This window comes from Loxodonta africana, chromosome 16 (assembly GCF_030014295.1).
Source record: "Loxodonta africana isolate mLoxAfr1 chromosome 16, mLoxAfr1.hap2, whole genome shotgun sequence".
Classification (NCBI taxonomy): domain Eukaryota; kingdom Metazoa; phylum Chordata; class Mammalia; order Proboscidea; family Elephantidae; genus Loxodonta; species Loxodonta africana.
Window position 1 is genome coordinate 43812712 of NC_087357.1, and position 62754 is coordinate 43875465.

The 62754-nt window shown below is 40.7% G+C and overlaps 2 protein-coding genes across 5 annotated transcripts; one reads left to right on the forward strand and one right to left on the reverse strand.

Moving 5' to 3' along the window:
* The first annotated feature begins 2953 nt into the window (after positions 1-2953).
* Positions 2954-13122, forward strand: ANKRD1 (ankyrin repeat domain 1). The gene is made up of 9 exons (XM_003409240.4): positions 2954-3077; positions 3694-3873; positions 4781-4918; positions 5245-5352; positions 6603-6701; positions 8456-8554; positions 8727-8825; positions 8953-9051; positions 12287-13122. Exons 1-9 carry the CDS (start codon positions 3051-3053, stop codon positions 12395-12397), a joined length of 960 nt encoding a protein of 319 aa, XP_003409288.1. The 5' UTR covers positions 2954-3050; the 3' UTR covers positions 12398-13122.
* Positions 13123-24046: 10924 nt separating this feature from the next.
* Positions 24047-58540, reverse strand: RPP30 (ribonuclease P/MRP subunit p30). 4 transcript variants are annotated; one of them, XM_064269583.1, is made up of 11 exons: positions 58415-58540; positions 57184-57239; positions 56282-56338; positions 55801-55875; positions 54870-54941; positions 46934-47023; positions 37673-37789; positions 37061-37090; positions 36602-36639; positions 36098-36221; positions 24047-24243 (listed from the first exon to the last, which is right to left on the reverse strand). In XM_064269583.1, exons 1-10 carry the CDS (start codon positions 58494-58496, stop codon positions 36122-36124), a joined length of 717 nt encoding a protein of 238 aa, XP_064125653.1. In that variant the 5' UTR covers positions 58497-58540; the 3' UTR covers positions 24047-24243; positions 36098-36121. The 4 variants fall into 4 exon arrangements, with proteins under 4 accessions (XP_064125653.1, XP_003409289.1, XP_064125652.1 ...); XM_003409241.4 differs by having other exon boundaries at positions 36142-36221; positions 58415-58539; XM_064269582.1 differs by lacking the exon at positions 55801-55875 and having other exon boundaries at positions 36142-36221.
* Between the last annotated feature and the right edge of the window lie 4214 nt (positions 58541-62754).

Below are 62754 nucleotides of genomic sequence, written 5' to 3' on the forward strand. Positions count from 1 at the left end.
AAACAGGCACCCTCTTATCTCAGTGCCTTTGCTCCCTGTTTTAGAGGTACAATGTCTTAAACTTCAGGTTTTACATGGAAAGACAAAATTGCTGTTGGAGCTGAGCTATGTGGCACAGGAAGCCGAGTGGTGTCTGGGCATATCTTGTGATCCGTAGGTGATAGCAGTAATTGCTTTCAGCCCTACTTCTCTGCCTCTCACTTTCTTCAGCTATAAACAAGAATATAACTCTGGTCACTGTCATTTCATCTACTGAAATGCATAAGTCCTCAGGGCTCCTGAGGTAATACTGGCCAAGCTCAAAGACCATTCCCCTGTTCATTCTGACCATAGATTGTTGCTAAAACCCATTGCCATGGAGTCAATTCCAACTGACAGCGACCCATTACGAAAGAGTAGAACTGCCCCATAGGGTTTCCAAGGCTGTAATCTTTAGGGAAGCAGACTGAAACATCTTTCACCCATGGAACGACTGGTGGTTTCGAACAGCTGACCTCTCGGTTAGCAGCTGAGTGCTTTAACCACTGCGTCACCAGAGCACCATACAGTTGATAATGGGTTGCTAAACGATTGCAGAACCAAGTAAGGGCTTAGTTGTTTTAATTCATCTTGGTAAGGAAAAGGTATGCCCAGGTTGAGCTATGATGAAGGCAAATATACAAATTTCAGAACTTACTCTACTAGGTGAGCTTTTAAAGAAAGGAAGGTCCTTACACACAAATGACAAAGAACTCTCCACTAGTTGGGAAGTTTTGTTTTCAATTTTGATGAATAAGAATGATTTGAAAATACAGTTTTGTCTTGAGTGTCGTTAGGGAGCTAAATGCATCAGAATCTCTTTTTGCAAAGCAAATCCTCTCGTGTTTCATAATGCCAAACTAGATCAACATGGAAAAAGGTGAGGTGGCAAGCAGGGCAGTGATTATGCTGGTCCTGGCCCCCTCCCCTCAGGATCTGCTCAACTCACTCTTTTAAGTTCCGCCCATTCCATCAACCATTTCTCAAGTGGCATTTTTCTGCAGAATTTTCTTCAAGACTTCCTGGTAGCCTTAATCCATGGAGCATCCCTGATAGAGTCAGCCAGGTTTGAGAGCATAATTAAATGGTCAGAGGAAGGACAGCGCTTGGTAAACCCATTCCACCCCCTTTTACTTACATTCTTTGAGGTGATTTGAACGCTGCAGAATCTTTTCATCGATTTTCACTGGGGCCTGAATGGGTTCAGGAAAGCACTGCCCCAGGAAATCCGCTCTTGGCTCAGTGACTCTCTGCCACTATTGAATGAAATCAAAACTCTTCAGCCTTCCACTACTTTATGCTTCTGCAGCAAATTACTTAATGTTTCTATGTCTCAGTATCTTTCTTTGTAAAGTGAGAGCATTGATCTTGCCCCATCTTCAAAGGCCCTGACAGCTCTGGGATTCCATATTCGAGACCCTTGATCAACCTATGGTCTTTCTTCAATGATATCTCCTAACATTCCCCTCAGTTTTGGTCAGGCTGGAACAAAAAGTCATAAGAAATGGTAGGAGAAGCTTAAATTTTTTCTATGTCACTTCTCTCTTAGAAAAAAGGCCCAAAGAAAATAGCAATAGCTGTGCCCACCTCTTAGAAAAGACCAGGAGATTTCCTTTAAGTAAACCCTCTTTCAGGATGGGATATTAAGAGACCAGAACAGATGATACAGGACTTATTGAGAGGGTTCTTCCCTGTCAGTGTTTCAGTTCTGGGAGTTGCTGGGTCATTTTGAAAGTTCCAGAAAAACTACCCACTGGCTAATCAATTAAAGGGGGGAAAGAAGAGTGTGGCAGCTACATTTGTTAACTAAATTACTTGGGTGAGTTTAGGGGAGTGATCGACACAGAAAGGTCAAAATAACAGCCTAATTAACACTGCCCTCCATTGATATCTCCCTTTCCTCACTTCCTTTCCTGGAACAAATAAAGTTTTAAAGGATTTTGAAGTTAGTAACTCCAGTCTCTCCTTGATCTGTAAAAAGAAAAAAAACATTTTTACCTAATTTAATACCTAAGAGATACAAATCTGAAGCAGAAGTCTTTTTCAACCCTCCCTACAGCAAAGCTCATCCACCCCTCTGGCAACGTTCTCAAACTTTGTTGGATCAGAATCATCTAGGTGCTTTGAAAAATACAGATTCCTAGGATCTGCATTATTGACAAATTTCCACAGGTGATTCTTTTATCCATAGCATTTGAGAACTTTGGCTCATGATATAATGAAAATTGTGCCTTTGCTAATACTTGGTTTCATTTAATCTATCCCTGGGCTACTTGGATCCTTTTGAAGAAAGAAAGAATCTCCAGTTAGTATGCCCTTTTGGAACACAGTAAGTATGTCATGTGCTAATTCCGTCCAGTGACACCATGAAATAAAAGTGCATTACTGAATGCTTGCAATTTCTTATAATGATGGTAAGGTGGCATGTCATGGGGCCTTTTTAGCCCCAGACCTCACTCCAGAGAATTCCAAACAGATATAGACAAGTGCCATTAGGACCCAGATCCTTTCCTCGGAGGCTATTTACACATAGGAATAGGATGTCCTGAAGCATCACTTCCCCCCACTGAGGTGTTGATAAGTCTGGTTATCAGAAAGATATTATTGGGAGTGTGATACACTGGGCATTTACATTTTCCTGATAGGTTAGTCATATGAAAGCTGACAGCGAAGGGAAAAGAACAGCAATGTGGTGCAATATCAACAGACAGCTGTCCCCTGGCTTCTTGATAAATAGGATGACTCACATTGCTAAGTGGTGTGGTCACTGCCAGAGGAATGGCCCTCTCACATTTCTTCCTGATTCACATATTCAGCGGGGTTGGCTTATTGGCCCCTCCCTCTTCGGCTTCCCAGACACTGAGTCTGGAATGAAAATTCACCTGCCTCTGAGTTGGCTGCTGAGGGGGCGGGGGTGTTACTTGGGTTCCCAGGTTGGAAGATTATCTCACCCAGCCCAAGCTATATAAGCTGACCGGTGTGGAGGGGTTCATTCCACAGCAGCAAAACACACAGACCCACTTCGGGCAAACATGATGGTACTGAAAGTGGAGGAGCTGGTATGTAAGACTCATTAGCTTTACTCAGTGAAAACTGGCTCAGTCTTTGTTTTTATTTGAAAATTTTCTTTCAGGCCTGGTGCATAGGTATTCTGAAAATGTCATATGCGGAAAACTGTTGGTTGATATGATGGAATAAGTAAAACTGGAAAAAATGGAACTGCCAGTAATGAATTATCTGCATATTGTCCATTTTTTATCTTCTTTCGTTCCATTACTAAAGTGTGGAATCACATGTAATTATCAAAATGCCTTAGGGAAGATGTTCTATTTCAAGGCTGTATATCCAGAAACTTTATAACTCAAGGCTAAGAGTCATCAAAAGGACCTAACATTGAATAATTTTAAATAATCAGAGGGGGTTGTGGCTTTCCTAGGAGAGATGTGAATAAGCAAATTAAAAATAGATGTAAACATGTTGACCGAACTGAAACTTTTGTTTAAACAAGAGACAGGACAAGTACCTGAAGGCAATCCTGGAATACCTGTATCTACTCATTGCACCGAGGCGGGCCATCACCAGGGAGAGTGACCAAGGGCCTCCTGCAGCATCTTCTGTGGAGAGTGACCCAGCCAGGCTCTGCTGCTCTGACCCTGCCATCTTATTCTTCTGTAGGTCACAGGGAAAAAGAATGGCAATGGTGAGACAGGGGAGTTCCTGCCTGAGGATTTCAGAGATGGAGAGTATGAAGCTGCTGTTACTTTAGAGAAGCAAGATGACCTGAAAACGCTTCCAGGCCACCATGTGAGCGTGGGGGAACAACAGTGGCAAAGCGAGAAACAGAGAGAGGCAGAGGTAAGAACCTTCTCGAGGAGTCCACGAGTGGGAGGTTGGGGCTGTGGTGAGGGATGGAAATGCCAGGGAGGAAGGAGAGAAGAAACAAAAGAAATGTAATCATTCCAAAGACTTCATCAAATTCTAACCCATGAAGAGGCAGCTTCTATGGGGCAGTTGTGGGAAATGATTCTTTAACAAGACTATCACTTCTGGATTCTGAATCAATGATTTAATGTGCTATGACTGTGTCCTGATTGAAAGACAGACTTGGAAAGAAAAACATACCTAGTGAATTTCTGATGTACATGGTGTCTAGGTAATCCCAGTGAAGAGAGACTTTTTTCCTCAGTGACATGGTTGGCAGTCCATGGATTATTGTTTTGACGATGTCCACTATCTGTACTGACACAATCTGTGTTGTGGATGAGTTTTATTATTTACTAACCACAGATAAAATACACATTAGTTAGCTGTGGTCAGTCCCAGGACAATCTGTTTCACAGGTCCTGCTTAGTTGGCCACTTGAAAGAGATAGGTATTAATATTTCAGAACTTTACACTTATTATTGGATTCTTTTAGGTTAAAAAAAAACTTTAATTTTTGAGGGCGATAAAACAAATTCCACAGAAATCTGGGGGTTATTTATGTCAGTAATTACAAAATAGACACTTAGAGATTAGATTGTATCTCCAGTGAGTCAAGGGCTGATTCTATAAGCAAAGGAAGTGAAGATGAAGGAATTAACTGAAAAATTAGACCCTCAAATATCTTAATAAGAAAGTCTAAATTGAAGTCAAAGGTTTATTTAAAAAATTTTTTTTGCCCGAACTTTTTTTCTAAAATGACTTCGCAGTTTGTTTAGACACAACCAGAATGCTTGTCAGTAGAACCCACCATATTAAGAAATGTGAATTTCTATTTTAGCTCAAGAAGAAGAAACTAGAACAAAGATCAAAGCTTGAAAATTTAGAAGACCTCGAAATAATCATTCAGCTCAAGAAAAGAAAAAAATACAGGAAAACAAAAGTTCCAGTCGTTAAGGAATCAGAACCTGAAATCATTGTAAGGACTGTCTGGTTTTGTAGTATTACATGTGTGGGGTTGCACTGCCCATTAACCCATCGCTGTTGAGTCGATTCAAACTTATAGTGATCCTATAGGACAGAGTAGAACTGCCCCATAGGGTTTCCAAGGCTATAATCTTCACGGACGCAGACTGCCGCATTTTTCTCCCAAGGAGAGGCTTTGAAACACCTACCTTTTGGTTAGCAGCCAAGTGCTTAACCACTGCACCACCAGGGCTTATACATGGATATAAGTTTCTGTAGAGGGTTTGGTTGAATGCTGGAAAGATCACAATAATGCTCATACTATGTTTTTGGCTTTAGACAGAACCTGTGGATGTGCCCAGGTTTCTAAAGGCTGCCCTGGAGAACAAACTGCCAGTAGTAGAAAAATTCTTGTCAGACAAGAACAATCCAGATGTCTGTGATGAGGTAAGGTTTATACGAAGTATTGAAAAATCCAGCTCATCAATTTTGTCTTTCTTAAATGCTTTACTGCAGCCTGGCTGATATGGTGCCAAAGTCATTCCACCTGAATAGTTTCCCCAGCTGTTGGCACATATGCCAAGGATCGAAATAGGAGAGCACAGTGGTTCCCTCCCTCAAAAAAAAAAAAATCTGAATGAGTGCTGTGAATCATATTGTTTTCTATACTCTGCCATACTTCTAGCTGATTTTTCAGTCTGTCTTTAACTTCTTAGATCCTTGGGAAATAAGGCAGGGCCAACGAGTCTCCTTTGCAGAAATATACCCTCAGCATCATCTTTGCTTGGGCCCAAACACATCAGTGCTGAACTAAGTCCCAGCTCAAGCACTACTTGGCTCTTTGATCTTTAGCAGCTAATTTACATTCTCTGGGCCTCAGTTTCCTTATCTGTAAATAGAAGGTATTGGAGTGAAATAATACCTAAAGTTGTTCCAGTTCTGTTGTTGTTAGGTGCCATTGAGTCGATTTCAACTCACAGTGACCCCATGTGATCAGGTAGAACTGCCCTATAGGGTTTTTTAGGGTGTAATCTTTATGGAAGCAGATAGCCAGGTATTTTTCCCATGGAGCCACTGGGTGGGTTTGAACTGCCAACCTTTAGGTTAGCAGCAGAGGGCTTAAGCGTTACATCTCCAGGGCTTCTGTTCCAGCTTTAATAGTCTATTAATCCATTCATTTCAAGTCAGTTTATCAGAAAACATAACTCCCTCTTGCATTCTTTTCCTCATAAACTGAAATGGGGGATCATTTCTAAAGTTGAACTACAGAAATAAATCTTTCTTTTAAAAATGAATTGAATACTTTTTGATATTCAACCTAGCTACAATCCTAGATAGAAGAATACCAACTGATCTGCATGGCAGATGCTACACAAACCACAGAGGCACAAAATTCAAGAAAAGGAAAACTCAGCATTTAGGTAGTTTTGAACCTTTAAGTTTGCATCCCTCAACGTAGACCTCTGAGCATTTAGAAACGTGCATTGCAGGAAGCTCAAATCTCAGTTGTAGGATAGTTGTGCTAGTTATTCTGCAATTTGAGTAGATTTGACATTTCTAGTTCATAAATATGCTCTCGAGTTTCTATCAATTAGGTCATCAGAGTCCCCAGCCTTGTGCTTCTTAGTTGAAAAGGAAAGGATTTATGCACGTTCTCAAATGCGTTGCTATCTCTTTTTTCATCTCTACCCTGACAGTATAAACGGACAGCTCTTCATAGAGCCTGCCTGGAAGGACATTTGGCAATTGTGGAGAAGTTAATGGAAGCTGGAGCCCAGATCGAATTCCGTGATATGGTAAATATATTTCTTTGCTTGGAAATGAGCCCAAATAAGTCGACTATACCAAGCTTGAGAAAACCTACAATGAATATCTGGGCTGATGGGATTGAAAATTGATCTGAAAGAACTGGGTAAAAGCTCATTTCTCCATACAAAGGAAAGTTGGGAGATGGGACTAGGTCATGTGGAAAGTATTTTCCATACATACTGAAAAGGAGAGGAGTGTTCCAGGGAAAGGAAGGAAGTACAAGCTGTTGAACAGAATTCAATATCCTCGTAAGACAGTTTGGTCATTATCAAGTCAGTAGCATTACTGAGAAATAATACATTCGGTGCTGGCCTTTCAGCACACCCCTGGCCTTCCATTATACCTGGCAACCTGCTCATGGCCCCTGGACTGCCAGCAATGGATCAGCATTCTCTAGCTGCACACTTTATATGACAGATGCCGATTACCATTGATGAGATTTGGGGCTAGACTGTATACTAACTTGCATCTACAGAACGTAGCTGCTTCTCAGACCTCAGTAATTCGGCCACTGTGATTTCTACTAAGACCAGTATATAGCATACTTTACACACTGAAGCTTGGGCTTAGAAAAAGCTTTATTTATTTAAATGAAGCCCAATTTGACTTCAGAGCAAAGTGGAAAGTGGATACCCAAAGCTTGCAAAGGACTTGGCCAAGATGGAAGCCAAAAGAAAAACACATTAAAAAAAAAAAAAGGTAGAAGAAATAAAAAAAATAATAATGCTTGCATGTAAAACCCATTGCAGTCAAGTCGATTTCAACTCATAGCAACCCTACAGGACAGAACAGAACTGCCCCATGGGGTTTCCAAGGCTGTATTCTTTATGGAACCAGACTGCCTGTATCCTTCTTCCATGGACAGGCTGGTGGGTTCTAACCACCAACCTTTCGGTTAGCAGGCAATCACTTAACCACTGTGCCACGCTAAGAATCTCAGGGGTGGGATTTGGAGGGCCAGGGCCATACCAAATAGAGCAGTGGTAAGGGAGCCCTGGATGAAACAAAACGGTGCGCCATGACCACAGGCGAGAGCGGTGGTGGTAGAGGCTGTGCTAGCATGAATGACAGCAGAGAACAAGCAAGAGGTGGAGAAAGACCAACGAGGACCCAGGATGATCTGTGAGATCTGAATTAAAACCTTTTGGAAGGGGCTATTGTCCTTCTGCCCAAGTTTTTAAGTACTGCCTGGGTTTTTTAATACATTTGTCTAGAACTTTCGTGTGTATTTGGCAAAAATGGTTAGAAGTTCTGACCAGATGTGGATTTGAGTATCTCTTCTGCCACTTCCTAGCTGTGTGTTCTTCTTGTTGTTGTACGTTGAACTTTTTGGAGCCTTGCCTTTCTCATCTGTAGAATGAGCATAGTAACACCTACCTCAAAACGTTGCTGTGGGGAAAGATGCGCCTCGAGTGTGTAGCGCTATGGTAGAACTTAGCAAATTCTCAAATGGTAGTTCTTATGTTTTTTTAATTAGTAGATTTCTGAAGAGCCTCCTAATGATACACACGCACACAAATACACGCATGAGTACATACACTCACATGTACAGTTCAACTAAAACATTTGGCAAGAATTTTCAACTACAATAGTTAGAATTAGCAGTCTAGATGAGAGCAACCCACTGTTACTAAAGAAGTCCTAACAAACCTCAGGATCTCTTGGGCCTCAGAAACCAAGTATTAATTCCCTTGACCAGGTTCTTACTGACATTACCATGTCCATTTACTTCCCGGTCTAGCTTGAATCCACAGCCATCCACTGGGCAAGCCGTGGAGGAAACCTGGATGTCTTAAAATTGCTGCTGAACAAAGGAGCAAAAATCAACGCCCGAGATAAGGTATTTCCCGTCCTCCCTGTCTCTGCCTCCCAGCCTCGTCCCTGCAGTCAGCTGAAGCCCGAGCCCAGTACAGGCACCCTAGTGCCCATTTCTCCCCCTCCGATGTGCCTTGGGGTCTGGGGCAGTCTCCGCCCTGGCTCCCGGCCAATCAGCAGTGTTTGCAATTTCCCAGTTGCTCAGCACAGCGCTGCATGTGGCCGTGAGGACCGGCCACTACGAATGCGCAGAGCATCTCATCGCATGTGAGGCGGACCTCAACGCCAAAGACAGAGTGAGTCGCCTTATTCCTTATTTATTTGGAATCACTCTCCAACCCGGGGTTCTCTTGCAGGGTCCGCTTTCTGGGTTCAGAGCCACCCTGAGCCTGTTTGTTTGTTTGTTTGTTTTTGTTTCTCTAGGAAGGAGATACCCCTCTGCATGATGCCGTGAGACTGAATCGGTATAAAATGATTAGACTCCTGATTATGTATGGCGCCGATCTCAACATCAAGAACTGTGTAAGTACTAGAAACAGGGGCACTACCTTTGGGCTTTGTAATTTACAGAAGCATTTCTTAAATATGTGAAAATATTCCCACAATGGTAGTATTTGATGGAGGGTGGAATCTTGTGATGGTTTAAATGTTCTGTCAATTCCGATAAGGACATTGTAAACCATGGCAATAACTCAGGTCACTTGATCAGAGATGGAGAAAGATGTAGGGACTGATATGACTTAAGTGGGAGTCTCTGGGTGCTACATTGTAAACCTTGGCAATAACTCAGGTCACTTGATCAGAGATGGAGAAAGATGTAGGGACTGATATGACTTAAGTGGGAGTCTCTGGGTGCTGAAATGGTTACCGCTTTTGGCTGCTAACCAAAAGGTTGGTGGTTTGAGTCTACCCAGAGGTATGTTGGAAGAAAGTCCTGGCAATCTATTTCCAAAAAATCAGCCATTGAAAACCCTATGGAGCACAGTTTTACTCTGACACCCGTGGGGTCACCATAAGTTGGAACCTACTTGATGGCAACCGGTTTTTTGGATGACTTCAGTGCATAATATGTTGTTGTTGTTATGTGCCAACAAGTAGATTCTGACTCCTAGCAGCCCTACAGGACTGAGTAGAACTGCCCCATAGGTTTTCCTAAGCTGAAATCTTTACAAGAGCAGATCACCAGGGCTTTTCTCCTGCAGAGCAGCTGGTGGGTTTGAACTGCTGACCTTTTGGTTAGCAGGTGAGCACTTAACCATTGTGCCACCAGGGCTCCTTAGTGTATAATAAAAAAACCAAGCCCAGTGCTGTTGGGTAGATTCCAACTCATAGGGACCCTATAGGACAGAGTAGAACTGCCCCATAGAATCTCTAAGGAGCGCCTGGCAGATTCGAACTGTCGGCTCTTTGATTAGCAGCCAAGGCACTTAACCACTACACCACCAGGGTTTCCTAGTGTATGATGGTACCTAATAACTTTTAAAATTTGGTCTTGAAAATAAAAGATGGTCAAAACTATTTACCTTCACAAACACCTGTGTCAGGGAAGACCAGTCTGCCTTGGCCATCCTTGGCTGTGCAAGACCTGGGATAGTTCCCCAAAATGGTGTAAAGTTTTACAGTGGCCAGGGCAGCCAAGGGCCAATGAGTTCAAATGAATCAATATTCAACCTGAGTAATTCAGAATGGTCCTCTCTTCCTTACACCAACATGAAATGTGTCAACTTTTTTCCAGGGTAGCCATGCTTTTGCCTACATTTCTGAGATAATTTCCATTCATTTTCCAGTTTGTCTGCACATCCCACAAAATAATTCCTTTTCTTGGGCCCTGAAGTCCCTTCTATAAGCATTAATTTAGTTTCTCCTCTAAGCAGGGAACATAATTAACTTTTCCTCATGGTCACAATTCCCAGACAAACATCATCTAATATAAGCTTAAAAAATACCACTTGGAGGAAAGGGTGTAAATTACTGAAGAAAAAATTGAAAGAAGCTTTTGGTGAATCACTTGCTAAGAAGGAAAAAACCCAGTCATCTTATAGTGTGAATAATTTTCTCCTCTTATTTGTGTTATTATGAGACCAAGAGGAATATTTTATCATTAAAAAAATAACTGGCTTGGTGACAGAAACAAAGAATAGTGATAAATGGAGACTGCTTGGGATGGGACAGTGTTAACTGTAGGGTTCCCTCAAGCTTAATAGTGGGGCTAGTCTTAGCTAATATTTCTTAAAACTGTCTGAAAAAAGTAGATTCAATGAAATCTGCAAAGCTGTAGAAATTATGTTTTTTTTTTTTAAGGCAGTGAGACACTAGCAGTAGAGATAACTAGCATACAGACTTAGGGAAACTGTGTAAGTAGGCAGAAAATCAGGAGTTGTACTTTAATAGAGAGTAATTTTTGGGTTTTTAGTGAAAAGAATTTTAGAGAATAACCCAAAATATACAAACAAGTTTCCAAAAAAGCATTCTGGACCTATTAATTTCATTGACCCAATGTATTGATGTTTCCAAAAAAGACCAATAAGCTACTAGATGCCATCTTGAAGGTAACTAGAAATAATAATACACAATACATTATTATATCCTTGTCCAAAACTCTGTCTTCATGTCTACTGATAGTATTCTTCAAGAAAGACACACGGAGGTGGGTAAGTTTTAAACTAAAGGTTACAAGGCCACTAACTCAAATGCCTACAGGGGCCCGGCAGATCACATGAAATTTTTAAATAGTTGGCTGGTGGTTCTGTGTACCTAACCCTTGTAAAGATGTTGGCCCTTCCCCAAGCCAGTCCACTGTGGCTGTGTGGAACCACGGGTACTGTGTTACCAGTTCCTTTGATTTTTTTCACAGAGGTCACAAATCCAATTGGGAAATCTCAGGATTTCTAAATGTTGCCAATTAATTCTAACTTAAAACAAATGGAAGCTCTGTTTGGGCCAAACAAAACAGGTCTACAGGCTGATTTGCATCTCATAGCTGCCAGTTTGTAACCTCTGAGTTAAAGAGGTAGAAATACTTCAGAATAAATAGAGGTGGAAAAATTTAGGACTTTTCATCTGTAAAGACAAAAATTGAGAGGTGACGCAGTTTTAATTTTTATAAATATCCTGAGACACATAGATAATGGAAATAAACATTCGGTTTTAGTAAGTTATTTACTCACATATGTCTCTGACATCAGCTTCAAGAAGTTAATTTTCTGGGACAGCCCAATGTAAATTCTGAGTTCTGAGAAATCTGCTCCCAGGAGCAGTAATGATACTGTGGCAGTGCAGTACCTGAGTACTTAAGCCAAAGGGTTGAAGCAGCTCGTTTACCACCAGTTTCTATCAATCAAGAAATCATTTTCCAAATTAATAGGAACTGGTTCTCAATCAAGAGGGATACCACGAGCTCCCCACATGCATTCTACAAGGTTCTAGAGATACATAGAGGCATTTTTTTTTTTTTTAACTTCAAAATGACTTGCAGTGGTACTATTGCCACTGTAGTGTCTAGGGACCAGGGATTTTACCAATACCTGGGGAAACCCCCACAGGGAAAAGACATTACTAACCTAAAATGCCAAAACCATCCCCTTGAGAAAAGTGAAGGCCTGGTTTGAATATAAACACCAAAACACACGTAGAGTAAACATTAAACACTCTGTAACATGCGTCTGTATGTTACCTCGTTAAACATACACAGAGAGAGTATGTGGATGTATAGATGCCACCCACCTGGCAGTCAAGTTTTCTTATTTGTTTTGATCAGGCTGGGAAGACCCCAATGGATCTGGTGCTGCATTGGCAGAATGGAACCAAAGCCATATTTGACAGCCTCAAAGAGAACTCCTACAAAGCCTCTCGCATAGCTACCTTCTAAGGGCAATAACAACGGACTTTCATCAACTGCTTTTCACTGACATTTTGAAAGCACGACCCAAGAGAAGAGCAACTAGCTGTAAAACCTAGCTTTGGTTTATCAAACTGTGGTAAAGCTGTACCTAATGAAGTTTTGAGAAAGCACGGGGATATAGGTATTCACATTTCCATTAGTTGAGTGAAATTCACCTTATTTATTTTTATTTATCCCAGCTTATTTATTTACCTTGATGCCACTGGTATTTAGACCCTTCATGGTCATCATTTGGTGATCAAAGCTTAATTTGTATATACATTTCCAGAACCTTCCCAGAAATGGTTCTTAAATGAGAACAATGAGCAATGCTGGAAGTGCCGGCTTAGGTATCACCTCACTCATGTAAGATATTTCAAGGTGTCTTTAAAAGACAAAGGTGATCATTGCAGCCCTCTTTTCTCCTGAATTTTTAATGCTGAAGTTTGAAGGAGGCAACGGAAGGCATATAGTGACAGGAAAGAAAGGAAGCAAAGTCAAGTGAAAGGGATTCCGTGAGAAGGACAGTAAAGGCAGCCATTTCACCTCTGGGCCTGGTATTTGTTACCCAGTCATGCACTGTATCAAGGTGACGAGAATGTCATGAGTGTACGGGCAGGGTAGTGGACAGAGCGGGCAACTGGGTCGTGCAGAAATGAATTTGCTAAAAAAAAAAGATGAAAGTAAATACAAACTGTAAATGTGTAAATGTATATTGTGTTGTATGTACATTTTATATTCATAATACAAACAAACTCCAAACCTCTTTCTCAGTCTTTCTATAAAGTATGGTGGGAAAGGACCATGTGAAAAAGACTATTTAGGAGGAGTTTTTTCATTGTCTTCCACATTTTTAAATGTGGAAGCACTCTCAAACTTTAATTTGTATACACATCACCTGGGGGTCTTGTTTAAAATTCAAATTCTGATTTAGACGGGGTGGGTCCTGAGAGTCTGTGTGTCTAACAAGCTTCCAGGTGTGAGCTGTGATGTGCCAACATCACACTTGAGCAACAAGGCTGAGAGAACCACACAGGTACAAAGGAGTTAAACGTCTCTCAGGCCCAACGATGCGGAGACAGAGACCCCTGGTGGGCACAGCGATTACTGCAAGTTAATCAAGTGTTTCTTAGGACGTTCCCACTAGGGCTTGACTAAGCAGAAAAAAGAAATCAAAACCACACCCATTGCCGTGAGTCAATTCCAACTGATAGCGACCCTATAAGATGGAGTAGAGCTGCCCCATAGGGTTTCCAAGGAGCGGCCGGTGGATTCGAAGTGCTGACCTTTTGGTTAGCAGCCGTAGCTCTTAATTGCACCACTTGTGGGCACGGGCTGGCAGTGACAACGGCTTCCCACGAATGAACACACCCAGTCAAAGATTTCTGACCTTAGAAGTTATTTTGTTGCCAGACGCTGGGCCAGGTGCCTCAGACATGTGGTGAGAAAAACGCATCATCCCTGCCCTGGCCTCCTGAAATAGACGAGTATTAAATAATGACAGAAATAAATATATAGTAGTAATCTGTAGTAAACCTAATGACAGAAAAAGTACAGAGAGCCCTATGTGAGGGTGTAAAATACAGAGTAGAGGGGTAACTAAGGCATGGCGTGTAGAGCCTCCTCCCTGGCCTATGCTTGAGGAGTGGCGCTAATGAGCAGTTTCAATTGGCCATTGCAGTTTCCATCACCAGCTGTGAGAGATCCTTCGGCAATATAAAACTAATTGCCATAGGCACTTGGTAGATGGTTCCCTGATGTGGAGGCACATAATTTGATGAGGAGGGGGCGGTTCTACAGAAACTTCTTTGCAGTGGGGACTTTTAGGGTGAGTCTAAAGGATAAGTTACTCAAGCAGAGTGTTCCAGGTAGCAGGAAGAGCATGGGGAAGGGCAAGGATATAGGGACAGTTTGCTACTTGCAGAAATTTATGGAGGTAAGTGAAGGCCAATGTGGAACATAGAACTACCAGGACAAGTACCCCCCAGAAAGCTCACTCCAGATAGGATCATATACACAACCTTTTAGATACGTCTCTAATGTTTGGGAGGGTGTGTAGAAAGTCTTTCAGTTAGCATGGCCGTGAACACAGAGTTGTGAGGATGGTTTGAGATATTTTTCTACTTCACTACCTAGTCTCCTGTCAATCCACAGAGTCCACCTACCGCAAGCATTTTAAGTTTCGTTCTGTCATCTTCCTTTCTTCCAATCCCCTTTTGCCAGACTTCTGCCCTCCCTGCAGGGTCCTGGCTCTAACCTGGCAGATCCTTAAGGATCAGAGTCCTACTAATTCTTCAGAGTAAAGCACCTACAACCAGACAACCTGCTAGTACTGATGTCTCCCTTGGTGTAACCTGAATGTGGTGTTATGGAATCAAATTATTTTCATAATGTCTTCAACTCCCCCTCTCCAAAAAAGGTGGAAGGATAAAGGAGAAAAAAAGTGAGGAGTTAAGGAAAAAAAAAAAACTTTCGTGTTGCCACATATAAATATTTGCACTACTACAGAGGCAGAGGGCATGAGAGACAATGTGGAATAAATCCAATTGGAATAAAGCCAATCCAAGTTCTCTTTGCTAATGGGAAGGATAAACACTTCAGGCAAAAATTCCAAGTCTCCATCACACAAATGGGTAACTTTTATAAGCTCCTCATGTTCCCACCTGACTCAGCTCTTGGCCCTTGATCAGTCTTTTGTCTTTCCTTCTCTCAGTGAAGGGCACATCCAATGGCCAGTCAAGAATCCTGGAAGTTGTTCTTGACCTTTTCTTTCCCTCACTCCTCCTTTTCAGTCAACCACCAAGTCTTCTTACCTGGTACGTTGCAGTTGTTAGGTGCTACCAAGTCGGTTCCAACTCACAGCGACCCTATATGCAACAGAATGAAACACTGCCGGTCCTACACCATCCTCACAATCATTGTTATGCTTGAGCTCATTGTTACAGCCACTGTGTCAATCCATCTCCTTGCCTCTTTTTCCCTGGCCCTCTACCAAGCATGATGTCCTTCTCCAGGGTCTGGTCCCTCCTGATAACATGTCCGAAGTATGTGAGACACAGTCTCACCATCCTTGCTTCTAAGGAGCATTCTGGTTGTGCTTCTTCCAAGACAAATTTGTTCATTCTTTTAGCAGTCCATGGTATATTCAATACTCTTCACCAACATCACAATTCAAAGGCGTCAATTCTTCTTTGGTCTGCCTTATTCATCGTCCAGCTTTTGTATGCATATGCGGCAATTGAAAATATCATAGCTTGGGTCAGGAACACCTTAGTCGTCAAGGTGACATCTTTGCTTTTCAACACTTTAAAGAGGTCTTTTGCAGCAGATTTGCCTAATGCAGTGAGTCTTTTGATTTCTTGACTGTTTTTTCCATGGGTGTTCATTGTGGATCCAAGTCAAATGAAATCCTTGACAACTTCAAGCTTTTCTCCGTTTATCATGATGTTGCTCATTGGTCCAGTTGTGAGGATTTTGTTTTCTCTTTGTTGAGGTGTAATCCATAATGAAGGCTGTGGTCTTTGATCTTCATCAGTAAGTGTTTCAAGTCCTCTTCACTTTCAGCAAGCAAGGTTGCGTCATCTGCATAACGCAGGTTGTTAATGAGTCTTCCTATAATCCTGATACCCTGTTCTTCTTCTTCATGTAGCCGGTTCTTGGATTATTTGCTCAGCATACAGATTGAATAGGTATGGTGAAAGAATACAACCCTGACGCATACCTTTCCTGACTTTAAACCAATCAGTAGCCCCTTGTTCTGTCTCAACAGCTGCCTCTTGATCTATGAACAGGTTCCTCATGAGCACAATTAAGTGTTCTGGAATTCCCATTCTTCGCAATGTTGTCTATAACTTGTTATGATCCACACAGTCAAATGCCTTAGCATAGTCAATAAAACACAGGCAAACATTCTATCTGGTATTCTCTGCTCTCATCCGGGATCCATCTGACATCAGCAATGATATCCCTCATTCCACATCCTCTTTTGAATCTAGCTTGAATTTCTGGCAGTTCCCTGTCAGTATACTGCTGCAGTCACTTTTGAATGATCTTCAGCACAGTATTATTTGTGCGCGATATTAATGATATTGTTCAATAATTTCTGCATTTGGTTGGATCACCTTTCTTGGGAATATGCATAAATATGGATCTTTTACAGTCGGTTGGCCAGGTAGCTGTTTTCCAAATTTCTTGGTATAGACAAGTGAGCACTTGCAGCACTGCCTCTGTTTATTGAAACATCTCAATTGGTATTCCATCAACTCCTGGAGCCTTGTTTTACACCAATGCCTTCAGTGCAGCTGGGACTTCTTCCTTCAGTACCATCAGTTCCTGATCGTGTGCTACCTCCAGAAATGGTTGAACATCGACCAATTCTTTTTGGTATAGTGACCAGTGTATTCCTCCATCTTCTTTTGATGCTTCCTCATCATTTAATATTTTCCCCATAGAATTCTTCAATATTGCAACTCAAGGTTTGAATTTTTTCTCCAGTTCTTTCAGCTTGAGAAATGCCAAGCATGTTCTTCCCTTTTGGTTTCCTGTCTCCAGGTGTTTACACATGTCATTATAATCCTTTACCTTCTCTTCTCGAGCCACCCTTTGAAGTCTTCTGTTTAGCTCTTTTACTTCATCATTTCTTCCTTAGTTTCAGAGTCTATTATGATATCCATTTTGGTCTTTCTTTCCTGTCTTTTTAATGGCCTCTTGCCTTCTTCGTGTATGATATCCTTGATGTCATTCCACAGCTCGTCTGGTCTTCAGTCGTTAGTGTTCAATGTGTCAAATCTATTCTTGAGATGGTCTCTAAATTCAAGTGGGATATGCTCAAGATTGTATTTTGGCTCTTGTGGACTTGTTCTAATTTTCTTCAGTTTCAACTTGAACTTGCATACTAACAGTTGTTGGTCTGTTCCATAGTCGGCCCCTGGCCTTTTTCTGACAGATGTTACTGAGCTTTTCCATTGTCTCTGTCCACAGATGGAGTCAATTTGATTCCTGTGTATTCCATTCAGTGGGGTCCACATGTATGGTTGCCATTTATGTTGTTGAAAAAAGCTGCTTGCAATAAAGCAGTCTTTGGTCTTGCAAAATTCTACCATGCAATCTCCAGCATCATTTCTATTACCAAGGTTATATTTTCAACTACTGATTCTTCTTGTCTCCAACTTTCACATTCCAATCACCAGTAATTATCAATGCATCCTGATTACATTTTGATCTATTTCAGGCCTTACCAAGTATACAACAGAAATAGTTCTTTAACCTGTCCACCTCGTCCTATCCCATGTGCAACTTCCCTAGCTCAGATCACCATGGTGTCTCCCTGGATTACTCAAAGGACCTTGATGGGTTCCTGGGCTCCAGGCTTACATCCTGCCATTCTGTTCTTCAGGTTGCAGCCAGAGTGATTTTTTCTAAAACACAAATTGGTCAAATCATCTTCCTCTTTAAAACCTTTCAACGTATTTACCCCAGGATAAATGAAAACTTAATGTTTTATAAAATCCTTAAAATCTGGCTAGTGTCCTTTATTCTCATCTCTCATTATTTTCTGAATCAAACTATAAATTCTAACTCTATTGAATTTTCAGTTCCTTAAAAGATCCAGGCACTGTTACTCTTTTTCACACACTGTGCCAGCTCCTTAGAAGGCTCTACTTCCCACCCCTCCCTGCCCTGCATAATTTCTTCTCACCCCTCCTCTTTGGTTTGGCTGTATTTCCTCTGGAAAGCTATCCTACAGCCCTTAAAAAAAAAAAAAATTTTTTTATTTTGTTAATTCCCACCTGTGTGTTCCTGTTCTGCTACTCCCCACCCCCACCCCGCCCCAAGTTATAACATATATCACATTGACTCCATCTGTGGACAGAGACAATGGAGAAGCTTAGTAACATCTGTCAGAAAAAGGCCAGGGGCCGACTATGGAACAGACCAACAACTGTTAGTATGCAAGTTCTATATCAGCACTATATCAGACAATGTTCTGCTGCTATTCATAAGGGTTTCACTGGCTAATGCTTTTCAGAAGTAGACTGCCGGGTCCTTCTTCCTAGTCTGTCTTAGCCTGGAAGCTCAGCTGAAACCTGTCCTCCATGGGTGACCCTGCTGGTATCTGAATACTGGTGGCATAGCTTCCAGCATCACAGCAACACACAAGCCCCCACAGTACGACAAACTGACAGACACGTGGGGGAAGCAATACATACTCATTATAAATACACATTATACACATGAGTAATGAAGGCAAACATCAACAATAATCTTAATTTCATGGCATTCTTCTTGATTATTTCTGTGCACATTACACATTTAGTTTTATAGCTTTGTTTTCAATTGAACGACTTATCATATACATGGCATTCTTTTGTTCGAATGTACAATGAATCATTTAACTAATTTTTTAACTATTAGAAGTTTAGGTTGTTTCTATTTCCCCACTATTTTAGACATTGTTGCAACGAATATCCTTATCCATGCACCTTTTATACCTAAACATTCCTGAAGAATAAATGTACAGAAGGAACTATGAGGTTAGTATATCTCCTTCCATAATATATGGAGCCCCGGTGGCGCAGTGGTTAAGAACTCAGGTGCTAACCAAAAAGGTGAGTTCAACTCCACCAGCTGCTCCTTGGAAACCCTATGGGGCAGTTCTACCCATCAAGTTTGGGTTTTTGGTTTGCACAGTATATATGATTGCCTTTCTCCAAGATCTTGATAATGCTGGGTTTTATCCATCTTTTTTTTTCAACATGACCAGCAAAAGAAAGGTATATTTTTGATGATTTTCCACTTATTGGAAAGCTCAGCATCTTCATGTTTACTGGATTTTTTTTTTTAATTGTCCACCCGCTTTGCCCAATTGTGTATTGTTTTCTATTAGCCCCCTAGAAACAGTGCTGGCAATGAGGCTTTTGTGCAAGTGAGTTACAGAGAGAGTGCTCTGTGAGGGAGTGAGGGATATAGAACAGCACATGAACAAAAAAGTTTTTAGGTGAAAGTTTACAAAGCAAACTTTAAATCTTTTGAGAACATACATATATTTTTTTATCGAGCTTTAGGTTAAGTTTGGAAACCCTGGTGGCGTAGTGGTTAAGTGCTACGGCTGCTAACCAAAGGGCCGGCAGTTTGAATCCACCAGGCACTCCTTGGAAACTCTATCGGGTAGTTCTACTCTGTCCTATAGGGTCGCTATGAGTTGGAATTGACTAGACGGCACTGGGTTTGGTTTTTTAGATGAAGTTTACACTTTATACACACGCAGTTTTCTGTATAAAGTGTAAACTTGGCTGTAATCCCTGCAATGTGTGAACACTCTCCCCTTCTCTACTTTGGGTTCCCCATTTCCATTTGTCCTGTTTTTCCTGTCCCTTCCCACCTTCTCATCTTTGCTTTTGGGCAGGTATTGTCCGTTTGGTCTCATGTACATGACTGAACTAGGAAAAACATTCTGCACCAATGTTATTGTTTTATAGACCTGTTTAATCTTTGGCTGGAGGCTGGGTGAATTTTGGGAGTGACTTCGGTCCTAAGAGGGTGTCGGAGGGCCATGGTCTCTGGGTTCTTCCAGTTTCTGTCAGACAAGTAAGTCTGGTCTTTTTTTGTTGAATTTGAATTTTATTCTACATTTTTCTTCTGCTGTCTGGGACCATCTAATGTGAACCCTGTCAGAGTAGTTGTTGGTGGTAGCCAGACACCTATCTAGTTGTTCTGGGCTCACGATGGTGGAGGCTATGACTTGTGGTCCATTGATCCTTTGGACTAATATTTTCCTTGTGTCTTTGCTTTTCTTCATTCTCCTTCCCTCTGGACTGGATGAGACGAGCAGATAAATCTTAGATGGCCACTTGAAAGCTTGTAAGACACCAGACACTACTCACCAAAGTTTGACACATTTTCTTTCTATGAACCGTGTTATGCCAACTGACCTAGATGCCCCTGGAGGCTGTGGTCCCTAGGCCTCAGCCCAGCAATTCAGTACCTCAGGGGGTTTGGATGTGTCTATGTAGCTTCTACGATTTTGCCTTGGTCAAGTTATGCTGACTTCCTCACACTGTGTACTGTCTTTCCCTTTACCAAAGTTAACATTTGTCTACTACTTAGTTATTGATTTCCCCTTCCCACCCCTCCCCTCCCTCATAATCATCAAAGATTGTGTCTTTGTGTGTAAATCTTGGGTTTTAAAAAATTAAATCTTTATCAGCCTTAGTTTACTGTTGTAGTTATTGGATGTGAAATAGACACTCCTTTCCCAAATAATGAATAACTGACACTTAGTAGGTACTCTGCTCTAAAACCTCCATAAATATTAATCTAACACAATAATCCCATAGGTAGAGAGAACAGATGAAGGAAATGAGGCACAGAGTGGTTAAGTAATTTGCCCAGGGTCACAGCCTTTGAGTGCTAGCAGGACTGGGATGTTAACGCAGGTAGGTTGTCTTCAGTTCACGCACTTACCTAGTATGCTGTACTGCCTCTCCCAAACAGGTAACCAGTTGTCCCAACATGACTTACTGTATAATCCATCATTTCATCTTATTAGAGTGTTTCACTAATCTGAATTCCTGCACCAATACAGTTTTAGTTACTAGTGGCCTGTACTCTCTAATTTTCAGTACAGCCCCTCCCATTATATTTTCCCCTGAAACTTCCTAGCTATTTTCTTTCAGATGAACTTTTCATTTGACGGAATCCAAACGACAGACATATAAACAAGCAAACAAAAATATCTGCAGGCGTTTTGAGTTTGTTACCTAGACTAACTTGGGGAGGGGTAGATTTAGTTTGAGTCTCCTCATTCAAAAAAATACAATGCCTCTCCTCATGTATCCGTCTTCCTTAATTTCTCTCCCTGCTTTCATTTTCTCCACAGAGGTCCCAAACATTTCTTGGTCACTTACGTCTTTGTGAATAGGATCATTTTTAAAAATCATATAATAGGTTATTGTTAATTAAAAAAAAAAAAAACTATTACCTTCTCTGTATTTATTTTATAAATGGCCATCTTGCTGAACTTAATTATTAAAGGTACTGTCATCTTGTAGCAACTGAATCAGCAGTGGTTCATGTTATTTACAAAAAACAAACACTACAAGGAAACCTGACTGCTGCCACTCACTGGTGACCAGCCATCATGCCCTCCTATTTTGAACAACAGGACAGGCATATATTCACAAAGCTGGTACAACTGCAAATACATACCATGCAAGTGTGCATAAATTAAGAAGCACCGGTATTCCTTTTAGTTGATACTCTTGAGTTTCCCAAGACATCTGCAAATAATCATTTTACCTTCTTTGTAATGTCACATTAAAATCCTCATATATATATATATATCTGCTGCAACTGAGGCTAGTACATGTCAGTCAACTGAAAAAGTAGACTAAGGAGGGGCATCATAAAAAACAAACATACATCCCTTTAACATTTCATATGAGTTTAAAATACATAAATTTGCCAGTCTCTTAAGGTCAAAGTCTTTTCTTGAGCACATGGGTCCACTGGTGGGAGAGCTGCAGTTGTCTTTGTCGCGTTCCAGTTTCTTTAAACTAGCAAGAGAACTTAGGACTCCAGTGAAGAAATCTGAGTGCAGAATTTTTATTCAATCTCCCCCCAATCTTGCTTGTCCTGCTCACACCTAATTTGACATCAGTTCTTTTTAACAACCCGCCTTTTTCAAACCTTTTAAAAGCGTCTTCTCAGTTTTCCTGAGAATTCTTTTTTTCTCTTATAGTCCATCAATTTTCATTAATTTACGTAATTTCCAATACTAAATACCTGTTCCCACAGAGTCAACTTTGACTCACATGGTGACTCCATGTATCAGAATAGAACTGTGCTCCACAGGGTTTTTAATGGCTGTTGGAAAGCAGATTTCCAGGCCTTCCTTCTAATGTGCCTCTGGGTGGACTCGAACTTCCAAGCCTTTTGGTTAACAGCCACGCGCATTACCTGCTTGCGCAACCCACCACCCAGAAACTCACAATACTAAATACAACTGGCATAAGCAGACCTGTGGCTGAACAGCTGGCTTTTGGTAAACTCAAGGGGAGTGAGGGTAGCAGCCAAGCGGCACACTAGAAGATGGCAGACCATTGGTGTGTGGGTTTAGCACGTAGTGGCTGTCGGTTTTACAGAAGGAATAGACCAAGTAGGGCAGTCCGTAAAATTGATCAAGGAGAAGGTGGTCAAAACGTTTTATATTTAGAACCATCATGTTTAATATATACATGTATGCACAGATACATGTGTGTGTGTGAAATAGTCTATTTTTATTTTGCAAGAATTTTTATCATTGCTTGTTTTTTAAATCAGGAATGGATTTTAAATTTTATCAAATGTCTTTCTGGCATCTGTTTACCTGTTTTTCTCATCTGACCTATTAATATGATAATATATGTACCAAACCCCAAAAACCCAGCACTCTTGAGTCAATTCCGACTCATAGCAACCCTACAGGCAGCATATTAAAAAGAACGAAATATCCTCAAATTCCTAAATCTCACCTGGCCAAGGTATACTATTATTTTAATGGATTCTCTTTACCAATATTTTATTTAGGCATTTATATTCATAAGTGAGACTCATGTAAATTTTTTTTTTTAATTTTCTTTGATCCTCAGAACAGTGTTTTCTCATTTAAAACATTTTTTTTTTAATCCCATTATACCTCTTGCTCTACTCTCTTTTATTTTGGGGCCCTTGTATTGCTATTGGGTAGTGAATGCAGTTTGCTCTTGACTACTAGCCTAAAGGTTGACAACTTGAACCTATCCAGCAGTGCCACGGAAGAAAGACCTGGTGATCTGCTTCTATGAAGATTACAGGCAAGAAAACCCTATGGCGTGCAGTTCTACTCTGTAACACATGGGGCTGTCATGAGCAGGATTCGATGTGATGGCAGCAGGTTTTTATCGTTATCACATAAACGCAGATTTTGTAAAAAAAAGGCTATTTCTATTTAACATGATGATGCTGCAAAAAAAAAAAAATTATTTCCAAAGCTGTTTAAACCAAATGCTTTGATGCTTTTAATACAGTTATTAGGAAAGTCAATTATTAGGTTTTCAGAGGTTTCCAACAAAGAGGAAGGAATTCTACTTCAAGGACCTCAGAGGACGGAATCAGCAAAGGAACCCGGTGTAAGGCACAGTCATGTGTACCTCACAAAACCCCCCTCTGAGCAGCTACAAATTTGTAACAATTCCTTTTTAAAAGAACTTCGGCTTGATGAGTATATGGTACATGAAAGAGACGCTTAAAAGGTGCTCAGTCAACTAAAGGTCACCTATTTACTGCAAATTTTAACAGTCCTCAAAATAACCACTTCTTGAATAAGATTAAAAAATAATATGCCATGTAAACCAAGTAGAAAAGCCTGAGTTTATAACAAAACAAAAAACTTTTGTAAATGGCTTCCTGCAGTATTAAAACATTTTCTTATTCTATTACACCTGCCATGATTTATCACTTACACAAAAGACAAGGGAAGTCGTCTACTTTTTTCCTTAAAGTATATCTAAATTCATTAAGCTGACAGCCTTTTTTTTAATGCTTCACTAGGTTTTGTTTGTTATTTGAACGGCTTGAATACGATGTTGTTTTTATAGACAACTGATTTCTAACTCCAAATGAAAACAGTGCATCATAGAAAGGTTTTATTTGCACGTGTAAAAGGGCAGAGGGGAGCACTGACAGAGACCGACTGCGGGATCCTGCTCAGCCCTCACACTTGGCTTTCTTGCACGCTGGAAGAGAACCGTCATCCCCCTCTGACGACCGAGGTTTCTTCACTGTGGAAACAATTCCAAAAGCAGTCTTTCTAGTTTCTGTAAGACAAACAGGGAAATCATAGTGCTTGAAGTTAAAATGTGATTAAAAAAGAGGTGGTTCAGCGAGCATTGTATTACTCTGCCCTCCAGCACTAGTAAATGGTAAAACCACAATGAGCTGCTGTAGATGCTGATGTCACTTACTGTCATTCCCTTTTCTCCCCCCGACATACACACAGACCGGTACATTATTAACATCTACTTCACTGCTAAGGCCTACCTCAAGGGTAAAACTGCAGGGCAAGGCTACCCCTAAAGGTCTGTCCCTGGCACCTTCTGTAGCCAGAACTCAAGTCATACATGTTGGTTTTATGTATGGTAGGAAGACAGACGAATCAAGAGAGCAAGTACCCCACGCACTTTTATTGATTTCTCCCATGGAGGTGTGCGTTTGCCTTATTTTCAGCACGTACCATATGTGTGTCTCTTACTAAACTACCTCTGAAGAAACAATCGCATTGTACTGCCAATACCCAGCAATGCCTGGTAATAACAGGTGTTCAATAAATACCTGATGAGTGAATGAATAAATCCAAACTCACATGTTTATTGATCCCTTATATACTGGTTGACAATGGACAAAGAAAAATGGAAATTATGAATGCTTAGGTCAGGCTGGCAAAACAGTTCAACTTAAATTTAACCCATTCTGGGCCAGGCACTGTGTAATATGCAGAGGTATAAAGATGCCTAACAGACAACACTAAGCCTTCCTCCTACAGCACACCTGGTAAGCACATAAAGGCAAATATAACAGGAATGGGGGGACCCACAAGAATTAATGCTTTGAGTCAATTAAGGAATGCATCATAAAACAGGTGACAATAGGAACAGAGAAGAAGGAAAAAAAAGGAAGTATTCCTTTGCAAAGACAAGGAGAGAGGTAAGAAGAACCTAGTTATTTTTAGGCAACAACATGGCTGGTGTGAAGGAGGAGTGTGAAAAACTAGGGGGAAATGAGGCTGGAAAGATAAAGGTCAAAAGTGTCATGAAAAGACATCCACACTTTGTCTTTAGAAAGTGGGAAAGAAGGGACTAGGAAGAGAATCATTAGCTAGGAAGGACAAAGAATCACAAGAACTTGATGAACGCGTAAGAGTTATTTTTTACGTCAAGTTGTTTCTTATAAAAGTAAAGTCAATTCGTAAGAGTTAATAAGCATTACGTTCTCATTTATCTGAATTAATTTACCAAGTCTTCTGAAACTTTGCCAGTTATTTAAAAAAGCACTTTAATTTATACAAGTGACAAAAACTGCTCTCAAGGTCACTAAAATGGCAACACAATCAGAGAACTTCAAAATAAATGGAAATTGCCAATGATTTCCATTTCACTAAATGAAAAATCTTGCATTTAGACACGTTTATTCATAGCATTATGATTCTGAGTAATACTCTGAAACTCAGCCGAATGAATAAAAAGTATAAAAATTACATTGTGAAAAACCAGCACTTTTTAACAAAACAAAATGCATTGGTTTCAAAATTATTTTAGTTCCATCTCAGAAGTGTTCTACTATTAATATTACATGAACACTGACTTCTTAATCTGAGTTGATATAAATAAATGAAAAACCAGTAAAACTCTTTGAGTGTAAATAAGTCTTTAAAGAACAAATCTATTCTGCTTCTAGGTATATACTCAAAATAATTGAAAGCAGCAACTCAAACAGACACATGTACACCAATGTTCACTGCAGTACTATTCATGACAGCCAAAAGGCAGAAACAACACAAGTGTCCACTGGCAGATGAATGGATAAACAAAATATGCTATATACATAAATGCAGTATATACATATGTACAATTTAGCTTTAAAGAGAAATGAAGTTTCACCATAGCGGGTGAATTTTTAAAACATGCTAATAGGCCAGATACAAAAGGACAAACATTGTATGATTCCACTTATATGAAACATCTAGAATAGGCAAATCCATAAAGGACAAAAGGAGATTAGTGGTTACTATGTGATGGAAGCCCTTATGGCGTAGTGGTTTAGAGCTACAGCCTCTAACCAAAAGGCTGGCAGTTCGAATCCACCAGGTGCCCCTTGGAAACTCTATGGGGCAGTTCTACTCTGTCCTGTAGGGTCACTGTGAGTCGGAATCGACTCGACAGCAACAGGTTAGGTGCTGGAGGGAGGGGCAAATAGGGAGTTTAAAAAAAAAGGTGAAACAACAACAAAACCCATTCAGGAATACCAGCAAATTAAAAAGCAAGATGTAGAATGCCACTGTGAAAAAAAAATTATTATTTTTGTAATAAGAAGAAGTTACATTTGTGTAGGGGTTTAGTTACAATGTGTTTTCACATACAGTGTTCATTTAATCATCCCGCCAAGGAAAATCTATACCTACCCATACTACCCACTGCCGTCGAGTCGATTCTGATTAATAGTGACTCCGTGTGAAAGAGTAGAACTACTCCATAGGGTTTTCTAGGCTACAGTCTTTATGGGGAGCAGACTGCCTTGTCTTTCTCCTGTTGGGTCGCTGGGTGGGTGTGAACCACCAGCTTTTATGATAGCAGCCAAGCACTTAACTGTTGCACCACCAGGGCTCCTTATTTAGTAGTATGCTATTTTGTTCATGAGGAGTCAAGGTAGGCGCCCCCAACAGGTCCATCTTGGTCCACTGGCTGACTGAGGAATCAAACTAATCAATCATAAGCCAAATTCTCTGACTTTGAGCCTCCTTCATTTTCATCTGCCCCTTCCTATAACCTCCTCAGAATCGCTATTCACTGGATTCTTGATTTCCCTAAGGCAAGCCTTCCAGTGTAGAAAGCCAGCTACTATGTGTCCCAAGTCTTCTGTTTTCCAGGTTGGACACTTGGAAAACATGTACTGCTTTCTGGGAGCACAACAGACAACTCCTGAGGGAGCAGAAGACCAATGGGATACAGACCCCAAATTCTCATAAAAAGACCATACCTAATGGTATGACTGCAACTAGAGGAATCCCAGAGACAATGCTCCCCAGAACTTCTGATGGCACAGGACAGGAACCATCCCCGAAGACAACTCATCAGGCATGAAAAGGACTGGTCAGTGGGGGGGAGAGAGATGCTGATGAAGAGTGAGCTAATTAAATCAGGTGGACACTGGAGAGTGTGTAGGCAACTCTTGACTGGAGGGGGGATGGGAAGATAGAGAGAGAGGGAAGATGGCAAAATTGGCACGAAACGAGAGTCTGAAAGGGCTGACTCAATAGGGGGAGAGCAAGTGGGAGAAGGGAGTAAGATGTATGTAAACCTACATGTGACTGATTGGAATGGTAAATGTTCACTTGAAGCTTAATAAAAATTAAAAAAAAAAACAAAAACAAAAAAACATGTACTGCTTTTAACGATCCCTCACATGATAAGGTTTCCAGACTCTTTAAGAATCTATTAACCATCTTCTGGTAGTGCTCTAGTGTATTGCTATCCTTAAATGTAGCATGCAGAACTAGACAGATGCCAGCTGGGGCTTCATTAGTGCAGAGCATAATAATGAGAATGTCAACCTCCTTGCCTTAGAATCCTTTACTTCTTATAGTGTAACCTAAGACTGAATTAGCAATATTAGAATACTCTATCTCATACTGAGCCCTCAGTCAACTAAAACCTAGGTAACTGTATAATTTATCATCTGTATTGGGATGCTTTTCAGTGTTTAATAATTCTGCAGGAACAACAGGCATAAACTAGGACTGTCCTGGGTACACTGGGGCATACGGCAATGTTACCTAAAGCCTACAAACCGTTTTTAGTTGAGCTTCTATAAAAAGCCTGGCTTTATATACCCAATGCTGAGTAGTTGAGTTCTTTTAAGTTACATGTAGAACTTTATATTTTTCACTATTACATTTTTTTTTTCTGTTTTAATTTCCCTTTCTTGTTTAATCTATTTTGGAATACCAATTGCTTTCCAAATCTTGATTATTCCTTATATTCATTTCAAATAGATAAAATAATGGCAGAACTGCCAAAGCATGAATCAACTACTCTTTAATTTCAAGAATATCTTGATAAAAATCCCAGTTAATGTGGTCATTCTCAGAGCTTATGTGATAGGTCTAAGCTATGTAATGTAACAATGTCAAACTAAAAATGCTGAAACCAAAAGCAAAATTATCTAATTCATGGTAAGTCAATACAGTAAGCAGTTCTCCCAAATGGAAACCAGATCATTAAAATGCAGACACAACACACAAAGTCTTAAAAAAAAAACCTACCTATTCATATGCTAAATAACTTGGCTATATTCAGCAACCGATTCTGTATGAGTGGAAATCTATGAGAAGGCAATGGAATGCATTCTGAAGTTTAAAATACATCTGGGTGATAGCAACTAAATTACTTCTTGACCCTCATAAAAATTACAAAGAGAATGAAAAAACCGATCAAATGTGCAGGTTTTCTGTTTTTTTGTTTTGTTTTGTTTTTTTAAATAAAGCTTCACTTTTATTTTCCAAAGTCTCAGTACATTAAATAATTGTAGTTTAATTTTTATTACCTGGTGGTGCACTAGTTAAGAGCTACGGCTGCACTGAAAAGAGAATTGACAGTTCCACAATAATAGTAGTAAGAGACTTCAACACACCATTCAGTAAAGGACAGAACATCTAGAAAGAAACTCAACAAAGATACAGAAGACCTAAAGGACACAATCAACAGACCTGACCTCACAGACATATACAGAACACTCCACCCAACAGCTGTAAAGTACACAATCTCTTCCAATGCATATGGAACATTCTCTAGCACAGACCACATCTTAGGCCACTGAGCAACCCTAAACAAAATCCAAAACACTGAGATAATACAAACTATCTTCTCTGACCACAAGGCCATCAAAGTAGAAATTAACAACAACAAAAAAATCAATTACATGGAAACTGAGTAACACCCTGCTTAAAAACCACTGGGTAATAGAACAAATCAAAGATGGAATAAAAAAATTCCTAGAATGAAAACACATTATACCAAAACCTTTGGAACACAGCAAAGGCAGTCCTCAGAGGTCAATTCATACCAGTAGAGACACATATCAAAAAAGAAGAAAGGGACAAAACCAAAACATTAGCTACAAATAGAGAACAGCAAAAGAAGCTCACAGTCACCAGAGAAAAAGAAATAACAAAGGTCAGATAGAAATAAATGAAATAGGGAATAGAAAAACAATAGAAAGAATCAACAAAACCAAAAGTTGGTTGTTTTGAAAGATCAACAAAATCGACAAACCACTGGCCAAACTGACAAAAGAAAAACAGGAGAGGATGCAAATAATCCAAGTAAAAAATGAAATAGGGGATATTACAACAGACCCAACTGAAATAAAAAGGATCATAACAGAGTATTATAAAAACTATACTCCAGCAGGAAACCCTATGGAGCAGTTCTGCTCTGTCCTAGAATCGATATGAGTTGGAATTGACAGCAACGGGTATGGTTTTTTGGTTTACACTCCAATAAATCAGAAAACCTGAAAGAAATGGACAAATTTCTACCAATGCACTACCTATCCAAACTAACACAAAATGATGTCCAAACATTCAGAGAAGAGCTCACACCAGTACTACTATTTCAGAACACAGAAAAGGAAGTAATACTTCCACACGCATTCTATGAAGCCAGCACAGGTCTGATATCGAAACCAGGCAAAGGCACCACAAAAGAAGAAAATTACAGACCAGTATCTGTCATGAATATACATACAAAAATTCTCAACAGAATTCTAGCCAATAGCATTTAGCATCATAAAAAAAAAAAAAATACACCACAACCTAGCAGGATTTTTTAACAGGTATGCAAGGATGGTTCAGCATTAGAAAATCAATGAACATAATCCACCACACAAATAAAAGGAAAGTAAAGAATCACATAATAATCTCAATCAATGCAGAAAAAGCATTCAACAAAGTCCAACGCCCATTCCTGATAAAAAATCTCAATAAAATAGGTACAGAAGGAAAATTTCTCAACATAATAAAGAGTTGTTGTTGTTCTTCTTAGGTGGTGTTGAGTCAGTTCCGACTCATACCGACCCTACGCACAACAGAACGAAACACTGCCCGGTCCTGAGCCATCCTTACAATCGTTGTTTTGCTTGAGCTCATTGTTGCAGTCACTGTGTCAATCCACCTCATTGAGGGTCTTCCTCTTTTCTGCTGACCCTGTGCTCTGCCAAGCATGATGTCCTGCTCCAGCGACTGACCCCTCCTGACAACATGTCCAAAAAATGGAAGACGCAGTCTCGCCATCCTTGCTTCTAAGGAGCATTCTGGTTGTAATTCTTCTAAGACAGATCTGCTCATTCATTTGGCAGTCCATGGTATATTCAATATTCTTCGCCAACACCACAATTCAAAGACTTCAATTCTTCTTCAGTCTTCCTTATTCATTGTCCAGCTTTCACATGCATATGATGTGATTGAAAATACCATGGCTTGGGTCAGGCGCACCTGAGTCTTCAAGGTGACATCTTTGCTCTTCAACACTTTAAAGAGGTCCTTTGCAGCAGATTTACCCAATGCAATGCATCTTTTGGTTTCTTGACTGCTGCTTCCATGGCTGTTGACTGTGGATCCAAGTAAAATGAAATCCTTGACAACTTCAATCTTTTCTCCGTTTATCATGATGTTGCTCATTGGTCCAGTTGTGAGGATTTTTTCTTTATGTTGAGGTGCAATCCATATTGAAGGCTGTGGTCTTTCATCTTCATTAGGAAGTGCTTCAAGTCCTCTTCACTTTCAGCAAGCAAGGTTGCGTCATCTGCATAACACGGGTTGTTAATGAGTCTTCCTCCAATCCTGATGCCCTGTTCTTCTTCATATAGTCCAGCTTCTCGGATTATTTGCTCAGCATACAGATTGAATAGGTATGGTGAAAGAATACAGCCCTGACGCATACCTTTCCTGACTCTAAACCAATCAGTATCCCCTTGTTCTATCCGAACTGCCTCTTGATCTATGTAAAAGTTCCTCATGAGCACAATTAAGTGTTCTGGAATTCCCATTCTTCGCAGTGTTATCCATAGTTTATTATGATCCACACAGCCGAATGCCTTTGCATAGTCAATAAAACACAGGTCAACATCCTTCTGGTATTCTCTGCTTTCAGCCAGGATCCATCTGACAACAGCAATGATATCCCTGGTTCCATGTCCTCTTCCAAATCTGGCCTGAATTTTTGGCAGTTCCCTGTCGATATACTGCTGCAGCTGCTTTTGAATGATCTTCAGCAAAATTTTGCTTGCGTGTGATATTAATGATATTGTTCTGTATTTCCACATTCAGTTGGATCACCTTTCTTGGGAATAGGCATAAATATGGATCTCTTGCAGTCAGTTGGCCAGGAAGCTGTCTTCCATATTTTTTGGCATAGATGAGTGAGTACCTCCAGCACTGCATCTATTCGTTGAAACATCTCAGTTGATATTCCATCAATTCCTGAAGCCTTGTTTTTCACCAATGCCTTCAGAGCAGCTTGGACTTCCTCCTTCAGTACCATCAGTTCCTGATCATATGCCACCTCTTGAAATGGTTGAACATCGACTAATTCTTTTTGGTAAAATGACTCTGTGTATTCCTTCCATCTTCTTTTAATGCTTCCTGCATCATTTAATATTCTCCCCATAGAATCCTTCTTTATTGCAACTCAAGGCTTGCATTTTTTCTTCAGTTCTTTCAGCTTGACTAATGCCTAGTGTGTTATTCCCTTTTGGTTTTCCATCTCCAGCTCTTTGCACATGTCATTATAATACTTTACTTTGTCTTCTCTACCCACCCTTTCAAATCTTCTGTTCAGTTCTTTTACTTCATCAATTCTTCCTTTGCTTTAGTTGCTCGACGCTCAAGAGCAAGTTTCAGAGTCTCCTCTGACATCCACCTTGGTCTTTTCTTTCTTTCCTGTCTTTCAATGACCTCTTGCTTTCTTCATGGATGATGTTCTTGATGCCATTCCACAACTCGTCTGGTCTGTGGTCACTAGTGTTCAATGAGTCAAATCTATTCTTCAGATAGTCTGTAAATTCAGGTAGGATGTACTCAAGGTCGTATTTTGGCTCTCGTGGACTTGCTCTGATTTTCTTCAGTTTCAGCTTGAACTTGCATATAAGCAACTGATGGTCTGTTCCACAGTTGGCCCCTGGCCTTGTTCTGACTGATGATATTGAACTCTTCCATTGTCTGTTTCCACAGATGTAGTCAATTTGATTTCTGTGTGTTCTATCTGGCGAGGTCCGTGTGTATAGTCACTGTGTATGTTGGTGAAGGAAGGTATTTGCCATGAAGAAGTTGTTGGTCTTGGAAATAAAGGGTATCTTTGCTTTTTTTTTTTATGCAAAACTAACAGCCAATATCATTTTTAATGGAGAGAGGCTGAATACATACTCCTTGAGAACAAGACAAGGATGTCCTTTATCACCACCCTTATTTAACACTGTGCTGGAAGTCCCAGCTAGAGCAATAAGACAAGAAAAAGAAATAAAGGACATTTTTTAAATTGGTAATAAAGAAGCTAAACTGTCCCTATTAGCGGACAATATGATACTATACATAGAAAACCCAAAAGACTCCATGAGTAAACTACTGTAACTAATAGAAAGATTCAGCAGAGTAGTAGGATATAAGATAAACATCCAAAAATCAGTTGGGTTGGTATACACCGATAAAGAGAATGATGAAAAGGAAATGAAGAAAACAATACCAATTTATAATAGTCCCCCCAAAATAAGGAATAAATCTAACCAGGGATGTAAAAGACCTATACAAAGAAAACTACAGAATACTACTTCAAGAAACCAAAAGAGATCTACACAAATGGAAAAACAGACCATGTTCATGGATAGGTAGACTCAGCATTGTGAAAACGACAGTTCTACCCAAAGCAACTTAAAAATACAATGCAATCCCAATCCAAATACCAACAACATTCTTTAAAGAGATGGAAAAACTAATCATCAACTTTATATGGAAAGGGAAGAAGCCCCAGATAAGTAAAGCACTATTAAAGAAAAAGAATAAATAGGAGGACTCGCACTACCTAACCTCAGAACCTACTATACAGCTACGACAGTCAAAATAGCCTGGTACCAGTAGAACAATGACAGACACATTGACCAATGGAGCAGAACTGAGAACCCAGATGTAAATCCATCCACCTAAAGTCACCTGATCTTCGACCAAGGCCTAAAGACCACCAAATGGGGAAAAGATAGTCTTTTTAACAAATGGTGCTGGTAACGCTGGATGTCCATCTGCAAAAAAAATGAGACAGGACCCATACCTCACACCATGTACAAAAACTAATTAAAAATGGATCAAAGACTGAAATAGAAAGCAAAAAACAATAGCGATCATAGAAGAAAAAATATGATCAATGCTAGAGGCCCTAACACATGGCATTAACAGGATGCAAACCATAACCAACAACACACAAACTTCAGAAGACAAGCTAGAAAATTGAGATCTTCTAAAAATTAAACACTTATGCTCATCAAAAGACTTCACCAAAAGAATAAAAACAGAACCTGCAGACTGGGAAAAAATTTTTGGCTACTACAAATCAGGCAAAGGTCTAATCTCTAAAATCTACAGGAAAATCCAACACCTCTACAACAAAAAGACAAATAATCCAATTAAAAAATGGGCAAAGGAAATGAACAGACACTTCACCAAAGAAGACGTTAAAGTGGCTAACAAACATATGAGGAGAAGGCTGAGATCACTAGCCATCAGAGAAATACAAATCAAACAATGAGATACCATCTCACCCAGGCATTACTGGCACAAATCAAAAAACAGAAAATAGCAAATGTTGGAGAGGCCACAGGAGGTTGGAACTATTATGCACTGCTGGTGAGAATGCAAAATGATATAAACATTTTAGAAAACAATATGGCACTTCCTTAGAAAGCTAGAAATAGAAATACCATATGATCCAGCAAGCCTAATCCTAGGAACATATCCTAGAGAAGTAAGAATTATCACATGAATAGACATATGCACACCGAAGTTCACTGCAGCATTGTTCAAAATAGCAAAAACATGAAAACAACCTAGATGCCCATCAATAGATGAATGGATAAACAAAGTATGGTACATACACAACAGAGTATTACACAACAATAAAGAACAATGATGAATCCGTATCTCATAATACGGATAAATCTGGAGGGCATTATGCTGAGTGAAATAAGTCAATCACAAAAAGGACAAATACTGAGACCACTACTGTAAAAACTCATGAAAAGTTTTATATACAAAAAGAAACAATCTTTGATGGTTACCAGGGAGCGGAAGAGGTAGGAATGGAAAAACACTAAATAGGCAATAGATAAGCGGTAACTTTGGTGAAGGGTAGGACAGTACACAATAGTGGAGAAGCCAGCACAGCTTGTCCAAGGCAAGGTCATGGAACCTCCACAGACATGTTCAAACTCCCCGAGGGACCGAATTGCCGGGCTGAACGCTATGGGGACCATGGTCTCAGGGAACACCTAGCTCAAATGGCATAACATAGCTTATAAAGAAACTGTTCTACGTTCTACTTTGGTGAGTAGCGTCTGCAGTCTTAAAAGCCTGTGAGTCGCCATCTAAGATATTCCAGTGGTGTCAGTGCTTCGGGAGCAAGGAAGAATGAAGAAAACTAAAGATACAAGGGAAAGATCAGTCCAAAGGACTAACAGACCACAATCACCATGGCCTCCACCAGACTCAGTCCAGTACAACTAGATGGTGCCTGGCTACCACCACTGACTGCTCTGATGGGGATCACAGTAGAGGGTCCTAACAGAACTGGAGAAAAATTCTAACTCACAAAAAAAGACCAGACTTACTGGCCTGAAAGAGACGGGAGAAACCCCGAGAGTAAGGACCCTGGACACTCTTTTAGCTCAGTAATGAAGTCACTCTTGAGGTTCACCCTTCAGCCATAGATTAGACAGGCCCATAAAACAAAACAAGACTAAAGGGGCACACCAGCCCAGGGACAAGGACTAGATGGCAGGAGCGGACAGGAAAGCTGGTAATAGGGAAGTCAAGGTCAAGAAGGGAGAATGTTGACATGTTGTGGGGTTGTTTACCAATATCACAAAACAATATGTGTACTATCTGTTTTATGAGAAGCTAGTTTGTTCTGTAAACCTTCATCTAAAGTACAATTAGAAAAAAAAAGAGCAACGGCTGCTAACAAAAAGGTCAGCAGTTCGAATTCACCAGCCGCTCCTTAGAAGCCCTATGGGGCAGTTCTACTCTGTCATATAGGGTCACGATGAGTCCGAATTGACTCGAGGACAATGGGTTTGGGTTTAGTGCTTTGGATGAGTAAGAAATTCAGTGGGTTCCAGTAGTGGGATTAAAGTGAAGAGATAGATAAATGTCAAGTTAAAAATGTACAATCTGCATACTCTCCAGCATGTAAACAGAAAAAACTGGAGTCATGATGAGTTATAATAATTGCAAAAACTTATGGTCTGAGTTTGTTGGGTTTTAAAAATGTATTTGCTGTTTTTGTTTTCTTAATAAATGGGTTACTATATATTTTTGCCATTTCAGTTCTCTAAGACAGTGATTCTCACAGAGCAAGCACTCTCCTCTGGAGAGGAGGGAGGAGGATAGGAGATCAGAAGCCTCTCAAAATACAGCCACAAAACTATCTGTAGTTGAAGGACTACATTCAATACTGGTTTCTGTAACACAAACTATATTTATCCCACAAACGAGAAAAAGTAAAGCCTGAAGTGAAGGGTGAGAAAGCAATGAGGGATATGGTTAAACAGGTTGAGAAAAGATGACCCGAAAAGGACTCTGGAGGACACAACAATAAAAGCAGATATGGTTCAACTGTTTGATTAAAAATGACTTGCTTCTAACACGAATCCTCGCTGTTTTCACTGGAAGAACTGCTCACCTCCGTGAAGAAGTGCTGCTCTGCAGTTGGTGGACACCGCAGCCTTGGCATCGCTTTCAGACAGCCCAAACAGCAGCCCTCTGGTGGGGTCATTAAAGTCTTCAACCCAGAGTCAGCCAAGGACATGAGACTAACACAAACAACTAAAAATGCCAGCTCACCTAGTCAAACTGAGAGAGAGACCTTACTTCTGTAACAGTTCGTAGCCCAACTGGGACATGCATCTAAGAGACGCATTTAACTCTAAGCTTCTACAGTATGGAGTCCCTCACTCCTCTTTTTCTATCTTACCCTTAATCCAGAAAACAAAAAGAGACTTTCTCCATGAGCTGGTGTAGTTGTTTTTTTTAAGCTATTAGACAGTAAACTTACAGTGAAATGCTGAGAAAAATATTTTAACTAAAATACCACTTTGAACTCCAGATTTCCTAAAATACAATTTCAACTCAAAAAAGGATACAAGTTTGCCACATCATATGGGCCTCTTATTTCTAAAGGCTAAAATAAAATAAACAAAAAATAGATACAAGAGGACAAGTTATTTATTCATAACACTTCAATGACTTCATTTGGAGTAAATTAACAGGATACTTAAGTGTCCAAAAATAAGAAAGTCACTTGTAGAATTTTTAAGTCATTATAATTTTGATGGGTATCTCAAGCTTTTGAAAATACAAAAGAACACCGAAAAGTATTTTGTAACCATATAAATGAAAAGTTATTTACATAAACAAAACTTCAAACCCAAATGGAATGGGGAGCGATTTTACTTTCCAGAGATTACAAGGAAGAAATGCATAGTTAAAAATGAAAACATGCAATAAATATTCATTACACTGCTATTTAATTTCTCTTCTAGAAAATTTTCAAAGTTTTGTAACTTGAAAAGCAAAAACAAAGTACTTAATGCCAGACTTACCCCTTCTGCAGCACTAGATATAATTACGTTCTACAAAATAGAAAGTGATCAATATTAATCTTATGAATGTAAAAAAAAAAAAAAAGAAGAGCCTTATAATACAAATAACCAGCAGTCACACCTTAACATTTAAGGCTCAAATACCAACTTCTTTTAAAGATAAGGTAAATAACTAAAGTGAAAGAATGACAGATCACATGTCAAGCTAAAGGCAGCCTTTAATAATAAGAAATTAGAACAGCTTTCCTAATAGGTCTTAGAAAAGATGAATTAGTTAAACTAGTTTCAAAGGTCATGTAACTTTAATTCAACTCACTGATGATAAACAGTTGTTATCTATTTATTATTTTCATAGAGGTAAACTGAAATTCCTTATTGAAAGACATGGGTTTTCCACAATCTTCCCCCGCCCCTTACATTACTCTTCCCTCAATATTTTTCCTTCCCTTAAAATCTGCAGAGTTCATCAACATGGGAGAAGTTGTTTCTGTGCCTTGAGACCTTTCTGCTTTAAGGACAAAGATTCAGTATGAAATTCCAGTGTATTAATAATAATAAACTGCTAGGTTTAAAAAAAGTTTTAAAAGACATGCTAAAATGATGGAACCCTACCTTTCCTTTGCAGATCTGCATCAGATTGAGGGCATTGGAAATTGTGTACCTTCTCATTGTGGAGTCTTTGATGGCAGGGCTGTAGACAAGTTCAAAGCCTAAGCCTCGGTCAATTGCCTTCACAGGAAATAAAGAAAATAAACTGTCAAGGGTGAACACACACTGCCCAACTTTATTTTCACTAAATTCCCCCCTGCTTCGCCCCCCACTGCCCATCTCCTGCTTGTCAAGGTACAGCCTTAAACAAAGGTGGATGCACGCCCAAATGGCACCATCCGCAAGGTGGACAAAACAGATCTGTGGCTCTATTTGGCCAACAGAGTTGATCTTATCTATGGGAAAGACAAACAGGAGTTATGATTAGGCTAAGGAGAGCAAAGTCCCAGTAGGGTGGCGGCGGGGCTACTGCTCCATAAACTATCAAAAGGAAAACAGAGTTGCTCCAACTGCTTACAGTAAACTGTGTGCAAAATAGTGCAAACACAGTAAACCAAGTAATCTGATCCAAGAATGAAGAAAGAGACAAAGAAACAGGTTTTAAAAAGCCCAAAGCATGGGTGCGGGTAAGGTCTTTCAGGTAAGTCACATATTACTATGAGTATGCTGAATGAAGGAATAATAATAACAGCCACCATTAAGTTCTGACTCTGTGCCTGGAACAGTTTCGAGTCCTAGGTATTACCAAATCCTTATGATACCTTTAAAAGGCACTGTGGCAGAGACTTCTAATTGCCCTCGATATCAGTTCTCTCCTTTTTCTTTAGTAATTGTCATAGTTGTTGTTAGTTGTAGTTGAGCTGATTCTGACTCACGGCAACCTGTGGCAACCTGTATGTGCACCGTAGAACTGCTCCATAGGGTTTTGAAGGCTATGACCTTTCTGGAAGCAGACGGTCTTCCCAGGAGCATCCAGGTAGATTGGAACTACCAACATCTTGGCTAGTAGTTCAGTGCTTAACTGTTTGCACCACCCATTGACTCCTTCTCTTTAGTAATACAGACCCTGATTTTCATCTGGGCTCATGGCTGCCCAGTGGAAAAGATGGAAGCAGCCTGGGCCCTTGACAACTTTGCTCAGCTTACAACATGAGGTTGGCTGTTTACAGGAGAAAAAAAATTTTGCTTCTTATTTAAGGTGCTCTTTTTTTTTAATAGATAGGCACCAGTGTTGGCATTTTATAAGAAAATGGCCCGGAAGGGGTGGAAATGAAATTAGACGGGTCTGAACTACTACAGAATTTAGCTTCATTTACGAGTGATTCATTGTCTGTGTTCATTCACAACAGACGTATTTTAGGCCCACTATGGCCCCAGTGGCACAGTGCTTAAGAGCATGGCTGTTAACCAAAAAGGATGGCAGTTCGAATCCACCAGCTGCTTCTTGGAAACCCTGTGGGGCAGTCTTACTCTGTCCTATTGGGTCGCTATGAGTTGGAATCAACTCAACAGCACCAGGTTTGGGTATGCACGGGAATGGTGAGCTTTAGCTCACCATTCTAAGAGCTTACCTTCTTAGCATTTACAGTTCAGTGGGGGATACCATCAAACTATCATACAAAAATAGAAAACTACAGCTGTGTAAGTGCTATCAAGAAGTTTGGGAGATGGGTGAGGGAGGAATTAAGTAGTTAAATAGGAGGAGGAGGAGGAACATTTTCAGACAGAGGAAAAGGCTCTGTGTTTGGAAGCTGCATGCATAGCACATAGAGAAAGAGAGAGTCTGGGCAAGAGAGAACAAGGGGAAGCTCTGTGGTGAGAGCCAATGGCTAAAGAAGATGGGAAGGGTCAACTGCGCAGGACTCTAGGGCTGGTGACAAGGATTAACCCTAAGAGCAGTAGGAAACACCTGAAAGATTTTAGCATGGAGGTGATAAACTGCCTCACGCTGCAAAGGGCACTTGAGTGCAGTGATCTTTTGAATGAACAAAGAAAGGAAGATGAGGTACAGCCCAGGCATTATGGCCCAACTCTACCTAGTAAATGAGATTCTATTACCCAGAGGAGGACAGCTGGGACTGCTGAAAGTCTAGTCCTAAGTGTTTGGAGGGAAAAGAAATACTTGCCTTCTTCCAGAACTACAAGTCCATCTTGATTTAATCCAGGTGTGCCTGACAGCCCCCTTTACAATCCCTTCCTGAACACGATTTTCTTTCTTCCATCCCCTAATCCTTCCTTTTCCTTAACTTTTCCTCCTTCCTTATGGCTCCTACATCTTTGCACTTTCCTGTTGTTCTTAGGTGCCACTGAGTCGGTTCCAACTCATAGCGACCCCACATACAACGGAGCAAGACACTGTTGAGTCCTGAGCCATCCTCACAATTGCTGCCATGCTTGAGCCCATTGTTGCGGCCACTGTGCGAATCCATCTCATTGAGGGTCTTCCTCTTTTTCACTGACCCTCTACTTTACCAAATATGATGTCCTTTTCCAGGGACTGGTCCCTTCTGGTAACAAGTCCAAAGTACGTGAGACAAAGTCTCGCCACCCTTGCTTCTAAGGAGCATTTTGGCTGTACTTCTTCCAAGACAGATTTCTTTTGTTCTTCTGGCAGTCCATCGTATATTCAATATTCTTCACCAACACCATAATTCAAATGCATCAGTTCTTCTTTGGTCTTTTCTATTGATGTCCGCCTTTTACATGCATATGAGGTGACTGAAAATACCATGGCTTGGGTCAGGTGCACCTTAGTGCTCAAAAGACTTTACTACATAGCTGTTACTGGTTTAGTTAGAATTTTAATGCTATTTCTACACAGCAACCTTCCCTGCTTCCCTTTTCCAACAATTCTTTTCCACCTCTAATTCTCTGACTTGTGTTATTTCTGGTAATGACATTTATTATGACACTCTCTGTGCAAGAGTTACACGTACACTTCATTCTTCCCATCTTGGCTTGTACACTTTTTGAACCCTGAAATATATAAGAGTCTTTTATACAAGAAGTGTTCAATATATTTATATTTTGAGTGAAAAAATAAGAGTTTATGGAAAAGAGATCATGTGATAATGCTGTTCACTATGGATGATCCACCAGAAAAGGAACAAGCGTGAACTTGAAAACACCCCTTTTGCCATATTCTCAACTATCTCCTCGGCTACTTCTCTTACCAAAACTGCTAAACAGCCAGAGAGGCTGACTTAAATTTCTTTTCCTCATCTTCCCAGTTGTTGAACTAAAACACAAGGCAGTAGAAAAGAGAAGGGAAATAAAAGCTGTGGGTAGACCAGGTCCCAAAATATTCCTAGTTGAGTCAATCTAAACCTCTAGCCATGTGCAGAGGTCAGACCAAAATAAAACCTGGTGCCGTTGAGTCGATTCTGACTCATGGTAGGGGACAGGAGGGAGAAAAAAATTACAATTGTCAGCTTATTTTTTAAGAAAAAAGTTATGATTTTGATCTGTGTACCTTAGTCAAGTTCACTTTCACATTGCTAAGAAAATGGAAACGCAGAAATTAAAAGTAATGTTTTATTGAAGGTTGCAAACAGTTCTTTCCTAACACCTTATTATAAATTTTTGGTTAGATAAAATATAGACTCATTATCTAGGCTCCTGCCTTTAAGACCATTTTAATGCAAATTACCTCAAGCTCATTGAATGATTGTTCATGAGAACCTCTTCATAAAGCGTGACAGTGCCTGCCTGATTGGCTTTTGTTTGCACCTCTGACCAAAGGCTCTGGAATGGGCGGATGATGGGATTTCAATGCTAATGAGAAATAGCAGTTATAAAAATGCTGCAAACCGAGAGCAGGTGTGTGACACTTGAATCAAGAGACACTGAGGATAAAACTTCAAGGGCTAAGAAAAGCTTTAGAGAAAAAAAAAAAGTAAGAAAATGGGGAGATGATTACTGGGACAATTTACCTATTCCCTTTAATATGACAAAAAATGGTTCTTTACTATATTCAAAAGGATGACACCCTTTTTGGCGTATCTTTTTTTTTTTTCCTTGATATGTAGGTTCATGTGATTCATAAGGCAATACAAGAACACATTTTTAATTTGGGGGGGAAAGTCAAAGGGAAAGTAATAAAGACATATTCTGCTTTAAAAGAATCCTTCTCAAAACCTGGATTCATGAAGCTCATATTTTAGAATGTGAAATTATTCTGTGTTTAACAAAGAGTCCTGCTGTAAAGTAACTTTAAATATAGCATTTCCCGGTGTAGGAAACGACAGTAGATTTGGAACCAGAGGGCTTGAATCCAAATACCAACTCAATCCTTTGGGAGAGATGTGTGAGCCATGAACTACCTGAGTCTCAATTCCCTTATCTGCGTAATGCAGAAAATTAACATGTACCCCACACCAAAGCTGCTTGGCTAGTAATGCGTGAAAACGCTAAACTGTAACATGATACATAATTAGAAGTCATTTGATTATCCAAGAGGAGAAGCGACACTCAGCTTTTCAGAAACTCATCTATCCCATGATAGAATTGTGATTCTGTGTTGAAGCCATCTACTTGTGGTATTTCTGTTATAGCAGTACTAGATGACTAAGACAGAATTTGGTACTGAGAATGGGGTGCTGCTCTAACAGATATCTAAAATGTGGAAGCGGTTTTGAAACTGTGACCGGATAGAAGGCTCAGAAGGAAGTGAGGAGAGCTGTTAACACCGGAGAAGATGCAGATGCTAAGAAACAGCAGCAGAGGACCAGCAGCAGCAGAACCAGGAGACCAGCACCAGATAGTGCTAGAGCCCTGCCCATGGAGGAGAGAGCTGAGTGCCTGTGTGCAGGAGGCTTCCTGGCAGAGTGGGGTACCTCCAGGCACTTATAGATGGAGCTACAGAGCCTTGGAACACTTGCCCCAGCTGAGCTGCCTCAGTCTCAAAAGGTATGGCCTCTGGGGTCTCAAAGGGTGTAACCATGGCCTCTGGGGTTTCTAAGTCACCACTCAGATGGACTAGAAGAATGGTGCGCCTAAAGCTGGGGAAGAGTTGCTGTCCCATTGGGCCTTGAAGGTAGAACTGACGCCCAGGGTCAAGGGTCCTCCACTCAGAATCTGGAGAGTGTGGCCAATACCTAGAGTCTGGAGGGCAGTGCCATTGTATAAATGGTCTCAGAGAAGAAAGGATTATTTCCAGCCCCATGAGGGCTAATGTAATGTGTTCTGCTGACTTGCTTGGTGCCTGTTATGCCTTCTTTTCTTACAATTTTTCCTATTTGTAATGGAAATCTCTAACTTGTGCCTGTTCTGTAATTACACTTTGGAAACAGATAACTTGTGTTCTAGATTTCACAGACGAAGAGGAATTTTTGGATTTTAGACTTGGAGTTAAGACTTGTGCTATGATATGACGGGATTAATATGTTTTGCATGTGGCAAGGACATGAATTTTTGGGGGCCAAAGGGTAGAATGTAATGGATTGAACTGTGTCCCCCCAAAATGAGTCAACTTAGTTAGACCATGATTCCCAGTATTGTATGGTTCACCTCCATTTTGTAATTCTCCTATATATTATAAATCATAATCTCTGCCTGTGGTTAAAGAGGATTAGGGTGGGATGTGACACCCTTGTTCAGGCCACACCCCTGGTCCAATGTTAAGGGAGTTTCCCTGGGATGTAGCCTGTACCACCAAGGGAAGCAAGCAGAGAGCTGGGGAGCTCACACCTCTAAGAAAGCAGTGTGGGGGGCAGAGTGCATTCTTTGGATCTGGGATCCCTGAATGGAGAAGCTTCTAGTCTAGGGGAAGGTTGATGAGAAGGCCGACAGAGAGAAAGCCTTCCCTTGGAGGTGATACCCTGAATTTGGACTTTTAGCCTACTTTTCTGTGAAGAAATAAACTTCTTTTTGTTAAAACCATCCACCTATGCTATTTCTCCTATAGCACACTAGATGAGTAAGACAAGCGTTAAATTGTAAAGTCATACATAATCAGAAGTCATCTGATCATCTAAGAGGAGGAGCGACACCCGACTTTATAAAAACACATCTACCCCACGATAGAGTTGTGATTCCTGTACTAGTACCTAGGCCCTGGAAGAGTGCTGTAGATTTTAGAGGTGAATAGGTCATTGCAATTATGGTGCCCAATGCACGTGCTGAAGACGACAAAAGGGACAAGAGCTGTAAGACAGGTAAGTGGAGTGATTTGCTATGTTCTACCTCCTGGGCCCTCCTTCAAATTCCCAACCTTTGAGCCTATAACCATTATGTGGGCTTCTGGCCTACAGTTAAAAGACTAATTAATTGCCTATCTTAACACTCCTGCTGTTCCTCACAACACAAGAAAAGGGGAAAATCCTATACAAGTTAAGATTTGTGCTGCCTTCTCATGTGCCCAATAAAGTGACCCAGACTAACAACTTCACATGGCCAAAGGCAGGTTTATCCTCAAGGGTGAGGGGGCATGCAAAAACCAAGACTTGAGACTGAACTGTTACCCACAATCACTAAATGTTTTGTGCTTTAAGCTCAGTGAGTATATTTCCATACTTCAATTCAAACACATAGCTCTAAATCCAGATTAGATACTGTTATAAATAATATATTCCTATACAACTATTATTTACTCTGAACAACAAGCTGGACACCTTTTATTGCATGTTTCCAATTTTCTCTGTTAAATGAAAAATAGGTGAATAAATGAACACAGACTTTTCTGCTTCCTGACCAATTCACACTGCAGCCTACTTCTATACTAGATGGAGACTAAAAATATTCTTGTTCACCCTTTTCTCCCACTATACCATGTACAGTGTATTAAATAGCATATGTAAAATGTTCACACCAGGGGGGAAAGAAAAAAAAAGCACAGTGCTAAATACTGCATATCCTTCTCACTTGTCAATTTTTACTTTTCAAAATTCTTAAGAAATGTAGGAATTAAACAAAAGATATCCACCAAATAACCGCAGTTTTCCTGAATTTTAAGTTGGAATCGAAGGGTGGGCTGTCCTGGTGCTGCAGCCTTGAGCGCTTCTCTCCTCCTCAGGCCGCCCAAGTGCCCCACTACCCCTGGCATGTGCCTCCTGCTGAAGGCTGACAGCCAGCTAACGACGAACCACAAGCAGAATTTGCCAGGTTCCCCAAACTGTACCCTGATAGCTAACAGGACTCATATCATTCAAAAAACAAATTTTAGGGAGACTCGTTATAGGCAAAGGAGCCCTGGTGGTGCAACAGTTAAGCACTCGGCTGCTAGCTGAAAGGCTGGCAGGTCAAATCCACCAGCTGCTCCATGGGAGAGAAGACCTGGCGATCTGCTCCCATAAAGATTTCAGCCTAGAAAACCTTATGAGGCAGTTCTACTCTGTCCTATAGGGTCACTGTGAGTCAGAAGCTACGTGACAGCACACAAGAACATTCTTACAGACAAGATATCAGGGTAATGAAGCTCACAGCTTGAACAATAAGACATGTTCATGAGAAACCCAATTGAAAGCCCTCACCAAATAACCACAGGGAATCTTACCACTGTGGTGGGGCATGAGGAATAATGTGCTGTGCACTGCTGTCCATTCCCATGGACTTATCCTTAGCATCACTTGCTACTGTTTCCTCCCAATCAAGAATACAGTATCGTATGTAGGTTTATTCAGGCAAAGCTGTCTAGAAAATGGCCTTCCTAGTTCATGAAGGTGAAAAGTAGAAAAGATATAAGTGGAACAGCAAACTGGAGGGTGGCTCCACTGCCTGACTCCTGGGGGCGCTATTTAAGTAACACCTGCATTGGCAGTTTGAGGCTGACTATAAACTTAGGCAAACTCCTAGAGACAGATAGACATTGCTACCTTTGGAGAAGAACAACATGTGAGGCCAACGAGAGTGTCATAACATTAGGTTTATGGCTTCTAGCACAGGTGCCTGGGGCACATCAGAGATCTCATTTGATAGGGAATTTGAAACAAAGAGCTGTGACTAAAGAGCTGAACAGCTTCTCCTTGGTAACCTTCCTTTTTCCACATTTGATAAATGAGCTGCCGAACAACATAGATCTCAAACTCTAAAATGTGATGACTTGGGATTATTTACCTGTTTGTTTATAAGTACTGCAAGTACTGGCAGGAACATAGGAAGATAATTGAGTATAACCAGTATTCTTTATATGTTCAGTAGTACTCTCAGTATTTACCCAAAAAGAGCTGTTTTATAGTTTTTCCTTTAAATATATGACTTTAAAGACTTCAGTACTTTTCAAGTACAGTTTTAGGAGTATATTTTTAGGGGTAGAACATAAGGCACGTTGGACTAAATTTTTACACACCATATAGATCAATTTTCTCCCCTCAACATCAAATCCGTTTCCTAGAAGCAAAGATTGAGGAAGCTATGGTTCTACAGAGACAAAAGAATAGGAATAACCAACTTTGAAAAAGCACAAATTTTCTCAATTCTGACAGGATTGGGTATGGTATCTAGACTGTGTCCGTTCGCAGCCTTTTTCTCCTTTGATAATAATTTTTGGAAATGTGAAGCTGAGTTTTGGAAGCCACTATTCTAAAATAACATCCTAATTCTTCCCAGGGTCTGGCTGGTGATGCAAACAGTTAACAGCTGTGCTGACTTCACATTACCAGAATAGTTACTGATGTGAAATGGTATCGCATTTATGATGAGAAAAGGAGCCTTCGTGGCGCACTGGTTAAAGCGATCCACTGTTAACTGAAAGGTCGGTGGCTCGAAACCACCAGCAGCCCCATGGTACAAATATGTGGGAGTTTGCTTCCATAGGGATTTACAGTCTTGGAAACCCTGTGGGGTTGCTATGAGTAGAAAGAAGGCAGTGGGTTTTATGATGGAAATGGAAGGGCAATGAGACTTACAAGAAGGCGTGACAGTAGACAAAGGGTAAGGAAATACAAGGGAAAATTACGTAAAAGAGTAACAAGGAAAATTTTCTAGCAGAGGGAGGAACCGTAAGTTCCCTGAACCCACGGCCACCCTCCTAGACTGTTATAAAAGTAGTCTCGGGTTTATTGTGTGCACCAGCATACTTGAAAACAGAGTTTAATTTTACATGGGCCACTCTGAGGTGATCTCCATGGCCTGCTCCCTCCTGTCTCTCCTCAGCTCACTGGTGTCTCAGGGACCACCTACACTCTTCTTCCTTCTGTTTCCTCCGTGTTAGCCTTTAACTGTCACTGTTATCAGCCACCCCCTTCTTAAGAAATCCTCTGTTCTAAAACTCTTATTATCCAGCCTTTGCTTTTCCCTCTAAGAACGCTTGTTTCTTCTGCCCTTTTTCCAACTCATTAGTGGAAGTTTCTACAGATTCAAATACAGAAAAAGAAGTGTGCTACTTACCACATTAATAGGGGGTCTTTTGAAGTAAAATGGCAGTTTCTCTTTTACAGTTATGCAAACTAAATCCACATCTAAATGTGTGCAAGCAACCTGTCAAGAGGGGGAAACACAGGTTAAGCTGAAAGGAACACTAGCATGTGAGTGGGAGATAGGGTCAAACATGATGTAAAGAAACAAACAGAAATGGTTCACTCCATAGGTGTTACAATGGTTCCAGGTTGAAATACATCTGACCTTTCATAAGATCAGCTGCTCAGCCACCCCTCCAGGTTTGGTTTCAATGGTTCAATTGTAACCCAGCTGAAGCAGAGTGATATGTCCATAGACCTTGTCAAAAGGCATAAAGACCCTCTTATTTAGATGACCTGCTACATAAAGACGGGTTGTGGAGTGCAGTTTGGTTTCTGGAAGGTTACTTCAGACTGTTCCAGAAATCCAAGAAAATAAATCAAAAGGGATGTATGCATGCTCCATGTATTCCACAAATTATGCCATGATCACTTTTGTGGCAGGAATTGTCCCAGGCCTGTGGCCCCAAACAGTCTGTTGAGTGGTTGAAAAAACACTACCATGGCATTACCAAGGATGCTTTGTTCTAATATTAATGAGAACAATTTACATAAATGGTCTTAGTGGTTTTGTAATCACTAAAGGCAGAGCTGTTACAAATCAAATGATACTGAACGCATTTTTTTCAACTTTTAATTTCCCATTCCCTTGTTCTAGTTTTTGCTATTATGTGTTGATCAATACTATGCATTTACTTCCAAAGGAGGCTTGGAGCTGCCTACAAAAACAGACATGCAAGGTAAAATAAACAGATACAGAAGTCAGGGCAAATGAAAAATGAGGGAAAATAAAATGAAGCTAGGGCAAGTTTACTAGCACAGGAGGCCAGAAGGCACTATTAGAAGATGCGTATCTGGCTCTGATGCTGCCATTATTTGACTTGCAGTGATAAAAAGAACTGGCTGCCTTGTGTTGTACTAAGAATAAACTTAACTGACAATGCTGGTATGTACAGGCTTGATGAACAAATGCTATGCCAGCAAACCCACACTGACTAAAGAAAAGTGAGGGAGTCAAAGGGGGTAATAATGGCCTATAGAATCAGCTTTGACCTTTAGCGGTGATTGCAATGTCACATCTTGCACCTTTACCTTCAGAATCCCCACTTTAGTCACCCCCATCCCTACTCCAAAGCTTTAGGAAGGAAGCTGTGAACCAGGTGGTCTGGATTTAAGACAGTCGTGGTAACTCAGTAAACCCAGGAAGTAAAGTTGCTTTGGCAGGAAGACCTGCCCCATGCCAGCTGCTACAGCGTCCAACTCATAGTCGCTGGAAGTTTCATAAGAATGGATGAAGAAAAGCTCTGAATAGTAGCTAAAACAAGCTCGGCTTCTGTTCACCATTTTTTTTCACTATCAGACTGAGAAAGAAGTTCAATTAATACACTGCTGGTGTGGGAATGAATAACTGGGCACTCACAGTGTCATTAAATCTTGAAAAGTACTTTGGCAATAACTATCAAAATTTTAAATGCACACACTATTTGGCCCAGTAATTTCACTTACAGGAAAGTATTCTATAGATATTATTGTTAGTTGACGTCGAGTCATCTCTGACTCACGGTGACCTTACGTACAACAGAACAAAATGTTGCCCGGTCCTATACCATCCTCATGATTGTTGATAGGCTCTAGAAATATACTGTACAGATATATCCAACAAATGTTTAAGGACACTACTATGAAGACCATAATTGCAACACCAATCACAAGAGACTACATACAATTAAACACTACTCAATTCTACTGAAATAAGTTATGGCCTCTTTATATAACAGAATATGCTGATTCATTAAATGTGATGACGTAGATCTCTTAATTGGTATTACGGAACAATCTCCAAGATATACTGTTGGGTAAAAAAGCAAGGTATCAGGTAGGAAGAAAGGAGGGAGGGAGGGCTTAATGAAGGAAGGACCAGGTAAACAATATTTCTGAAAAAACACACAAGAACTGTTAGCAGAGGTTGCCTGTGGAGAAAGGAGAGGGAGTTTTAGGTGGGAGGAAGGCTTGCTTTTCATTGCATACCCTTTTGTACTATTTGAATTTATTATCATAAGCATCAATTATTTTTTCAATAAAAACGCTGATTAATTTTTAAAAAGCCTGTTAAACATTCTTCCCCAGAATAAGGCTAAATTACATTATGATTACATTAGTTTTTCCTTATGTATTATTCCTTTCTTCTCCTCTCCTGTATAACAGTTGCCAATTAAAAACCTCTCTTGCGTTGGCTTAAGTACATACACTATAATAAACTTTCAGTAACAAAGAGCAGTTCCACTTGGCTTCCTCTAGCACCTCAAACTTAAAATGCCCCTAACAGAATTCTTTTATTTAGCTTTCTATAAATCCAAATGTTCAACTGACACACCTAGACTATAAAACAAAAGCTAATGTTCACATTATAATGAAATGCTTTTTAAATCATTAAAACGTTAAATTATGTCCAGTATCATTTTAGTGTTAAGAAGCTTATTGTAGTTTTCTCTGGAAACTGGTAGGTCAATATGAATTCCATCAGCTGGCCTTAAACTTTTCTTTTGGTCAGGGACACCCATAAGGATTTAAGGAAAGTGTACACCCACAAAAATGCACATACATACACACCTTTGGTTTTTATAGTACAAGGGGAGCAGGTATAGTGGGTCACAGCCGGTCGAAAGCCTCTTTACGGATATCAAGTCCATTGTCCTTGAGTTGATTCTAACTCATTGTGACCCTACAGGACTGAGGAGAACTGCCTCATAGGGTTTCCAAGGCTGTAATCTTTATGGAAGCAGACTGCTACATCTTTCTTCTGCATAGCGGCTGGTGAGTTCAAACTGCAGATCTTTCGGTTAGCAGCCAAGAGCTTTAACCATTGTGCCACCAGGGCTCCTTTTATGGATGTCAAGATAATACAAGTTGGTATTTCATGATAAATATTATGCAAGGGAGTCAGGCTCACCTAGGGAAAAGAGAGATACCCATAAACAGTGGTGTTTAACCTTAAAAACTCATTGCCATCGAGTGGATTCCAACTTACAGTGACACAAAAGAACAGAGTACAACTGTCCCATAGGGTTTCCAAGGAGTGGCTTGTGGATTCGAACTGCCGACCTTTTGATCAGCAGCCATGCTCTTAACCACTATGCCACCAGAGCTCCACTTTTGACCTCAGGTATGTACAAAAATCCTGTGAAGTATTTGTTAAAAATGCAGGTAACAAGGCCCCATGCCCACTGATTCTCACTCAGTAAGTAGGGTCTGAGAACTGCATTTTAACAAACATACCAGGTAATTCAGAAGCAGTGGAGCCAGACTACACCCTGAAAAGCACTGTCTTTAAAGATACCCACTTTCCTCGGGTGCCCCAGGTACTGGTAGTATACACGTTTTAACAATGCTCTTCCAAGGCTGGGGCACGGATTTCCGGAATAGGAAGAAAAAAGAACTAGTTCCATTTATTTTTTAATTTACCCTCTTAAAAATTTGTTTTTTGTATGTGTATATCAAGGATCCCTGGTGACACAATGATTAAAGTGCTTGGCTGCTAAATGAAAGACTGGCGATTCGAACCCACCAGCCTCTCCACAGGAGAAAGACATAGCAATCTGCTTCCGTCAAGATTTACAGCCTTGGAAACGCTATGGGGCAGTTCTACTCTGTCCTATAGGGCTACTGTGAGTCAGAATCAACTTGGCAGGAACAGGTTCGGGGTTTTTTTTTGGTTGGTACGTGTATATTAGGGAGCCCTGGTGGCTCAGTGGTTAAGAGTTCAGCTGCTAACCAAAAGTTTGGTGGTTCAAACCCACCAGTAGCTTTGCCAGACAAAGATGGGACAGTCTGCTTCCACAAAGATTTATAGCCTTAGAAAACCTATGGGCCAATTCTACTCTGTCCTATAGGGTTGCTATGAGTCGGAATTCACTTGATGGCAATGAGCCTGGTTTTGGGTTTATGTGTATATTATTATATGAAGCACACTAGTGTAATGGAACATGGAAATAATTTATAAACAAATAAACATACATATTTTGGGGAAGCCAACTCAATTTCTTTAAACTGACAGGGTGCACAATCAAAGTCATCCAGAGACCACCAGTCTAAATAACTTGAATTGATCCACCCTACCCAGCTGTTTTAAATCTTAAATGGGAATAAGTGACTCAGAAGCTCCTGAAACTTCTATTCAACTCTCTGTGCTCTAGCAGTCCCATCCCAAGAAGCTCTGGCCAATGGACCCTCCTCACAGTCTTTAATCTTCGCCTTATCTCTCGGGTAGCTGGGTGGGAAGGCATCTTGTCTATGAGACGCCTTCCAGACACTCCTAGTGGAAGACAGTGTGCCATCTCTCACGGAAACAATAACATACAAGGTGGTTAGATTTTATACTACTAATCATTATGTGTGTGTATGCGTGCTTTTTTGACTCATCTTAGAGATTTCACTTTAGGATACTGTACTTACAGGGATACCTGTAAAAAATTCTAGATCAGCTTACAAACCAAACAAACAAAATCATTTATAGAATACAATCTGTTAAGCAACAGGCTCCTTGCTTTTGACCTGATTTCAAATCATGATATAGTTACAAAAGCTATGTTTAAAAGAAAGATATCTTGTAAATTGATTTTCTGCACAAAACAAGGAGCACCCTAACTTCTACTGAGTCTTAGAGAATGGGTAAGTAAGATTTAGGCAGATAAGAGAGAGGAGATGTTCCAATTTAAAAATCTGTGTTTTCATGTAACTTTGAGTATATCCATTGAGTCAATTTCAAACAAACACTGTGAATTATTTTTAGCTTTCTGCCATCTTTCAGAATATTTCTCACTGCTCCACCCACCATCATCAAGCATGTGTTTGGCAAATTCAAACTTTTGAACAGCATAAGAAAAGCCAAGTAATAAGATAAATGAAATTATAATATATTCTGAAACTCAAAAGTCTTAGCTGTACTACAAAAATCTCTTATCTAAAAGCTGAGAGATTTAAAGCAAATCATTTATTTTTCAGTTTTTTCCTCTATAAATCTGTCCCAATTATTCCACAGGATTTTTGTGAGGGTTAAATGAAATACATATGTAAAAAATATTTGGAATGCTAAATAAATGTATCCCCCACGTGTCTGTCAGTTTGTCGTACTGTGGGGGCTTGCATGTTGCTGTGATGCTGGAAGTTATGCCCCCCAGTATTCAGATACCAGCGGGGTCACCCACGAAGGACAGGTTTCAGCTGAGCTTCCAGACTAAGACAGACTAGGAAGAAGGACCCGGCAGTCTACTTCTGAAAAGCATTAGCCAGTGAAACCCTTATGAATAGCAGCAGAACATTGTCTGATATAGTGCTGGAACATGAGCCCCCCAGGTTGGAAGGCACTCAAAAGATGACTGGGGAAGAGCTGCCTCCTCAAAGTAGAGTCGACCTTAATGACGTGGATGGAGTAAAGCTTTCGGGACCTTCATTTGCTGATGTGGCATGACTCAAAATGAGAAGAAACAGCTGTAAACATCCTTTAAGAGGAAGACCCTCAACAAGGTGGACTGACACAGCGGCTGCAACAATGAGCTCAGGCATAACAAGGATTGTAAGGATGGTGCAGGACCAGGCAATGTTTTGTTCTGCTGTGCATAAGGTTGCTATGAGTCGGAACCAACTCGACAGCACCTAACAACAACATAAACGTGTATCTTTCAACCAAAATGTTACCTTTCAAGTGTTCTGTTTGTTTTTGTAATCAGTAGCAGAGAGATACAGCTCTGGTGGTGCAGTGGTTAAGAACTCGGCTGCTGACCAAAAGGTCGGTAGTTCGAATCTATCAGCCGTTCCTTGGAAATCTTATGGGGCAGTTCTACTTTACCCTATGGCGTCACTGTGAGTAGGAATCAACTCCATGGCAATGGGTTTGGTTTTTTTTGAGCAGAGGGCTATGGAAAGAAAGTTGTATGCTCTTCAAAATCAATTAAAAAATCAAATGTACAACAAAAAATCTAGTATATTACCAAATTTTAGTCTATATTGTAACTGAGTGACAAAAACTAAATTGTTGTTATTTAAACAAATTTTAAAATGTTCTTGACCCTCCAAAGGATTTACACTTGGTCGTTTCAGCACTGAGTCATACTCTCCAATGTAACTTGAAAAACCAAAGTTAGCCAGACTCAACCCCTACTGAATCAGAATCTCAGTGGTGCGGGCTGAACCGGTCTGACTTCAAAAAGTTCCACGGGGTCGCTGATAGTTAAGAGCCACTTGCTTATACGCACCCCTTTTTCTGAACTGGAATTCTGGGGAATGACTATAACTCAGCATTTTACAAAGGAGCTCAGTAAAAGAAGGTAGGCATTTACAATTTACTGCTGTTTCCCCCATTAATATAAATAGCTGAGAGTCGACAGCATGCTTTAGAAACTAATTTTACCACAATTAGCCTCCTTAGTCAACAGCTACATCTACTGGATAAACTTGGGGAAAATCTTCCTACAATTTTAGAACAGATTCTGCTTAAAAAGGAACTATGCTGTAAAATTAAAATATCAAAGATCAGTACTTTTTTTTTCTGCGATATCCTTTTGTCAAATACACATCTGTCAGATGCATATTTTTGAACCTATATAAAGAACTCTCAGAACTTTCTAAAAGTGGCTATACCTCACTTTACAGAGTAAAACACACTTCTGAAAAACTGCAATACAGTTGATCTTTCCCCCTCACTGTGGGATACCGTGGTGCCATAGCGGTTAAGAGCTACAGCTGCTAATCAAAAGGTTGGCAGTTCAAATCCACCAGGCGCTCCTTGGAAACCCTTTGGGGCAGGTTCTACTCTGTCCTATAGGGGCACCATGAGTTGGAATCAGCTCGATGACAATGGGTTTTTGGCATGGGGAACCCTGGTGGCACAGTGATTAAGAGTTTGGCTACTAACCAAAAGACCAGCAGTTCGAAATCACCAGGTGCTCCTTGGAAACCCTAGGGGAGTTCTACTTTGTCCTCTAGGGTTGCTAATGAGTCAGAATCAACTTGACAGCAACTTTTTTTTTTTTATGGTGGCGCAAAGGTTAAGCACTTGGCTGCTAACCAGAAGGCTGGCAGTTCAAACCCACCCAGAGGCTCTACAGGAGAAAGGCCTGGCGATCTGCTCCCATAAAGATTCCAGCCTAGAAAACCTTCTACAGCAGTTCTACTCTGTCACATGGAGTCTCTATAAGTCAAAAATCGACTTGACAGCACCTAACAACAATACAATCATTTTAAATATCTAGGAAGTTCCGTCTCAAGTTGGTGAACAAGCACATATGTTAAACTCCTTCCCCACCTGAAAAATCACTGAAATAGAAATTTTAAAAGTACAAAAGGAATTAAATCCAGAACAGGAGGGGCATGGTGCCAGCAGATGATTGATCCTGAAAAATTTCTGTAAGGCTAAAAGCTGATATGACAGTAGTGGTGTATGGGTCACACCTCAGGGCATGCAAGGGACAGCTGCAGCAGAGATGAGAGCTTTTACGTCACAGTAGAACCCTGTGCCTTCCTTTCCTTACAGGTAAGGAGAGCGGATACTGAAGTGATTTTAGAGCTAGAAAGAGACGGACCAATATTTACCTGAGAAAAGTTAAAGATAAATAGATGAATGAGTGAGTGAGTAAGTAACTGAGATAAAGAAACAAAAGAAAACTTAATGGGCTCTTTCATTCTGAGGCCATCAAATGTCTAGGAAGATGAATTTAAAAAATATGCCACCTAGGTGTATCTCTGTGAAATTTCAAAATTCCAAGCACAAACTGAAAATCCTAAAATGTTCCTGGGGGGCAGAAACAGGTCAACAATAAAGGAATGACATTAGACTCCTTAAACACTATGATAAACACTCATCTGCTACTTACATGAAAAAGTTTTTCTGTCTTTGGAAAAACTGCAACAATATCATATAGGCGGACCCTTGAAGAAGTTGCTCTCTAGTAATATAAAAAGAAGAAAGTTATCACACAGAAACATGAAATACATACATACGATTCCACTTAACACTGCTACTCTGCTACTGATGTATCTGCTCAGCCCTACTGGTGGTGTTTGGCTTTCCAGAAGACACCATGTTCTCCTTGGCTTCAGGACTTTGCAAGCTCCATGCTGTCTGTGGAAATACTCTTTCCCCTACTTATCAGTATATAACAATTACTGATTCTTCAGCCCCAGTTTGAACATCAACTTGCTCAGGATGGCTCCCCTGCTACAAACTCCTAGAGCATTCTTCATTTACCACCACCTCCCTTTTCAAACATAGCTCACATTTGTAATTACTCTGTTAAGTTCTTCTCTTGCCGATTAAACTATAACCTTTGTAAGTTCAAGGATTGTGTCTGTATTATTAACAGAAATATCCCAGCACCCAGCCTTATGCCTGGCACGTGTGAACTGAATGAACAGCAGTTGCCAAAGGATTCTTTAATTGCGGTATCACTATGCACGTGCCATGAATAGAACAGATATGTTATACTATGAAAATTCGGAGGTTATGGAGAGCAGGGCAGGTGTCGTGGAAGGTGGGCTATAAGAGTAGGGGGAAGGTGAAAAGCCACAGCGTTCAACATTAATTAATACAACTTTCCACCTACCCCACCCACTGCCATCGAGTCAATTCCAATTCATGGCAATCTCATAGGGTTTCCAAGGTTGTAAATCGCTATGGAAGCAGACTGCCACATCTTTCTCCCATGGAGCCACTGGTGGTTTTGAACTGCCAACCTTCCGGTTTGCAGTCGATAGCTTTAAACACTGCATCACCAGGGCTAGAGAGAAGAAAAATAATTAACTTACCAAAACATTGCAGTGAGAGGGATCCGAAATGATAATTGTCAGTCTAGTTAAAATTTTAATTGGTCTTGATTTTCCCTGTAAGCAAAAAGGACTATCAAAAATGCATAAAATACAACTAACTAATTTTCTTCTTTACCAGTGGAAAGTATTCATTAAAAGTTACCAGCTATAAATGATAACTGAAGAGCAATAAAACCTAGTTCCTATCCTCAAGAAATTTATAACATAGCTAAAGAAAAAAACATGCACGTATATTGAACTATATCAGATAATTTAAAAGTTGTAAGATTTTCAGGGAAGATTATCAAAGAAGTATCAGATAAACAGCAAGAGAATGTTCCATGGAAGAGCTGCCTATTGTTTGATACAGAGATTGGTAGGTGAGGAACGCAGAGTCCAGATTAGAGAACAGCACACATAACTAGGTGTATCTGAACTGAATGAATAGGATATTATACTTCTTAAACACCAAAACACCTACCTGTACAATTGGCAAAGTTGTGAAGAGCTCTGAAACAGCTACTGGTTTTTCAATTTCCTACAACAAATGATAAACAATCAACCTGAATTGTGCATGTTAATGGGACAAAGCATAAGAGATACAGGGTTTTCGGAAAAAAATAACTGAAAACAAAGAAAGTTAATTTCTGGTATTCAGGAAGACTAAATAAGCTTTTTTTTTTTTTTTTTTTTTTTTAAGGACAAAAACTAGGGAGTAGAAAGCAACTGAGAACATCAGCATATAGAAGGAATAAAAAATAGTTTTAAAGCTAAAAATATCTATCAATAATTTAATCTAACCAGCACTCAGTAATCTTATCAGTAAAGCTGCTAGCCTAAAGAGAAAATATCTTTACCTGAGGTTTAAGAATGAAATCAGTTAATGAGTCCATGACAAAAAATAAAAAGGGCTAAATATTATGATTACATTTCAGTCAGTAACAATGCTCTTTTAAAATGTTATTGAAAGTGATTTAAAAAAAAAAGAACCAAACCCAGTGCTGTCTAGTCGATTCCCACTCATAGCGACCCTACGGGACAGAGTAGAATTGCCCCATAGAGTTTCCAAGGAGTGCCTGGCGGATTGGAACTGCTGACCCTTTGGTTAGCAGCCGTAGCACTTAACCACCACGTCACCAGGGCTTCCGTCAAAGTGACTTAACTAACATCAAATCAACTTGAAGAATTATACCATGCAGTAGTACTTCACAAAAATCTTTATCATTTACAAATATAAATCAACTCACAACTGTTAACGTACAAGAAAATAACAACGCACAGGGAATGCATTTAATAAATACACTCGACTGTAGTCTCCACACCACCATATAAACACAAAGAATTATAAACACTGGTTTATTAACGTCAGAAACTGTACTTTACCTGCTTCTTTTCCTTAAAGTCAATAACATGATTGATGGCAACAACTGAATAGCCAACTGAAAAGAAAGATCAAACATTCATGACAAGCATTAACTGAGTAACTGGCCTGCATTCTTGCCAATGACTATGTTGAGCACAGGAAATATGGAGAAGAATAAGATATGGCCCCTCTCAAAAGCAGTTCATAGTGTATTCTGTAAAGGGATAACATCAGAAAAAGCAACACTGAGAAGGTAATACTTGAGGTGAGTTACACTAGAAAAAAAAAATCATTTTAAAGGAACCATCAAAGCATATAAGCTCGAAAGGTCCTTAGACGTCATACCTAACCTCCTTTCTACAAATGAGAAAAGCATGTCTCAGAGAGACAACGCTAATTAGTTGCTGCAATGGGAAGAGTCGTTTCACTACGGCTACTTCATAAAGACGACCAAAAGAAACGACGTGATTCACTTTCTTAAGGAGTGGGTTTATCTAGCACCACCTCTGAAAAGTATCAGCATCAGCTTTTAAAACAAGCTGAGAACTCTCAGAGAGAGAAGTCTTACCACAGAAACTTTATTCTTCTTTTAATCGCTCTACTCCCTCACCCCCCCCCCCCCGCCACTTTACAGCCAAAGGGAGACAGAAGCCATTAGTAAACCCAACGATTAAAACGAGGGTCGTGTCTCTCAGGGCCTTCACTCCCTTTGATTCAAATATGAGAAACATTCTCATATTTTGCTATGCTGCCCCCCGCCTAGTATGTCTTCTGCCCCCATCTACTCTTCCACGAAATAATGTTCCCTCACTCACACCCCTTCTATGAGCCCTCACAGCACTTCCTATCTGTGTTCCACGTTCCCCAATTTGCTGAGACACACTGTCGCGAGAGACAGGGAGGAGTGGTGTTAGAAACACCGGTTTAAGAGACTGTACATGTGGGAGTCTAGCCCTGGCTTCTGCCACCCATCAGCTATGGAGCCCTAGGCCCTCTCTGAACCTCAGGTTCCGCAGTTTGCAGAAAAGGAGGACCTGGACCCCTCATCCCACCCCACCCGGTCCCTTCCAGTTCCGCGGGCTCGGGATCTGAGCAACACCGCAGCGGGTATCAGCCCCAGGGACATCCCAGACATCCCAGGAAACATGAATGAGGCCCGGCCTTGCCAAATCCCTCCGGAGCGAGGCCCGACAGTCTGGGGGGAAGCGAAGATGGACAGGTCTCGCTGCCCGCCATGCCGGGCCGACTCACGGTGAGCGGCGTTCTCCACGAGCCCGCGCAGAGCCTTCAGGTCTGAACCCGCTCGCAGGTCCAAATCCGCAAACACAGCCATGCCGACGTCACATGACCGCCAGTGCGCGCTGGTCTGCGCAGCCGCCGGGCCTACCTCCTGGGGCATGCCGGGAATTGTAGTTTACCTGCGTCGTCAGTCCCACCTTCCCGTTAAATGCATACTTGTTTGGGGCGATTCGTGGGCACTTGCCCCGCCTTTGGGAAACCCTGGTGACGTAGTAGTTAAGCTCTACCCTAGTAATCAAAAGGTCTGGTAATCAAAAGGTCGGTAGTTCGAATCCACCAAGAGCTCCTTGGAAACTCTATGGGGCAATTCTACTTTGTCCTATCGGGCCGCTAGGAGTTGGAGTCGACTGGACGGCAGTGTATAATGGGGTTGCCCCGCCTTCAAGTACCAGCAAGTTAGTGTGTTGAAATCAACAGCCTCACTTCAATACTTTGTCTTCTTCGGAATGAGAATGTTTGGGTTTCCCTTGGAGGGGTTCAAATTCCACACTTTTCCTCCTGTAATATATTAAGTGATTCATTCGAAGTGCATGCATACAACTTTTATTGAAAGCCTAGCGTGAAGCAGACATTTTTGCCAAGGGCTGGAAGTGCTAAAGAGTCATTTAAGAAAACCGTTTTTCTTTCCTTCCCTAAATGTCAATTTGTGATTTAAAATGGGCTTAACGAGATGGGAGCTGACAGCCCGAGCAAAGCAGTTGCTCTGTTTCAGTCAACACCTTCAACCACAAGGTGGCAGGGCTCTCTGTAGGATCAGCGGTTCGCGCCAACCTGGTTTAGCCAGACTTGAGAAGAGAGGTGCAAAACTGAAGTGTTTAACAATTTTCCGTTCGAGAACTGTATACTGTTTGATGTTTGAAATGTGAAGTGTTTGATATTTCCATTTTCTGGACTTCCGTTATAAATGAGCTCTTGAAGATTGATAGATCAGTTATCCGTCCACACAAAATTAGAGTTTACCTCAGTGCTTTTCAACCGTAATGAACGGCCAGTTTTTTTTCCTCCAATTCTTCACCAACCAGGACGTGGTCCAATGTGCGTGACTAAGACGCCCTCTGGCCTCATCTGACCCACCAGTTTGACAACATCCAAAGTACTCTGTACTTGGTTGAATAAGAAGAGTCCACTGACCAGGGTCTTGGATATCAGGACCATGCCAAAGTGATATATCTTTAACTTTCGTGCTCGCAATCGGTGTGCAGCTGGTCTCGGCTCCACTGATCACTCCTTAGGTCAGACTCCTTTACATTTCTTCATTGTTCTCAGAAGGGAATTTTAAGAAGGACCTGTTCCCTGTAGTAGTATGCAATTTATTCCTTAGTTAAACTTTGTAAAGAAGGAAGATTTTTTTCTTTCCCACTACTTACTTCCTGATGGCACTGGGTTTTTTTTTTTTTTTTTTTACGTATTTCCTAAGTGAGAAAGGTGGAAACTATGGCTTTCGCAAACAGAACGAGGTCATAAGAAGCAAATCCCTTGCTTTTCATTAGAAAGTCTGGTGCTAATTTTGCAGGATCAGGTGGGCATTTTCAACGACACCCCATAAAATCTAGGTTTGCCAGAAATACGTGTCATGAAGGTGAATAAAATGATAAATTAACTGAGAAAAATGATAGCATCGAAGAGGGCTTCTTTCTTTGAAGGTCATGGTGCTGATGCTGTTGACTACACTCACTACCTGGACTTCTGTTCTGTACCCTGAGCCTAGTGAAGAAGAGGAAGAGAAAGGGTGAGAAAAAAAGTGAATAGATAATAGTCATTGAGCACTTCCCTGAAAGCCAGCCTGTTTGCTAAGTACTTGTACCCAGACTCGTTTCATCAAGTGAATTCCCACTCATAGTGACCCTACAGGACAGAGTAGAACTGCCCTATAGGTTTTCCAACACTGTTACCTTTACAGGGCAGATTGCCACATCTTTCTCTTGTGGAATGGATGGTGGGTTTGAATTGCCCATCTTTCTGTTAGCAGCTAAGGGCTTTAATCACTGCGCCACCAGGGCTCCTTATTGCCTGACTGTAAAATAAAAAACCAACCCTGTTGTGATCAAGTAGACTCTGTAGGATGGAATAGAACTGCCCCACAGAGTTTCCAAGGAGCAGCTAGTGGTTTCAAACTGCCAGCCTTTTGGTTAGCAGCCAATGTCTTAAACAGTGCACCACCAGGGCTCTGTCGCCTGACTTAAAAAACGAACAAGTGAAAAAAAAAAACCCAAACCAGACCCGTTGCAGTCGAGTTGATTCTGACTCATAGTCAAGTAATATTCTCTGAGTCTCAATTAAGATAAACTCATTGCTGTCAAGTCAATTCCAACTCATAGAGACCCTATAGGACAGAGCAGAACTACCCAATAGGGTTTCCAAGGCTGTAATCTTTACGAAAGCAGACTGCCACATCTTTCTCCCTCTAAGCGCCTGGTGGGTTCGAACTGCCAACTTTTCTGTTAGCAGCTGAGCACTTAACCACTGCACCACCAGGGCTCCAAGTACTTGTATGTCATTTCATTCTCAGAACAACTGTGGAAATGAAGTACTATTTTCTACCAACATCCATATTTTACATCTGAGAAATCAGAGAATTAGGTAATCATGATAGAACTAGATGTGGGTCCCTGTGATTTGGGCCAATTCTAGCCTAGTCTACTGGCTCCAGAGTGGGGGAGAGGATGGAGAGGAAAGGAGGGAAAGGGAGAAGGGAAAGAAGAGGTGGAGGAGAGAGAAAGAAAAGAGGAGAGAGGAAACAGGGAGGTGAGAAGAGAGAGAGGAGCAGGAAGAAGGAAAGGACAGGAGCGGATAGGGGAGAGGTGCAGAGAAGAGGGGCAGCTCAGAAGCTGGCCTGTAAAGGTGGCTGAGGCAGCAAGCTGGAGCCTGGAGAAGACTCTGGCAATTTCTGACTGGGAGATAACACTACTGTATAACTATTGTGGTAAACATTTTACATCTGTTATCTGATTTAATCCTCACGGTGGCTAGTCAGTTTGATAGAAGTTGCTGTTCCTATTATACCAAGAAGGGATCCTAAGCCCAAACAAGATAGCTTTTGAATCATTTCCACTTTGGCGATAAGTTTAGAAGGAAAGAGTGGGTTTCAGCCTGCAAAGCAAGCTTTGGACTCTTCTCAGTCTCCCTGAAGGCCATTTTCTCTTGGACTGACCTCTAAATATCAGTGTGTGCTGACTTTGCCTTTGGCATTCTCCTCTTTGCATTTTTGTCATCCTTCCTGGGTATAAAGGAGCCCTGGTGGTGCAGTGGTTAAAGCCATCAAATGCTAACTCAAAGGTCAGAGATTCAAAACCACCAGCAGCTCTACAGAAGAAAGATGTGGCAGTCTGTTTCCGTAGAGATTTGCAGCCTGGGAAACCCTATGGGTTGCTGTGAGTTAGAATTGACTTGATGGTAGCGGGTTTGGTTTTTGTTTTTCAGGGGTGAAACACTCTGCCTAGCCCCTGTCCTACTGCAGCTTACAGGCTGAGGAGGAGCCAGACCAGAAAGCAATAAAGCACACAATTACACAAGTGTGTTGGGAGCATCTGGTAGTATCTTCTCGCCCAAACTGAGGGGAGTTTACAGATATGTGAAAAGAGTAAAAGACAGACTCCTGGAGGAGTTGAACTGAACGTTGAAGCATGAAGAGTTAGCTGGAGTTGAGAAGCACCATGATGCTGAGGGCCGGGGCTGTATCCAGAGCTGCCACAAAGTAGGTGATGATCAGTAAAAATTTGCCAGTTGAATCAATGAACCCATGACCTCTTGTTCACCTACATACTCCCATCAACACAAATACAGTAGTGTTAGATGTATTCAATTATCTAATCACTTGGCCAGAAAGTCAATGAACAATGCCTGTGTTGTACTAGCATGGTAACATCAGCAACCCAGACAGAACCCCCTTCTCATACCCCCATGATGGTACGCTTATAGGAACTACTGTGCAAGTTCGGAAAAGGCGCCCCTCCTCCAGGCAGACATTGTATTTGCCCCTAATTGCCACTTGGCTGTGGAGTTTGTGCAGTGAACCACTACCAAACCTTTCCCAAGGATCCTGGTAGGGCATATCAGAGGAGTTAGTTGCTAAACCTAGAACTCTAGTGGGACACCACAGGACATCATCAATCCAAGGAGTCTGTCTTCAATAATTCTTCATCTTCTTGCTTTCCCCCAGAAACTCCCATTACAGATCTGATGTCATGAGAACTTGTCTACTTTTGAGCTGGGGTAGCCTATCTCTGCTTGCAATATTAAAGTTTTTTTTTTAAGTGCACTTGAAGTGAAATATTTTATATTTCTATGTCTCT

Excerpts from the sequence above, each read along its gene's own strand:
- RPP30 (XM_003409241.4), bottom strand. The coding sequence starts at position 58,496 with ATGGCTGTGTTTGCGGATTTGGACCTGCGAGCGGGTTCAGACCTGAAG. Across the intron at positions 47,024-54,869 it reads AGACAGAAAAACTTTTTCAT|GTTGCTTGCACACATTTAGA; the intron begins GTAAGTAGCAGA and ends CCCTCTTGACAG. Across the intron at positions 24,244-36,141 it reads AGCAGCACTTCTTCACGGAG|AAACTAGAAAGACTGCTTTT; the intron begins GTGAGCAGTTCT and ends TTTGTCTTACAG.
- ANKRD1 (XM_003409240.4), top strand. The coding sequence starts at position 3,051 with ATGATGGTACTGAAAGTGGAGGAGCTG. Across the intron at positions 3,078-3,693 it reads TACTGAAAGTGGAGGAGCTG|GTCACAGGGAAAAAGAATGG; the intron begins GTATGTAAGACT and ends ATTCTTCTGTAG. Across the intron at positions 5,353-6,602 it reads ATCCAGATGTCTGTGATGAG|TATAAACGGACAGCTCTTCA; the intron begins GTAAGGTTTATA and ends CTACCCTGACAG.